At 38.2% G+C, this 60,948-nt stretch overlaps 1 protein-coding gene across 3 annotated transcripts; it reads left to right on the top strand.

Moving 5' to 3' along the window:
• The first annotated feature begins 803 nt into the window (after window positions 1–803).
• On the top strand, window positions 804–10,601 carry MMGT1 (membrane magnesium transporter 1). Of its 3 annotated transcripts, XM_020973707.2 has the most exons (4): window positions 804–2,037; window positions 5,582–5,803; window positions 8,701–8,837; window positions 10,182–10,601. In XM_020973707.2, the coding sequence occupies exon 1, from the start codon at window positions 887–889 to the stop codon at window positions 1,280–1,282; it is 396 nt and encodes a 131-aa protein (XP_020829366.1). In that variant the 5' UTR covers window positions 804–886; the 3' UTR covers window positions 1,283–2,037; window positions 5,582–5,803; window positions 8,701–8,837; window positions 10,182–10,601. The 3 variants fall into 3 exon arrangements, with proteins under 3 accessions (XP_020829366.1, XP_020829365.1, XP_020829364.1); XM_020973706.2 differs by lacking the exon at window positions 5,582–5,803; XM_020973705.2 differs by lacking the exons at window positions 5,582–5,803; window positions 8,701–8,837.
• Window positions 10,602–60,948: the final 50,347 nt, after the last annotated feature.

Genomic DNA, 60,948 nt, shown 5'->3' with positions numbered 1-60,948 from the left:
GTATACACATATACACAATATTTATATATAAACATATATACATTTTGAGATTATATATTTACAATATTTTGAGATGCTACATTTACAATAATTTAAGATACACAATATTTTAAGATCATAATTCTGATATACACACGTTTTTAAATTTTATACACAAGTTTTAGTTAAGCTGGGGAGTCATTTTGATGGAGATAATTTTTGAAACGATAGCAGTGAATAAAATTGCAAAGACAAAGTGAAAATGGCCATGGAGAGAAACCTGGGAGAGGTATCGGGAAGATAAAACAGGGCCAAGGAAGCTGGAAAAACGAAGTGTGGCATTAAGGTTCAGAGTTAAAAGGGGACTTCAAGAGCGATATGTAGATGCCAGATATTGTTTATTATTATCGTCGCCATTTAGTTATTTTACACATAAGATGACGAAATTGAGTCAGGATTCTGGGCCCGTGACACACAAGTCAACGCCCTTTCCACAGCGTCGGACAATCAGGACAAGTCAGAAGTCACGACGTAAGTTTGCCTCAAACGTTACGTGCCGCAGAGCACTAGGAGGACGACGATTGGGGGAAAAAAAGAAAAAAAGGCTATCTGGCTCTTTTCTTTCCTCACGGGGTCCAACAGGAACCCGCGAGACCTCCTTAAAATCTCGTGTCCTTTCCCCGAGGCGTGCCTTTCCCCTTCCCTCTTCCTCTGTTCCCTCTTCCTTCCGGTCCTTTCCCCCGCCCTCTCTTCGTCTCTCTCCCCTTCCGCCTTTCCCATTCGTCGAGGGTCGTGACGCCATCACCCAGCGCCGCTAGCGCCACAAGCCGCGGCGTAGGAGGAGCTGCGTAGCCGTCGCAGTCACCGTCGTAGTTGCCGTAGCTGTTCCCTCCGCTCCTTGGGAGTCATGGCGACTTCTCTGTGGAAAGGGCTGGTGGGGCTGGGCCTCTTCGCGCTGGCCCACGCTGCCTTCTCTGCTGCGCAACACCGTTCCTATATGCGCCTGACGGAAAAGGAAGATGAAGATCTGCCCATCGATATCGTCCTACAGACGCTGATAGCCTTTGCAGTTACCTGTTACGGTATAGTCCATCTTGCAGGGGAATTTAAAGACATGGATGCTACTTCAGAACTGAAAAATAAGACACTTGACACGTTAAGGAACCACCCGTCCTTTTATGTATTTAATCATCGCGGTAGAGTATTGTTCCGATCCTCAGATATGGTGTATTCTTCCAACCAAGATGCTTTGTTGTCGAGATCTACAGTGAAGTTACGAAAACTTGAACCTCTGCGTCGTTAAGATTATTCATGTTAAAATAACCCGGAAAACGGAGACATAATATTGGAGTTTGGGGTATAAACCAGTTTTTAAAATATCTACAGCAGACTTTATACTATAAATATAATCAAGGACTTTGTTTGTACACTGTTAATGAAATGGCTGAATTGTGACTTGGCAATGCAGTATATAAGTTATTGCGACAATTATGCTGTGAAACGTGACTGACCTTTCATACTTTAAGCACTGTTTCAGTTGATTTTTTTTTCAGTTAGAAAAAACTCATTCTTAAAAGTCAGACACTTGAAAAATTTCATCGAAGAACAATGGAGTGTTTTGTAGCAATTTATTTCCTTTGGTTTGCTTACACGACAATTTTAAGGATTTTTTTTTTGTGTATGTGTGGAAATACTGTGTGGACTACTGAATTTTGCATCAGAAGGGTGGAAAAAGCTGTTGGTCTTCAGTTTTTAGGGTTAAATGTACTGTAACTGCTTAACTGTAAAGGGCCTTTGAGACCAAAATGGTGGCTCTTCGGGTTTTTTTTCCTGACCGTTCAAAAGTGGTTACACTTAAAGTTCCTTTCAGTTTTATCAGTGACTTTCTTCTCCCTACTCTCACCTCCAAGCTGCACCTCCATCAGTCGAAGATAACTGTCATGTTATTCTCTAACCTCTCTGGAACTTTATTCAAATATGCTATTTTACTGGGCACTTTTGTGGCAGAGATTATTTGCCCTAACAGAAATTTATCTAACAAGTGCAACTTGCTTGAAGGTACTTGTGTTGCTTTCTTTCTCTGTAAAAATTTTCACTAATTGTTTATGTAATATGTGTAGTAACTGAGGATAAATCCTTAAAGATACCATCATTTAGTTAAACTTCCTTTTTCATAGTTCAGCTAATCAGTTTTCCCCTGTTCTTAATTTTAAACATTAAAATATATTATTAGTTTGTAATTTACAAATCCAGTGGGTTAGAACAGTAGTCAGACTCATTGTATGAAGAGTTCCTCTCTTAAAATTTTAAAAAGAATTGGGACAAGTTAGCTCCAGGGATTTTGAACTAATATTTGTACTTAAATGATATTTAAAATGAAATCTAATAATATTGCACAACTTACAATTTATAGTATACTAATAGATTTTTTCATTTTCATTTTACATATTTGAAGGTGAAGGTGAATTTAACTTGATTTCTATTTTATATCATAAAGTAATTGTTGTTTTATATCATAATGTAATTGTTCTCTTTTCTAAAAAGAGTTAAGTCTTTAAGTCTTAAGTCGTTAAGTTTTGCACAGGGCTCTTTACCACAATATTTTTTTCACTATGTCTTCTGGGTCCAAACAAAATTAATAGGTAGAAGGTTTACTTCCTTGTAGGACAGGGTCTTTTACTTGATGCTTGACAGACTATTTCTTTAGATTTAAAAGTAACATGAGCAATACAATTGTAGCTTTTCAAATGAGAGACAATATTGGAAAGTTTTCTGTAGGCTCAACACCGACTTTGCTTTTTGATATGAACCAAACCAGCTGGAACTCAGTTATAATGCCGGTGAAATGAGTTTAAGTCTAAACTATGTGGCTGAAAGATGGTAATCAAATTAAAACAATGTGGAAGACAGGTTTTTCAGACTGGGTACTTGAATGCTACTTTTTATGAATAGGAGTGTCACTACTTTCTTCTCTTTGCCTTGGGTCTCAAGGATGCCAGTTTTTGCTTTAATTCTATGTGTAGTGAGAAATGAGTAAGAAATAACATGTAGGGACCTATTGTTGCAGTGAAAAATGAGTGATTGTCAGTAGCTTTTAATAGTGGGTCTGATGTTTAGATGAGATTATTCCAATATTTTGAATATTTTCTTTTACCACTCAAGTGATGCCCTACTTCTTAATGCATTTTGGGCATTCTGTATAATGGGTGTTTATGCCCACTTAGATTTACTAAAGGTTTTAGGAGGGGCAGCTAGGTGGCGCAGTGGATAGAGCACCGGCCCTGAAGTCAGGAGGACCTGAGTTCAAATTCGGCCTCAGACCAAACACTTGACACTTAACTAGCGGTGTGACCCTGGGCAAGTCACATAACCCCAATTGCCTAAAAAAAGCAAAAAAAAAATAAAGGTTTTAGGAAAGTGCTTGTCACAGGCAAAGTTGGACTTGAAGCTATGTAGTATGCTCATTTGGGGCCTGGTTTAAACTTCTAAATAGTTTTTTATTCAATCACCCATCATTTATTAAATGCAAAGTTAGAAACTTGAGATACAAAATATAAAGAATGAAATAATCTTTTCTCAAGGAGCTTAGATTTTATCAGGGGAGACAAAACTTAGAAATATAATAAGCATATGCAGAATAAATACAAGATAGTGAGGGAGGGCACCAGCAGTTGGAGGGTATGAGGAAAAGCTTTTTCTAGAAGGTGGTACTTGAGTTAAATCCTGAATGAAGTAAGGGATTCTATGAGTGGAAGTAAGGAAGGAGTACATTTTCCATGTAGGAGAGATCCTATGCTAAGTCATGGAGATTAGAGATGACGTGTAGGGGAAGAAGCAAGAAGGCCAATTTGAGTAGAACATACATAGAGTGTTGGAAGGGTAGTAATGTATAATGAGACTGTATTTGAGCCCAAGTTATAAAAGATTTTAAAAGCCAAACAAGAGGTTTTAAAAATTTTTATTTTCATTTCCAAATTCTCGCCCTCTCACTGTGTCCTCCCCTATCCATTTGAGAAAGTAAGAAAAACAAAACCAGTTAGAAATATGTATAGTCAAGCAAAACAAATTGCCACATTAACCATGTCCAAAAAAGAAAAAAAAAGCATATAATGTCTTCAAACTCTCAGTATCCACCACCTTTCTTTCTGCAGGTGAATGTTTCATCATGAGTCCTCTGAAACTGTGATTGGTTCCATTGTGTTTATCAGAGTCTAAATCTTTCAAAGTTGTTTTTCTTTGTTAACAATAGAGTTTATTTTTGATTCTAGTATCAGTAGGGAGCCACTGAAGTTTATTGGGCAGGGAAATTACATGGTCAGACATGCTTTAGGAAAATTGTTTTGACAGCTAGAGAGGGGTGAAGCTTGAGGCAGGGACATCTAGTTGGCAAGAAGTGATGAGGGCCTAAACTAAAGTTGTTGTGTGACTAGTGAGAAGGGAATAGATGTGAGGGACGTGGAGGGAGAAATGGAAAAATTTGGTGAATGATTGAACATATAGGATGAACAAGTGAGGGTGATGCTAAAGTGATGAATCTTGATCAGTAGAATGATGTCAGAATGAGGTCTGGTGGAAAAACAATTCTGTTTTGGAGAAACTGAGTTTAAGATGCCCATGGGACAGCTGGTTTGAAAAACTTAATAGGTGTTGGTTATGCATGGAATTGGCATTTAGGAAAGAGATGGGCTGGATATATATTGGGAGTCATCTGTCAGTGGAAGTTCACTGAGAGAGTGTATTTAAAAGAAGACAGCCCAGGACAGGGCCTTGATGCATACCTGTATACCCACAGAGCTCATGTCATGGCCTCTAACTGTAGGTGTGGATGAGCAAAGGGGACTAAGAGAACCAAGAGACAAACAGGGTCATGCAAGGAGGTTGAGGATAATCAACAGGGTTAAAACCTACAGAAGGATGAGGATTAAGAAAAGGCCAGTAGGTTTGGCAATAAAGAGAGCATTCCTAACTTGGAAATAATAAAGTCAGAAGCAGAAATTGAAAAGGTTTGAGAAGAGACTAAGAAGAAGTAGAGGCAAGAGGCATTAATGGCTTTTTCTAGGAATTTAGCTAAGAAAGGGAAAAGAAGATCCTATAGAAAATTGGATTTAGAGCTGGAAGGGGGCTTCCAGTCCCAGCTTCCTTGTTTTACAGATTAAGAAACTGAGGTACAGAGAAGTTAAGTGACTTGCTCAGGGTCACACAGTTTTTAAGTATCTGGGGCAGGATTTGAACAGTTATTCTTGACCCAAAGTCCAGAGGTGTATTCATCATTCCATACTTCCTCTATAACAGCTTGAAGGAATGGCAGGGCCTAGTCAAGGGTGAGATAGGCAGTAGGGAAGAAAACAGTAGATAGGGAGAGCTTGAAAATTAGACAAGAGGAGAAAGGGAAGAGAAGAAACATTTATATAGTGCCTACTGTGTGCCGGACAGTTTTTATAAATATTGTCTCATGTGAGCCTCACAACAACCCTGAGAGGTAAGTGCTATTATTCCCATTTTACAATTAAGAAAACTGAGGCAAACAGTTTAAGTGACTTGCCCAGGGTCATACAGCTAGTAAGTGTCTGAGTCACATTTACTTAGGTCTCCTTGATTTCAGGCCCAGCACGCTACACACTGCTGTTTGCTGAAGGAGGTAGAAAGAAACAGATCAACGGCACATATAGAAGAATTGGCCTTGTCAAAGAGAAGGGACGCCTCTTCTTCAGAGACTGGAGTAAAGGATAAAAGAATGAGGGATAAGGGATTTTGAGATGAGAAGAAAAATAGCCTGAGGGCCCTGGTTGGGGAAACAAGGGCTTTGGCATGCCCTGTAGACCCTGTAAGTCTGTGAAAGCTTGAGAAGAATTGGCTTTCCCAGGAGAGGGTGGCAAGGGCATACATGGAACAGATATGCCTTCATTGGATGGCCAGCTTTCAGTTTAAATAAGAGGGTTGGAGGTAGTTTTAGAACATAGAGGTGATTATTAAATATAAAGATGCTCATCCTTTTGTAGACTCACAGATTTAGAGGAATTTAAAGTCATCCCTTTCAAACCTTCCTTAACGGATGAGAAACGGAGGCCTGTTGAGGCCTCCTACAGCTCAGAAGTGTTAAGTGGTAAGAGCAAGGCTTCCACTTCACTGTACCATGGTGGTCATCATTGACATGAGTTTGAGAGGCAGTGTGGTACAGTGGGAAAATAATTTACTTAGGAGTTGGAAGACCTAGGTTCAAATCCCATTTCTCACATAACTGGATGATTTTGGGCAAGTCATTTAAGTTACCTGTTTAAGTTATCAGTTTCCTCATCTATAGAGGATTGGGTTATATGGGCCTTTAAGGTCCCTGCCATCTCTAAATATATGAGTCTTGATGTGAGATCTTGAATCAGTACCTTAAGTAGTATTATGCCTCTTCTTCCCACTTCTGCCTTTCCTTTCCTAAGATTTGACTTCTAGATCAAAGGCAAGTTAGGAAACATTATATATTGTGCCATTAGATGCAGCAGACTATGTTTTTTTTTGGGGGGGTCCTCAAACTGAGGTCTTAACTCACTAGTGCCCTCTTCATGTTTTAAGCTACCATCAGCCTTAATTGCATCGGAAAATCTGATGAGAACTCTGTTTATAGCTCTCCAGAATTTGTTCCCCTAGCTCTCATTATGGTAGCTAAGCAGGGGTGCCTGTTCTGTGACCTTTCAGCTCCATCATTTTTGGTCACTTCACCTCCAAATGACTGGCCAAGGCTTGGAAAAGCCTGTTCTATTTTCCTGAACTCTCAGCTTCCCTTTTTGTTTTGTGCAGTTGTGTCTAACTCTTTGTGAGCCCATTTTGGGTTTTCTTGGCAAAGATACTGGAGTGGTTTGCCATTTCCTTCTCCAGCTTATTTTATAGATGAGGAACTGAGACAAATAGGGTTAAATGACTTGCCCAGGGTAACACAGCTAGTAACTGCCTGAGGCTGGATTTGAACTCTCAAAGATGAGTCTTCCTGACTTCAAGTCCAGCAGCTCTATCCACTGTACTACCTGGCTGCCTGAAGCTCTTCTCTACCTAGGTCTTAAAGCTGTCCTCTCTCTCTCCCTCCAGTTTAAAGCTTTAATAGTTTCTTCGCTGTCTTGGAAGTCTGCATGTTCTTACTTAATCTAAAAACTTCTCATCTTCTCTCCTTGCCTGTACATCTGTTCCCCTAAAGCAGATTCTGTAAGTCAGCTCTGCCAGCCAGTCCATCCCTTAGTAGAATAGTTTCTTTTTATGTATACTATGTAGACTTTGGCCAATTTTCCTAATTATGTCAGATGCTTCTGAATCTGGGTCTCCTTACCTCATGGCTACTTCCCCCAGACTAAGTTGCTTTCTGTCATCATGAAACTCTGCTCCTTAGGTGGATCCATCCATAATTTCCCATTGTTGGACCAAGCTAGACTGACATATATTCAAAGGCCGTTAGAAGTTGGATACCTTTGCTTAGTCATAGCTAAGGATAGAATTGCTTCTCTGAGTCACAATGCTCTTGCCCAACTTGAGCTTTCTATTCAGGCAAGGGTGTGTGTTTGTGAATCTCAAAAACTACATGTTATGTTAATTTCAAATAAAAATTAGTGGATGTATCAGCATATTCAGATACTCACTTCTCCTGCACCTCAGACACTGAGCAATACAGTTTTACTAAGTTATACATTTTACTACACCTCCAAATCTGTGTGTGTGTAGATAATAATAGCTAATATTCATATGACACTTTTGGGTTTGCCAAGTGCTTTATGCAACAACATTGGGAGTGTGGGTATTATTATTATCCCTATTTTGCAGATGAAAAAAACTGAGGCTGAGAGGATGTGACTAGGCTTTGGTCAAGTAGTAAATACCTGAGGCAGGATTTGAAATGAGGTCTTCTTAAGATCCACCACTCTTATCTAACATGGGATGGATGGATTGATATTAAGAAATGAAAGGGGCCAAAGGCATATAGACTAGTCATAATTGTCATACCTATTAATATTTCACAAACCTTTTGGGGGGGGGCGCAAAGCAATTGGAGTTAAGTAAGAGTCACACAGCTAATAAGTGTTATGTGTCTGAGGCTGGATTTGAATTCCTCCTGACTCCAGGGGTGGTGTTCTATCCACTGCGGCACCTAGCTGCTCCACACGAACAATTTTTCAAGAAAAGAGTCTTTAGGTTCTTGACATGGTGGACGTTAATCAACCTCATGAGAAATCCCTGAAAATGACAGCTGTTACAAGTCATTTGAGAATCAGCTGCCTGTGAACAGTCAAATCATTGACTTGTTAGAGCAAAACTAATAGTAAATGATAAATGAGAAGATGCTATTTGTGATTGCAACAGTTCCATTCTGAATATATTTTAAAAACCTGTTGCTGCTAAAAATAGGAAGAAAAAAGTAAAGAAATTAACATTATTTCATAGATGCATTTAACTTATGCAAAATTATTGTTATAGTAGGTTGGTCAAGAGAACCCAGAAACTACATTACATGGCAAATATTTAATCTCCTTGTCAAGCACAAATATATGGCAGCTAAGATTTAGAATACAAAAATACAAATACTATCTAGACTTATTTGTAAAACATTACAGGGAAAAGAAAAATAAGCTTATAGAGAGCTTAGCATGAGATTTAATTTATACTGAGAACATTTATAGGTGAAACCAGGATGATAACAATCACATAAAATGAAACATATCAGTGTTTATATGGTGTTGTTTTCATCAGTGACAGTAGAATTTTTACTTTTGATCTGAACACTTCATTACCTGGCATACTATGCGAGAACACGACAGTGGTGCTTAAGAAAAATGAAGAATGGCTGGATCTGATGAAATACATGCAAGAAGAAATAAATATGGGAGGTACGACAATTTTAAAGACCCTTAGGGACATATTTTCAAGATATCGCAGAGAGGAAGATTGCAAAAAAGTAAAAATAGAGTGTGTTCACCCGTTCTGTCCAAAACAAGCTTCCAAAATGATAACACTACTAACCTATATTCTTACTTTCTCATCTCTATAAAGTCATTATGAGTGTGACCTGTGTGAATAATGAGTTTTTCTTTGATGAAAACAAGCAAGGAACATACAGACTTTTGAAAATTATTTTCATTTTAGCAGATCACAACTTTCTACGTTCTAGTAGAGCTGTGTACTGTCTTTTTTTCTTTTTTTGGTTGATTTAAAAAAGCTTAAAATATTTGAATTAGCAAAACAATACAGCCATAAAGGTTCTTTTTAAACCTGGTGTATTCTGTACATATATTAAAATTATTTTAATGTTAGCTTTTTATAGTGCTCCACTGAGTATAGACTTCAAGTTAGGCATAAAACAAAGAGACATACTCACTTAGAGAGGCACTTTGGTATATTAACTAGAAGGCTAGTCTTGGAGTCAGGATGACTTCAGTTCTAGTTTTACTAGCTGTGTGATGGTGGGATCAGTCACTTAACTTCAGCCCTAAGCAGCCCTCCAAACCTATTACAAAGCAGTTGCTGACCTGAATCATTGAAGGATGTTTACAAACTGAGTTCTCTACCAATTAAATCACAGAACTAGATCAAAAAACTTTTTTTTTAAATGTGCCCACACAAGTGTTTGCCACATGTTATGGAGGATGTCCATTTCAGAGGAGAAATGGAATAATGATTCCCTATTGATGTCAAGGTTCTCCAAACATCCCCATTTCCAGATGAAGACCCAGAACAGTGCAAAGCATCCTCAGTGAAATTTATAATAATTTGAAAAATATTCTAAATGTTTGCACTGGCAAAACAAGCTGATGAAAAGCACACATAAGAGTGATAGGGACCTTTGCATAGATGGCAGGAATACTTGGAAAAGACTGCTAGCTCCATCACTCCCCTTTTAGCGTAGTGCCTCCTTGAGGCTTATGAAAGCTTCAGTGCAATTTGCATTACCTGGGTGTTGGCTGTTAGGGCATGATGGGGGTTGAAAAGAATATACTCATCCTACCCCATCTAGGAATGAAGGCTGGGGGACCTTTGTTGGGGAGAGGGTGTGAGGGAAGAAAGATAAAGGCCTAGAGAGTTACCTGTAATCCTTTTGTTCATCTGCCTGGTGTGAGGAATTAAGGCTTGACTAACAAGGAAGTTAAACATGTGTGGATTAGGCCTTGAATGCTGTTGGTATAGGTAATCTCACAAAAGAGTAACATTATTTCCTTTCTCCCTCCACTCACTAGAATAAGCAGCTGAAGCAGAAAATGGCAGCCCCAACAGCCCACAGATGGGAGCAGCAGCTTGGCAGAGAAGAAGGCACTGTGCCATATGACAGCTGTGCGGAAGGGATGGAGCAGCTGCTGATGTAGAATGGATGGCAGCAGCATGGGGGACTCTGGGAGCACACTAAGGAGACTTTGAGATATGGAACTGAGAAGCAGAAGCACTGCTATATGCTGGGAGACAGAACTAGGAGATGTGTTCTAGCTATAGTGCAACTTTCCTCATCTTGGAGTTCCATTTGTATTCCCTTCCCCACCAGAGTGGAAATCTGAGATAGTATACCTTTGTGTGTATGAAGGGTGGGGCTGAGATTGATTCTACTACTTTATTTTCCCTTATTTTCTTTGCTTTTCTTTTCCAATTAAATGCTTTGCTATTTAGTTTAATATTCCTGTCTGGTCTGTTGGTAGAGAATATATTTGTGGAATTTTTTTTCTCAAGATCCTTATAAGTATGGATTTATAGATTGTATTGGATTGAACTAAAGATACTGCAGGGATCCAGTGAAGTTTTTTTCCCCTTGATTTTTTGAAGACTAAGCTAACTGATGTGTACATTTGTGCATTAGTAGACATGCAACAATAAATTACATTGCTTAAGTTGTTTATGCTAGAAGCATTAAGGATTTATTTTTTCTTTCAATGTCTGAGTTATAATTTGGCCGCATTTTTTGTCATAGGTCGAGGTCTATCAGCAATGCAGGCACCTTAATTTAAGGAACCAGTGTATAATTATGTTCAAGTACATTGCATGAAGTGTTGAACTGTCATTGCTTACTCTACTGAAGAGATGATGCCACTGTGACTATCCACTTATTGGAAAACTTGTTCTTGGTGGAGACACTTGACCCTCATTCATGATGTTTGCTTTGGGGGTCCCAAGAGCTTTGGTGATGAGGATATTGGGAAAAAACCTTACATTATGTTTGTTATGAACTCTTATGGGGGAAGGGGTGGAAAGTACTGGGCAAAATACACAGGAAAGAAGACAGCATAGTTATTGTACTTTGTGAACTACCTGGAGCTGTGGTGCATTTCCAGATCCCAAAGGAGACAGTAGGCAAAGGGGAACTTGGAAATCAGTTATTAAACCCTTTACTGCTGACTAAGAGTTGATGACTTTTCTTAAAGCTCTCATGAGAGAAGGATGGATTGAAGTTCCTGTGAAAGCTTGCTGAGGAGAGGGACTCTTACCATCTGCCAGTGCCTTAGGGCTACTAATCTTCTCTTTGGGCTGTGATTCACCATCAAAATGAACATTAGTTCAGAAAGTAGGACAGGTTGTCTTTCAAGTAGTTCTGCTAAGTGGGGTCCAAAGAGGCCATTCTGATTACTTGGAGAGGAAACTTTTAATACTTATCTGGAATGCACTTTGAAATTATACAAGGAAAACAGGAGATTGATACAGAAAAATGTAGGTGATTATTAGCTTCTGGTGATCCACTCAATATTGTATTTGAATTGAAGATGTAATGCCCTAAGCTACTTGCTGTTTGTGGATACTAGATAGCCAGTATGATAGCAGTAAAAGGCCTCTGACTTTTTGGTTAGGTTAAAGAAGCTGCTACAGAGGTTCATGGTCTAGTGTTTAGTACTTGTTGGAGCACATGGACCATATTCAGCTAACTTTAACTTATGCGTTGAGGAATGCCTTCCCCTCTAAGACTATCTTCTATCTACTCTGTAGATACCTTGTATGTACTTAATTATATACATATTGTGTCTCCCATTAGAATGTAAGCTCCTGGAAGGCAGAGACTTTTTATCTTTTCTTTGTATCCCTACTTAGTGCAGTGCCTGACACATAGTAATAGCTTAATAAATGCTTGTTGATTGATTGATTAATTAATTAAGTGCTCCAGGGTACATCATGTTCTTATTGTACCTGAAAATGCACGAGCATGGAAACACTCCCCACCCTCAGCTACTCAGAACTGATTCATTCAACTTGGGAGGTGGAGAAAGAGCATATGAACCAAGAGAGGTTTCTGAGAAAACAAAAAGTGGCCCTTTAGGACTCTAGGCAAGTGGGCCATTAATACCAAAGTGCAAGTTGACCTCCAGATGCGTTATGAACCTCACTTGCTGTTTACTGAGCCACTGTATAATAATTCTTTTCAGAGGACAAAGATGTTTGATTTTAGAGGTTGACGTAGCCCAATTCAAGAACAGCAGCAGAACACAGTGAAAGAAGCAGAATTGTGTTTTGCTACTGCTGTGGAGAAAATGAGCGCACATATGCTGTGAATATAAGAGAGTGCACCATGAATCTTCTAGAAACTAAGATCCACTGGACCAGCATTTGGAAATTGAGACAGTATCAGAAGTAAGGGCCAGTGAAAAGAAAAGTATGGATATTAGAGGTGTTGTAGAGGAAAAATCAATAAAACTTGGCAACTGATTTATTGTCAGGGAGGAAAGGATGAGGGAGAGGAATAAGTCCTGGATGAGGGCCTTCTGTTAAGATGGCTACATTAAAGATCATAGCTAGCCTAGTTCCCTTAAAAAACTTTTCAATAAACATTTAAAAGATCACTAGATGAAAAAAATGACCAATTAAACTAAAGAGAAATTCCATTAAGCTCTTCTATCCAGTCTAGGACCACACAAGATGCTGAGTGGGGGTTTTCTAGGGGTGTGTGGAGCCAGTCCAAACTCTGGTAAACTGGCTTGAAGCCAATTGCATATTGACCAGGGCCAACGTGAGCTGCAGTGGGAGAATGGAGTTAGCCCTTAGTAGGTCAGTGTACAGGGAGATGAAATGAAATTCCTCTTTAAAAAAACCAATATTTTCTAGTCATCTTACCTTCTCTGACAGCCTCTCTTCCCCAAGTTGGCAATAAGGAGAAGCTTCTCAATTACGGCTTTCCCATTGTACAAGTTGAGGTGATAGAGAAGAAGTTGAGGTCATAAATGTAAGTAGCTATGAAAGGAGGATGAATGATGTCAAAGTGTTTCAGAATGACGTGGGTACAGGCCAATAACATAATTGGGTATAGGAGAAGGAGCTTAGCTAGCTATCAGTACAGTATTTGTCTTGTCCTCTTTGGACTTTCAATCTATTAATCATCTTGTTGGATAGAGTGGTTATTTTACAGGTGCCTATCTAGGTACCTATCCTAGGTATCTAGGAGCTGTGATATTTTATAAGTATTTAAAAAAATGAATAGAAACCTATTTTTTCTCGCTCCCCTCTCAACCCCATAGGAAAAAGAAAAAAAAAAGTCCTAAGAAATGTATATAGTCAAGTAGACCAAATTTCATCGTTGGCTGTGTCCAAAAAAATGTGTCTCATTCTATACTCTTGAATGTATCACCTTTCTGTTAGGAGGTAGCTAGCATACTTCACCATTAGACCCTCTGGAAGTATAGATGTTTGTTGCATTCATTGATCAGAGCTCTTATGACTTTCCAGAGTTGTTTGTTCTAGTGTTCTTGCTATTGCATATTTTCTTGATGCTACTAATTTCATTTTTCATCAGTTTATATGTCTTCAAAATTGTTCATTTTTATAATATTGGTGTTACAGTATAAATTATTTTTCTATTTCTGCATACTTCACTCTGCATTAGTTCATACAGGTTTTTCCATTTCTTTTTGAAATCATGTATTTCCTCATTTCTTTTAGTAGTTTATTCCATCATATTCTTACGGCACAATTTGTTCATCTATTCCGCAATTGATGGGCCTTCCTTTAGTTTCCAGTTTCATAACTACAAAAAGACCTGTTATAAATATTTTTGTACAGATAGGATCTCTTCCTCTTTCTTTGATCTCTTTGGGGTATAGGTCAATAGTGATGTGGCTGGGTCAAAAGGCAAGCATTGTTTAACTTTTTGTATGTGATTCCAAATTGCTTTCCAGAAAGATTGGACCTGTTCACAGTTCTATCAATAGGGCATCAATGTACCTGTTTTCCCAAGTCCCTACAACATTTTTTCCAGTCGTTTTATCATTATTTTTTGGTTGTCTTTGCCAATCTGATGTGCAGTTCCATGGGTATAAGGAACTGCACTGAGTAAATTTCCTCAACCAATGTGAATAGGTACCTGTTCTGCAACTTACAGCCCTAGGAAGTTGTCCAAAATATGGAGAGTTGAGTTGACTAACATCACATGGTTCTGTATCAGAGGCAGGACTTGACCCCAAGTCTTCCTAGTTTCAAAGCTATCTACCAGGCCATCCTGTCTCACTAACAATCCTATTAAACTTTGAAAATTATTGTTTGGTTTAAATGCTGAGTTGGTGCCGTACCAATTTTGTCCACAAGACATTTTATAGGAATGATAGAATTTTATAGAAATGCACACATGGATGGATAAAGAAATTAACCTACCTATGGCATTTTTGGTTAAGTACTGGGAATAGCTCGGGATGGAAAGTCTTAAAGGCCTACTTCAGGCCATATGCAAAAGGGCCAAGGAAGGAACAGAGCTTCCAGGCTCTGATTCTCTTCCTAGGACCAAGCTAAGGGATGGCAGCAGGAAGTGATCCTTTAGGTTCCTGTTGCCTTCCCTTAGGGGCAAATCAAAGACCCAAGGAGGGTCCAGCCCAACAGCTCTGCTTCCTCAGCAACAGAGAGAGCAGAGATAGCTCCCAATGGGTGTTAGCCAAGTAAAGGTATAGCATCCAAGTATTTTATGAAGGTATAGAATCCAAAAGGTTCTCCCAGAGCCTTGAGGCCAGTTCCATCTCTGACATCTATTTGGCACCTGTCAGAGTAAGAGGAGATGGTTATTATGTAAGAAGAGAAAGACACAGGCCAAGACCAGCACCTACATTGGGCCACCAGGAAACAGAAAAGTTAGTTCAGGGTTAGTTCAGCTATCTCTTCCATAAATAGTGGCAGCAGCATTCAAACTGAATAAGTGATGGGATTAGTCAGGACCTCCTCCCCTACTTCCAGAGTTCATAAGAGGGTAGACCCTGGCCCTGGGAAAAAAGTGCTAGTTTGGGAAATAAGGCTGTAGATATGAGTGAACATAAGAAAACGGTTTTCCAAATGCAATGAAGAAATACTATGGGTTAAGAGAAGCCCAAGGGATAAATATGGAAAAAATAACTCCATAATAAATACAAGTGGACCCTCAGGTAAAAAATGCCTAAGTGACAAGGACACCAAGAATATGTGGAAGAAACCAAATGATATAAAAATGAAATGGTAGCTCATGATGAAAATTTTAGAAGGAAAATATATAGGAGGTAGAAAACATGACCCAAATAGTGAACTCCCTGATAAATAGCATTGAACAAATAGAACTCAATAATTTTACAAGACAAGAAATATAAGAACAAAGTCCAAAGACTAAAACAATAGAAAAATATGTAAAATATTTAAAAAAACAAACCAAAAACAACGGATCTGGTAAAAAGTCAAGGAAAGATTAAGAATCTTCAAACTCCCCGAAAACCTTGACCAGACAAAAAATTCTGCATATCATATTTCAAGAAATCATAAAAGAAAACTGTCTAGATCTATTAGGACAAGAGGGTGAAAATAGAATCCACTCATCATCTCAAAAGAATTCCTTCATCACCCACTAAAGGAAACCCCAGTCTGAAAAAAAGGGATATTTATAGCCAAAATCCTGAGCTTCCAAAATCCACAGCTCAAAATAATAATAATAATAATAATAATAATAACAACAACAACAACAACACAAGTAGCCAGAAAGAAAGAGCTCAAGGAACAAGGAACAGGAAAAACAACACAGTACTATTCCCCCCAAAGTCACTAAATTGTGCACATCCTTTGATGAAGCAATAACACAAGCATACACCTTATAGAAGACAAAGAAGGGAAGATCCATATGTACAAAAATCTTTATAGCAGCAGTTTTTGTTTTAACCAAGAACTGGAAACAAAGTGGGTGCTCCTCAATGAAGAATTTTGTTACATAAATGTAATAGAATATTCATGTGCTAAATGATTTAAAGGGACAGATTCAGAGCAACTTGGAAAGACTTATATGAACTGATGCGTATCAAAGTGAGTAGAACCAGGAGAACAATTTGTACAAGTTAAATTTAAAAATGTGTTAAGCACTTATGTGCTGTAAATGCTAAGTGTGTAGCTTAGCTGTGTATGCTAAGTGATGGGAATACAAATACAAGCAGAAAGATAGTTCCTGGCCTCAAGGAGCACTCTGATAGAAGACAATACATAAAAAGAAGCTGGAAAGAGGGGTGGAAAAAGTCAGTAGTGCAGCCTGGAGAGGAATGAAGACATGGATGGACTGGGTATCTTCCTTAAAATGGAGGTTCTGAAAAAAAAATGGAGGTTCTGGAAGGAACCAGCTAATCCAAGTGAGGGGGTAAAGAGAAAAGGATACTTTCAATGTGTGAAGTCCAATGCTAGAGTGAGCATCTGGGGTGGAGAGGTTACTGTGACATTGTAGAGAAAATCCAGGAGAGTCAGGAGTACAGCCTGGAGATGGAAGGCCATAACTATCATTGTAAAGGAAAACAACTTTGAAAGACTTAAGGATTCTGATCAATGCAGTAATTGGTCACGACTCCGGAATACTAATAATGTGTTGAAAGCAAGATGGTATACTGTAGATGCAGAATGAGACACATACACCAAAAAAAAAAAAATCAAGCACATAATTTTGGAAGTGTGAATTTGTGTTATTCAGCTACTTAATATATAAAGTTGTTTTGCTTGACTATTCATTTTCAGAAGGGAAGGCTTTTGGTTTTTTGAGGTAAGAGTTGTGGGAGTGAATGAGGAAGAAGAAGGGGAAGGGAAGTGATAAAGTGATTGTGATGCCATAAAAAATAAGAGTGTCTATGAAATATGTGAAAAATACATAGAAGAAAGAATAAAGAAGTTCAGAAGGGTTTGTAGACAAACATGACAATGTTTACTTTTAAAATAACAAAATTACATATGATAGGCATTTACAATTTCATCTGTAAGTCTCTTCTTTCTTTGTGTATGGAAGTATAAATAGGTGCTGATGTTTGTCAAATTCATAATTTTTTTTTAAGAGTACAGGGAAAGGTATAATAGGAGAAGGGAGACAATGTCTCTGAATTAATGGAATCAAGAGACTAATAAGCACAAAGTTGCAGGTTATATATACTAGTTCTTTTGGCCTTTTACCTTCTGGGGTCCCTCAAGTCTGGAATTCTCTCCTTCCTCACTCTACTTCCCGGCTTCCTTCAAGACAGCTTGAATCCCAACTTCTGCAGGAGGCCTTTCCTAGTCCCCATCCACTGCTAGTTCTTTGCCTCAAAGATTCCCTTCTATTTATACTACGAGTGCCAGGCCTAGGATGCATATAAACACATAGAGGGAGCGAGGGTGGGAGCTGGGGAGTGGGTAGCTAGGTGTCAGCAAGAACTGAATTCAAATCTAGCCTCAGACATTTACTAGCTGTGTGACCCTGGGCAAGTCGCTTAACCCTGTTTGTCTCAATTTCCTCATCTGCGAAAAGAGCTAAAGAAGGAAATAGCATATCACTCCAGTGTCGTTGCCAAGAAAACCCTGAATAAAGTTATGAAGAGTCAGTCATGACTGAAACAACTACTTAATAACAACAACATATATAAGATATGTATATGTATATATATGTATATGTGTGTGTATGTATGTATGTATATGCACACACACATATGTATGTAAAATATACCCCACTGGAATGTGAACTCCTTGAAGGCACAGGCCATGTTTTTGCCTTTTTTTAAAGGACATAACAGTGCCTGACACATAGTGTTTAAGAAAAACTTATTGGGGGCAGCTAGGTGGCGCAGTGAATACAGCTCCAGCCTTGGAGTCAGGAGGAGCTGAGTTCAAATCCAACCTCAGGCACTTGACACTTACTAGCTGTGTTACCCTGGGCAAGTCACTTAACACTACTGCGTAGCAAAAAACAAAACAAACAAACAAAAAACAAGAAAAACCTGTTGATTTACTGTAGCCAGACCACTCCAAAGCAATTATGGTGGCAACATCAGCATTTATTGGTAAATCATAAGTGTGTATTAATTGCTTACTATTAAGCATTTACTACGTACAAGACACTGTTATGGGCTGGAGATAAGAAAGATTAAAAACATGCAGTGGCCTCTGTTTTCAAGGAATTTACGTTCTATTGAGTTTCTGACAAATTTTGCAAAAGGAGGAACATTTAGACATCATTTTGTTAACCACTGGTAAATGTGCTAAAGGAGGAGGGGAAGACAGGAGAGAGAATCCACAGGTACCTATCAGTCTTGGGGCTTCCCTACTGCTGCAGAAGCACAATCTTAAGGGGAACTGGCTCAGTCTTCTCTGGTGTTGTGAGAATTACAACAATTATATGGGTGGCTTGCTTCCTATTGCTTGTACATCATATCCTAACCCATGTTGTGAGGAGAAGTAGTGATCCTATTAGATTAGATTAGACTGTGATCCAATAATACTTAATCAAGTGTATCCCAGCCACAGGGGAAGTCTCTTCAAGTGATGAGGGAGGATAAAACCAGAGGAAAACCATATGTGATATGATATCTTAGGTATTGGAAGCCATGGTAGTCAACTTGATCATCTGCAAACTCAAAAGTAGGACCATTTGAATCAGTCAAACGCTGTGCTAGGTGCTGGGGATACAAATACAATTAAAAACAAAGATAGTTGCTTCCCATAAGGAGCTTACAGTATAGAAGACAATACATAATGGAAAGCTAAAAAGTAGAGGTATGTGGGAAGAATTGATGGCCATATCCAAATAAGTTCAAAAGCTCTGTAGCTGGTAAAAATGGGGAGATAATTCTTCTGAGCTCCTTCTTGATATAGAGGCCCTGAAGCCCATGGCCTTACCCTCCAGTGAGAGGGTCCAGAAAAGGGCAGAGGGTACTGATGAGTTGTGACTACTAGGCAGATTCAGTTTTGCCTAATGAGTTTCTTGGGGAAGGAAGGCATGGTGGAGAGATCCAAAGAAATACAAAAGCAGTGTGAGAATGAGCTCTGAAGGCTTAGTGTAAGGACCAGTACTATTCAGCTGGAGTTCAGACTTGCTTAAGAAGCATGGGTGAAAACAAGAAAACAGGCCTTAGCACAGTGTCTGGCACATAGCAGGCATTTAATAAATGTTTATTGACTGACAGACTGGTTACTAATATAGCCAGATGAAATTTATTGATGAATTATTTATAATATGTTTTGTAAGCCACTCAAGTTTTAATACATATGGGGCTGGTAGGCATTATTAGGCATATACTTCTGATATATCCTTCTCTGACCTGTACTTTTGCTATAAGTATCTATATATTTTGTTATTGTATACCATTCTGTTATGTGTAATAATATGAATGTATCCTGTGAATGTCATGCTTGCTTTATAGTGAGTCTTTGTTAACTGTATGGCCATGGAAATGCTAATGTCTAGTATATCCTGGCTTCTCTCAAATGATTTTTCAGGGACTTAAAGTTTTTCACTGAGGGGAGGATATAAAGGGTACCCCAGTGAGATTCCAACAAATAGAGAGGTCTTCAGGGGCTAAACATTGAAAGGTGAAGGGAAAGTTATTCACATGCAAAATAGATATCCCCGAAGCTGGAGAGACAATGAATTTTGCCATAGGGCACAGACTTTATACATATCTTGGTCTCTTGCCACTTATCTATATGTGATTTCCAAAGGAATATGAGAGATGGAACTGTTTGAACTGATTACCTTAAAGCAAGATGGGGTAATGGGCAACAAGGTTTTATAGTACTGAACCAGAAAGGATTGCCAGATAGGAGAGGTTAGAACCCTCCTATTTCTTGCTAGAAGGTGACAAAAAAAAATATGAGAGCTGAGTAAAAGGCAAGAGACTTCTGCCATTCTAGGCTCTTAGCCCTAGGTCATCTAGGTCATTGCCCTAGATGAAAGAGCATTATAGTATTCCAACAAACTCACTGAAGAAAGGGCAGTGCTACTCAGTCAAAAAGACTGAGCTGCCCATCAAATTGTGAGCCCTTGGAGTCATCAGATTAACTCATCTTGCAGAGACGCCATGCCCTGAGGAGAGGCCAATGGCCAAACAACCTTTATAGCCCAATAGCAGAGCAATCTGCCTGTCACTGTCTATTAGAAGAGAAAGGCCCTCACCATCCCATACAGCAGCCCATTGTCTGGTTAAAGCATGGACTTCCTGGTACTGCTGGGCAACTACTGCCCAGTGGTGGATCAGCCTTCCCAGCCTGGTCCAGTAGCAGCCTGGTTCAGTGAGGAAATAACATAGCTGCCAAGTGATCTCAAGCAGCAGACTGTCCTGCCCAGCTGGGACACTATATCTCCCAAGGAACAAGCAGAGTTGAGCAATTTGTTCATCACTGACATCATACCTTACAATGAACATCATTTTGACCAGATGAGAGGTCCTGTAATTCCAGGGTTGTGAGTAGTCTTTGCCATCTGTACTCTCTATGCCCGTGGTGTACTACTATTATATGTAAAATTTTTCATTTTTCTTCTGTGTGAAATATATATATATATGAAATGAAATATATATATATGTGTGTGTGTGTGTGTGTGTGTGTATATATATATGCATACACACACATATATTTGTTGGAGAGTATATCCTTGGTGTTGTGGGAAATGCTTTATCGTTGTTTTTCCAGCTCTGTCATTTGAGTAAATGCCTTTCTTAAAGAACTGAGTCAATTGGCAGATTGGTAAGAGGAAGCATATTGGTGGTAGGGGCTCATGAGCTAGCATTAAGAAATTAGCCAATGATAGGATTACCCCTAGAATCTTGAAAGTAATAGCAGCTATCCCTCTGTGGACTCAATTTGCCAGTACCATTAAGAGTTGGGCTGCTGAACACAAGCAAAAACACTTTTCCTTCTGATTAGCTGGATGAGCTCACATCTTTGTTCTTTATCTTTGTCTTTTTTCTGTTCCTTTTCATTTAGATCTCATTTGTCTACTATAAAACCTTGTTTCCCATTAGAAATGCTAGTTTGTGTGTGTGTTTTATTTAAGGATTACAGAGAGAGGGGAGAAAATATTACATATTTTAGAGAGATGAAAGGTTAGGGAGAAATGATGTGGAGTGTTGGGCTTTGAGGACAAAGTAGGAGAATAGTACAAGCCTGACACAGAATTTCTTTTTTTTTTTTTTTTGAGGCAGTTGGGGTAAGTGACTTACCTAGAGTACAGCTAGTAAGTATTAAGTGTCTCAGGCTGGATTTGAACTCAGATCCTCCCGACTCCATAGTTGGTGCTCTATGCACTGACAGAGAAATTTGTGAATTTGCATTCAATTTTTGACTGAGAGTCACCATTTTTAGTGACCTAAGTTTGAAAGGTAAGGTATTCCCCTGAGGGAAAAGGGAGCTGAAATAAAGTTAAGCCTGCATAGAGAAGGAGTTAGGAAAAAGGAAATTTCTTTCTCCTCATCTCCCTATCCTCCCTCTACCTTACTGATATCTCAGTCTGCTTTACTTTTGAGGATGACCCATTAGGGAATTTTGAACTAGTTGATCCCTGTGGTCTTTTCCAGCCTTAAATCCTGTGATTCATGATCTCTTTGGGTCTCAATTTCCTCATCTGTTAGATGGAGGAATTGGATAATAAATAAACGCTGGCTATTATTACTAGCTATTACTATAACCCTTGAGATCCCTCTCAATCCCTCATCTAACATTATATTTATTTAATTAGTCAATGGCTCTTCCGATGTGAGGGAAATCCAGCAGTGGGCAAGAATCAGACTATCATTAGTGGACGTAGCTCGTTAAACATTCAAGCTGCATTTCTCGGGAAGCAATTTAAATGTTTAGCCACTTGGGGGCAAACGTGAACCAGTTTGGTGGTGTCCTCTGGAGTCTGGCCTAGAACTTAAGAATTTATCTTTCAGCTGACTGATATATGACTTCCCCGCCATGGGTCTAACTGAAAGAGGCTTGAGAGTGGTCTTGCCAAGCTTGCTTATATGGATAGCCCCATTTTCTCCACTATTTTGACAACTGGCACACTTTTCCAGCCTGTATGATAATGAAGGGATTTTATGTCTGTTGTCTACCTACTCAAGCTGATTTTTGCAAGGAATTGTAAAAAAAAAAAAAAAAACAAAAAAAAACCCTTTTGGCTCAGGGAAGGGATATAACTCCATTTCTGGCCTAGGTGGGTTGGGTTATTCCCTGAAGTCCAGTAAATCTGCATGATGTGTATAAAAAGAGAGACATGACTCTTGATTGGCTAACTGACCTCTGAACCTGTGGTCCTGTATATGGCATGCATAGAGGATGTCTGACTAGGGGAGAAAGAAGATAGAATGACTTTGAGAGAGAGGGCTCAAATGTTTGAATGGGGTAATAGGAGCCCCTGGAGCTGTAGACAGGTAGGAAAAGCCAACCCCTTAGTATCTCCCTTGATTCCTAACACCTGCATCCTTGAGCCTAAGAGCAGATTTCCCTGGTTCTTGTATTGGTTGAGTCCAAGGTTTTATCTTATTATCTAGTCAAAGAGACCCTTTATTGTGTGTACAACTATCCGTACTAATCTGTGTAACTTCCCCAATTTCTGCTTTACTGTTTGCTCTGACCAATATGATTACTTGCTATCTGTGACTGTCTTTTGTTTGTAACCAGCATTTTATGGGAAGGAGTTAAGTTGGCTGAAAATTAGCAGTTATCCTTCCCTTTTAGAACAAACAGGGAAAGTGACTTTAATACTGAACCCCTAAAAGTACATTGTACCCCTAGACTAGAAATATCTAATGTGTTGTAGATAGATATACTTTTAGTTCAACACCCCTCTTGGAGACAGCAGAATGAAGGAAGTCACTTAGTCATAGATATCCTGGATCCTACCTTTCCCCTCCCTTGTAGGGCTATTAGCAATTAAATCGTGATACCATGATAAATCATTCTCCAGAAAGATAAAAATCACTGTCTTCCCAGACACAGGGCGATCCTACCTGGATCATTTCTATCTAAATAAATATATGCATACCACACAAGGGCCAGACTACTATGTTAGATGGTTATTTAAATAATAATAGAAATAATGATAGAAATAATAATGAAACACAAAGCCCAGCATTGCCTCTAGAGTCAACAATAATCAGTCAGCAAACATTTATTAAATACATGCTATGTGCTAGGCACTATGCTAAGTGTTACATAGAAAGGTAAAAAACAGTTCCTGTTCTTAAGGAACTCAGTCTGATGGGAGAGAAAACATGCAAATAGCATGTATAAAATTGAAAAAATATATATAAAAGATAAATTGGAAATAATATCAGAGGGAAATCACTAAGGTTAAGGAGGATTGGGAAAATCTTGCAAAAGGTAAGATTTTAGCTGAGACATGAAGGAAGCTAGGGAAGCCATCAGGCACAGATGGTTACAGGGCTGGGGAGACAGCCAGTGAAAATGCTGGGAGTTGAGAGACAGACTATCTTGTGTGAGAAAGAGCAATGAAGAAAATGTCAGTAAATCGAAAAGTATTTTGAGTGAAATAAGATTGGAAAGATAGGAAGGAGCCGGGTCATGAAGGATTTTTACAGTCAAAAGGATTTTATACTTGATCCTGGAGGTAACAGGGAGCCACTGGAATTTGTTCTTTAGAAAGATGAATTTGACAGCTGAGTGGTGGATGGATTGGAGTGGGGGGAGACTTGAGACAGGGAGATCAGGCAGTAGGCTGTTGCAGTAGTCCAGGCTTGAGTGAATGAGACTTTGCATTAGGGTGTTGGGAGTGTCAGAGGAGAGAAGGAGTATGCAAGAGGTATTGCAAAGGTAGAATTGACAGGATGTGGCAACTAACTGGATATGGAGGGTAAGAGAGTGTGAGGAGTCAGGGATGACAACTAGGTTGCAAGACATGGTGATGAGAGGATAATAATAATAACAATAACAATAATAATAATAGCTAATAATAGCTAACATTAATATTGTTGTTGAGTCATTTTCAGTTGTGTTTGACTCTTTGTGACCCCATTTAGGGTTTCCTTGGCAAAAATAGTGAAGTGGTTTGCTATTTCCTTCTCCAGCTCATTTTACAGTTGAGGAAACCCCCAGAGTCACACAGCTAGTAAGTATCTGAGGCCAGACTTGACCTCAAAAAGATGAATTTTTCTGACTCCAGGCCTGGTGGGCTATCAACGGGGCCAATTAGCTGCCTACTTAACATGGTGTTTACTATGTTCCAGGCATTGGACTTAGTCCGTTACAATTATTAACTCTTTTGATTCTTTTTTTGTTGTTGGTTTTGTTTTGTTTTTTTGGCTAGGCAATGGGGTTAAGTGACTTGCCCAGGATCACACAGCTAGTAAGCGTCATGTGTCTGAGGCCAGATTTGAACTCAGGTCCTCCTGAAGCCAGGGCTGGTGCTCTATCCACTGTGCCACCTAGCTGCCCCTAACTCTTTTGATTCTTACAACAATCTTGAAAAGTAGGTGGTATTATCCCCATTTGACAGATGAGGAAACTGAGACAAACAGGGGCTTGGTGACATGCCTAGGACCACACAACTAGTAAATGTCTGAAACTAGATTTAAACTTGGATTTTCCTGACTGCAAGCACAGTGCTTTATCCACTGTGCCAACAGGGAAGTTCAGAAAAGGAAAGGGTTTGTGGGGAAAGGCAATGAGATCAGTTTGGGACATATTGCATTTAAGATATCTGTAGGGGCAGCTAGGTGGCCCAGTGGATAGAGCACTGGCTCTGAAGTCAGGAGGACCTGAGTTCAAATCCAGCCTCAGACCAAACACTTGACTTACGAGCTGTGTGACCCTGGGCAAGTCACAGCCCCAGTTGCCTAAAAAAAAAAAAGGAAAAAAAAATCTGTGAGATCCAGTTTGAGAAGGCCACTAGGCAATTAGAGATGTGAGACTGAAGGTCAGTAAAGCGGTTAGCACTGGACAAATAGATCTGAGAATCTATCATTTGCAGAAGTGATAGTTGAATCCATGGGAGCTATAAGATCAATAAGCAAAATAGTAGAGAGGGTAAGAGAAGAGAGCCTAGAACAGCCTAGAACAACCTTGGGCAAGATATCTATGATTAGCTAGTGAGACCTGAATACAGTAAAGAAGACTGAGAAGGAGCAGTCAGCTAAATAAAAGAGCCAAGACAGTGCAATGTCACAAAAACTTAGAAAAGTTTTAGGAAAGTTATCACTTCCTCACCTAAAAAGAGGAAGAGTTTTGACAGACATTATTATACTATATGATATGACTGTAAAGCAAGAACAAACAGATAGCACTTTTACTGACTAATAATAAAGACTAATAATAAGCACATGGCATAATATTTATTGAATATAACTGAAATGGATACGATTTCAAAAGGCCCCCCATGCTTGACATCTGTATGAAGTTAATCATTGATTTGTTGACACAGAATTCTTAAAAAAAAAAAGTCTGAGTCATGTTAATTTGTTTGTACAAATAGGTTTATGATGGCAGTGTAGGGACTGTCTTTTGCCTCTTTTTGTATCCCCAGCGCTTAGCACTGTGCCTGGAACAGAGTAGATGACTAATAAATGTTTCTTGAATTGAATTGAAGTTATTGCCACCATAAATTACAGAAGAGTTACTGTTAAGGAGCCTGATGATCAATGTAGCTTATATAAGAAAATGATAGAAACTATGTAATACATTGGGACAGGCTGTAAAGACTTTTGAATATATGACCTGGTAGCTAGAATTATACATTAGAAACTAGATATCTTTCATGAACTCATGAGAAGCAAATTCTCATATTAAGTATACAGGCCTCAAAAACTTGGAGAATTCAACTAATAACTTGTATTAGAACTGAACCATTACCACAGACTGCACTGTTGCCCACAACTGCCTAAATATAACAATGATCCATTAAAAACTTAAGAACAACATTTTAAATAAATGTCACCATACAAAATACTCATAATAATAGGATCTGGTACACGTTCCGGGTGCCTCAAATGGAATTTCCACATGGATAACACTAGGGAGAAGATTTTCTTTACATGGAGGACACTAGGTAGCTGCTTCTGGGAGAATCATAATGATGTGTAAGTGAAGTGCCATGGAGATCGTGGGGCACGCATAGGCATTCCATAATTGGTTCTGGTTGGCTAACCATGGGTTGAAGAGAAGTTCTTTGATTGGCTGCAAAAGCCTTCAAAGAAGCCTGTTAGGTACAGCTTTTTCTTTTTGCCTCAGTACTCTTAGGGCAGCTCAGTGACTAATAAAAGGAATGGAATCTATGACCTTACAATTTTGAAAGGCCCAGAGAGTTTCTTGGTATCCTGTTCTCCTAGAAATTTGGTTTTGCAACAAACCTAGCATTAATGCCCTCAGGAATAAGGAATGACATTGAAAATGACCTTCAGGACCTCATTGGTAGCTGAGATGCAGGTTCATCTAGCATTCGATGCTGTCCTGGGACATGCTCTTGTTAAGACCAATGCTGTGATGGAACTGAGTTAAACTATATGCCTAATACTCCCCTCTCCTACCCCTTTCCTAAGGCGGTAGTGGGGAGTATGCCCCTGAGACGTTGGCAGAAACTTATATTTGTTCTTGCTATGTCTTTAAAGTAAATATCCCTTTGTAAAAGGAACAGTTAAATGGTTAAATGGAATTGGGGTGCTCCAGTCACTGGTCTCTGAAAAAATGAGGGATTATTGCCAATGGGGTCATGAGCTAATGGCATTAGACAAGAGAGGTACTTCTATTCCCTCAGAGTATCCCAGAAACCTGAGGGGGTAATGTAGCAGCAAGAGCACACATATTGTACTCATAATTTATAAGCTACATGGAACAAAAAGCTTTCATAATATAGAGACCTAGAGTACACATAATCCCTGCTGTCCTGTCTGTCTCTGGAGCTGTACCAAGTATGCTTTCAGTGAGTTTGTAGGATGAGTTTATAATCTATTCTTTTATTCAACTACAAAAAGGAGTTAATTTATGTAATTGTGTAGTAGCCCACAGAATGTTAAAAATAAAAGAATAATAACAGGATAGCAACTTGTCCCAAGACCATTTATATCTGAACTATATTTTTAAAAAAAAGATGAAAAGAACAAAATGAAAATAAAAACAGTAGAAAGGAAGTATGGAAAATAGAAAAGAGGTAAGTCTTAGATTCAGGAAGACCTGGGTTCAAGTTCTGTTAAAAATTAGCATTGTGGGGCAGCTAGGTGGTACAATGGGTAGAACACCAGCCCTGAAGTCAGGAGGACCGGAGTTCAAATCTGACCTCAGACCAAACACTTTACACTCACTAGCTGTGTGACCCTGGGCAAGTCACTTAACCCCAATTGCCTTAAAAAAAATGGAGTTGGGTGACTACATTTTGCTTTTATCCATCATTTCGTGAAGTTAAGTTTCAACTCCATGTAAGTCACCCGATTTAGGTTTCACAAGAGTACTCCCCTTCCCCACTGTTGTTTGACTTAAAGAATGTCACAAGAATACCCCTCTCCCTCTCACCTCAGTGTCTCCTGACCCCCTCCCCTCCAGCAATGAGAAACCAGATGTCTCAATCCCTATAATCTTGTATTTCTTTTTTTTTTTTTCCTACTCCCTCCAAATTGTATATTAACTGTAAGACCAAGCTTCTGGCACTTGGCTACTGAGAGTCTTGGACCTGGTTTATTTTGCAACTGCATGCATTACCAAATAAATCACTGCCTATATGTAATTACTGGGGTTCTTTATACCACCATAACAAAGTCCTGCCTTAGACACAAGCTAGCTGTGTGGCTATAGGCAAGTCATTTAATCCTTCAGTGTTCTAGGCAAGTCTAAAACAATTTTCTGGGGATTTCTACACCATAACTTCCCCACACCGATGAGGAAATTGTGTCTTGACTAAAAAAAGTGAGCATTTGTATTATTTTATTTTAATTTTTTGCAAAGCATAAGTGAGATAGTTATTGTTATTATCTCCATGAAACAGCCAATAAATCTCTGAGGAAAGATTCCAACACAGGCTTTTCTTACACCAAATCCAGTGCTCTATCCAATAAGCCATGCTGTTATGGCACTAATCATAACATAAAATTTTAAAATGTTGAATATTCATATCAACATTAATAATAGCATTTTATTTCTGGATAGCTTTATAATTTATAATTTTTTCCAAGCATATTATTTCAAGTTACAGAGATAGGACTAAGCCTGGCTTGATTTTGGGACAGGGAGCAGACCAGCCTGCTGACTGAGTAGTACATATTGAGGATTCATGGGAAATCAGGCTATAAAAACCAATCTAGGAATGATTTCATTAAGGAGCTGGGAAACCAAGCCAACCTTTAGAACTCAATGCCTAAGGTATTTTGTGTTTGTAGATGATCTCATCTAATCCTCATAGTAACTTTGTGAGGTAGGAGAAAAAGCTGGAAGGGACCTTAGAAATGATCTTGTGCAAGTTCCACTTTTTACAGATAAGAAAATTGAGACCCAGGAAAGTTAAATTCATAGGATTTAGAGTTGGATGGAACCTTAGAGGTTATCTAGTGACTCATCCAAGGCCACACAGGTAATAAGTAACGAGGTGAGATTTGAACAAATGTTCTTCCCTGATTCTATATCCAGCACACTACAACAAACCACCTCTCAGGTAAATGTCGTTTATAGATGAAGAGACAGAATCCTTGGTTGAGACACTTAACCAACGCCACACAGCCTGTATGGTAGAGCTTGGACTGTAGCCCAAATCTTTTGAGACAAACCTTTTGCATCATACTGTGCTATCCCTTCATAGATCACATCTTTGACCTTAACTATCGTTGATTGTTGGAACATTAATGCATTGCTGGTGGAGTTATGAACTGATCCAACCTTCTGAAGAGCAATTTGAAACAATGCCCAAAGGACTATAAAATTGTGCATACCCTTTGATCCAACAATACCACTACTAGGCCTGTATCCCAAAGAGATCATAAAAAAAAGGAAAAGGATCTATTTGCACAAAAATATTTGTAGCAGCTCTTTTTGTGGTGGCAAAGAATTAGAAATTGAGGGGATGCCCATCAATTGGGGAATAGCTGAACAAGTTGTGGTATATGATTGTGATGGAAGAAGTGATGAGCACACAGATTTCAGAAAAACCTGGAAAGGCTTACATGAATTGATGCTGAAGGAAGTGAGCAGAATCAGGAGAACATCGTACACAGCAATAGCAACATTATGCAATGACCAACTTTGATAGACTTAGCTCTTCTCAGCAATACAATGATCTGAGACACTTCCAAAAGACTCATGATGGGAAAATGCTATCCACATCCAGAGAAAGAACTATGGAGTCTGGATGCAGATTGAAGCATAATATTTTCACTTTTATTTTTTGTTTTTTTCTTTCTCATGGTCTTTTCCCTTTTATTTTGATTCTTCTTTTACAACATGTCTAATGTGGAAATATATTTAATAGGATTGTACATGTAAAACCTGTATCAGATTGCTTTCTGGCTTGGGGAGGGAGGAAAGGAGGGATAAAAATTTGGAACTCAAAATTTTACAGAAATGAATGTTGAAAATAATTTTTACCTGTAATTGGGGGAAAAATACTATTAAGGAGAAAAAAAAGAAAGGAAAATAATAAGTAGAAAATATTTCCATGCGAGCAGGGATGCACAGGTAAATGTTTGATAATAGACTCCCTGGAAAAAAATACGCACAAGAGATTATTAAATTTAATCTGCATCATTGAAAAAACTATCATTAATTGTGATGATTTGGAACTCCCCCTTCCTCCCATTCTCTCCCCCCTTTTGTTTCTCTGTAGCATAGCGGTAGTTCTCAGTAAACAGTTCTCTTTAAAATTGATATAACTGATGCAAAGTGAAGTAGAACCAAATATATATATACACATACATATATATACACACACACAATAACTACAATGTAAATGGAAAGAACAATTGAACACTTTGTAAATATAATGACTAAGTTTGAGCCTGAAGAAGAGTTGAAAAAATGCTGCTACTTCCCTTCTTTGCAGAAGTGGAGAACTATGGGCATAGCATATTACATATATTGTTAGACATGGTTAATGTTTTAGTTGGTTTTGTCAACTTTTTTCCCTTTCTTTTTGAATCTTTGCTACAAAGGATAGTTTGCTGAGGAGAGGAAAGGCAAAGGAAATAAAGGCTATGTAAAAACCAAATATATCAATAAAAATAAGATTAGAAAAAGAAAATATTCATTAAGACATGAAACGTCAGGTATCCTTTCTTCATCTAAATTTTTCCATAATATTTTAAGTCAAAGTACAGCTTGGAAAATGAACTGATTTCCTTAAGAGCCCTCATCTAATATGTCAGCACCTAAATGTATGATCAGAATTTCCAAAGATGTAGAGAAAAGCTGGGTGTTAGAACACACAGGTCCCGTTCCTGGGATTATCATTGGCTTACTTGTGATTTACAGGCTACACATTTCAGCGCTCTGTCCCTCATTTCTCTCTGAAAAATGCCAGTCATAATCCTACTCCATTGGCTTCTTCAAGGAGCTCAGAAAGCTGTTTATCCATCCATCCATTAAAAAATAGTTTATTAAGCACATATCAGGTGCTAGGAATACAAACACAGATATAACACAGACTCTGCTTTCAATGACCTTAAATTTAAAGGGGAGAATGACATGTACTCAACTATGATGGAAGAATACACGTATAGTATTCCTTTGGGAATACCTATTAAAGGGGCCTATCTCTTCCCCACTTAGGAACAGGTACAGATATTGTCTTACTGTTTCCTAACTGCAATGAGGACGTTTTAAATTGTGTATTGGGCTGGAATTTCATGAATATACTAACTAGACAATCCCCACACCTCAGGCCTCTGCTTCTGCTAGTCTCAAGATGTAAGGCCAATTCTCTTAGCTCTTGAGGACCAGTGTGGAGGATGTCCTTCCTCCCTCCTTGCTTCCTTTGCATGTGAGCACATGTTCTTCAAATCAAGCCTTTCTCTAAAATTCAAGCAGCAGCACATTACTAAAGAGTCATCCACAAAGAGAGGAACCAGTGGAAAGAAAAGAGTCCACTTGACACTGATAAAGCTGTACTCAGTGGAGATGAAATATAAAATAGCTAGAGAGCAATCTTTTACAAAAATCCCCAACAAGTTTGCTTCTCAAGTGATTATAATTATCTCTGCTTCTTTATTGCTTAGCAGCTCCCTTCCCACAGAAGAATATATTTCCTGTTCCATGCCTGAGTCCTGTTGAACTCTGGGGACCTTTTGTGCTTCCTCTTATTGCTGGGGAGGATCACTTAGACTGGAGCCCCAAACAGAATTGTGCCTCAGGAACCTGAGGTAGGGGTGGAATGAGCCCAGTACCCCTATTGAGAAGACAGACAGCCCTAGAGCAATGAAGGTGGATTAGGTTGAGGACAGGAATTAGTGAAAGGTCTTCAGCCTAATGGCCTTGGCTAACTGCTGTGCTAAGAGAGTAGAGGAAAGATCCAGGCAAAATGCTATCAGAAATTTGAGGAGAGTGTATTCATATTAGGCTGAGAGGACCAGGAAAAACATCTTATAGGAGGTAGTACCTGAGTTGGGCCTCAAATGAAGAGAGATAAGCAAAGATAGTAGTTAAAGGTTGGGGGGAAGAGGGGTGCAGAGAAGTCCATTCTAAGCATAGAGAACTCCATGGGTAAAGGCATATAGAGGAAAGAAGTCAGGATGAGATTGAGGTAGGTCATTAAAGGTCACTGAAATCAGTGTCTTTGGGTGTCTATCTGATATCTCTCCTACCTGACCCCTGGGAACCATGGAGTTGGGAGTGTCCCAAGAGAAGATAATTTGCTTCTCCTTTGTCCTGAAAGAAGGGGAGAGTGGCAAGAAATAAGCAAGGGCATGAAGATTTGCATAGAGCTTCTCTTGTGGGGTAAGTTTGAAATAAAACAAAACAAAACAATGGGAGCCAGGCTAGAGGGTTGAGGGGCAACTAATGTTTGAGCAACTAGAGATCAAAGGAACCAACCAATTCCTCACTCCTTAACAGTCAAGACAACCTAAAGCTGATACTGAGAGATTGAATACCAGACTGGTATTTCTCTGTTCCCCTCTTCTTACCACCCCCCTTTCTGGGAAGTTTATCTTTCCTTAGAATTTGCTTATACTTAAAATAAATCATGATTGTTCAATAAGAGTTTCTGATTTGCATGTTTCATTATTGTGAGTGGGAAGCATGGGAGTGAGAAGGAAACAAAGCAGACACAGAGAAATATTGGGATCATCTCAGAGAGGAGCTCCAAAGCAAAAATAGGAGAATCTTGTTGGTTTTATTTCCCAAAGTGGGGTAAGAGTGTCAAGTTGGTCTTTATCTTAGAGAAAAGCCTGAGCAAGCAACTTTAAGTGGTGGAAGGAGGTACTTGGTACTTGGTAAGTTAGAAACCTGAGGAAATTTCCCTCAAGGAAGTAGCCTAGAGCAATTTTACTTTCCCATAGTTCTTTCCCAGCAGCTTCAAAGAGCCCCATCAGTGAAGGCATTGACTAAGGGAAAGTCTTGAGATGACTTTAGAAGAAAGAGTTTAGAAAAAGGAGCTCTACCCACATTAGAGACTGTCCAAGAGGGAATAGCTAGCTTTCCTTCTAATCCAAACAACTCCAACCCCAGCACAAGGGAAAGAAAACATTCAGTTTGGCAGAAACCTAGAAGTGTTGAAAAGATAGGGTGGAGCCTGAGATTATGGAAAGCCTCAAATACCAGAATCATTGAATAACAAATTCAGTGAGGCACTGGGATGGGCACTGAAGAATTTTGAAAAAAGGAATGATGTGAACAGAGCTTTGCGTTAGGACGATTCCACTGGTCTCAAGGATGAGCTGAGAGAAGACAGACCCCTGGCAGAAAGATAAGATAAATATATTACAATAGTCTAGAGAAAAAAATGAGGATCTTAACTAGGATAATTGTAGTGGAAATTGAAAGGAGTGGACAGATGTAAGAGATATTGTAGAGGTAGAAGGAATACCTTATTGTAAGTGCTTAATAAACAGTTTTCTTTTATTTATTCATATATTTAAAGTTGGGAAGAACCTTAAAGGCCACTCAGTTCAATCCCTTCATTTTATAAATAAGGAAACTGAGGCCTAATGAGGAAAATTATTAAATTATCTTTTAATAATCAGTACTCTTCTGGAACCCATCTGATTCCCCATTTTGTCAAACCCTATTTATATTTCTCAGTCTAACTCAAAAGACAGTTTCTCCCACTATGAACTAAAGGTGTGGTTGAATTTAATCACTCCTGGCCCCAGGGCATTTGCTAGCTAACCTTTTAAAAGTGGGACCTTTGCTTTGTTTATCTGTAAACAAAGAACCAACTTGGGCTAGCCCTCCACTGGGGTTGGCTTTCCTAACTTTGGCTCTCCTGGGCAAAGTAAGGGGTGATTTGGTTTCCAAGGGGAAAGCTAAGGGGGAGAGTGTGGATCCTTATTGGGGTGGTTCTGATTTTCTGGCCAGGATTATTAATGGAAGCTGAAACCCATAAAGCAATTAGCATTCCTTAATTGTCAGAGAGGGACAAGATCAATCACATCTGAAGGACAACCCATTTTCCCCATCCTAAAGCTTTCAACTATGCTGACACCGCCCCCCCCCACACACCCTCTTCCCTTTTGGGTTTCAAAAGTGTCTTTTTAGTGCTATCAGGGTCACTGATCCAACTGAAGGTGTGAGGGACTGGGCCCTGGAGATAGTTTGACTCACTGTATTACTGCTATATGCATCGCCATTAATAAACTGTAATTTTGCCCTGGAGGAAATCGTGCCTCAGTTTGCCTCATTATCATTTTACTCCCCACACTAGAGAGGTTAAAGTTATTTGCCCATGGTCAAACAAACAAAAAATAATAGAGGCAAGATTTTAACCCAAGACCTTTCACTCAAAGCTAATGATCATCCTGATGCAGTTTTAGGGGTTCAGGGGTCCTGGGACTCCAAAATCACAATACGAGGGTCCTGTCCGAAAGAATTTGACCCAAGCCTTCTTTCAGCCAAAGACAAGGCTTATTAGAACATTGTCATATTTGGCAGACTCTTAAGGCATCTCAACATGGGTAAGCAGTGGCTTGATTATAAGAATCAGAGCTGAGGTTAGATTAGATTATAAGAATCAAAAAGACTGTGGGAGGAATCTAGCAGTCCATGAGGTAATAGAATTACCAAGGGTGGGAATAGGCCTGGGACCTGTAGGGAGGCAAGATAATGGAGGGGAGATTGTGTGTAGCCACGATAAAAGGCCAGTTGATGGGATTATAACCTCAGGTGAACACCTGAGATTTGGCCAAGCAGGAAAATCCAGGGTTTTTCCTTTCTGGGGCCCAGATCCCAACCCCATCAATCCCACTGATTCTCAGCTTTGCCAATATCAACCCATTCCTTTTCATGCCCAGCCTATGAGGGAGAGAATGATACATGATAGTGTTACTTTGGCCATTGGATTCAAGTTCAGCCTCTTGTGTAACCTTGGCCAAATCATTTAATCTTTCTTGGTATGGTAGTCCCATTTCATATTTCATATAAATGCCCCATCTTTGTAGCCAACTTAAAACCTTCCATTTCACCTAAGGCCAGCTCAGCATTCAGTATTTCTTGGCAAATAAGATGATATATATACAATCCCAAGCCATAGCTAGCCAGGATATGCCAAAGTCTACAACACATCCCAATTTTGGCTCAAGATTCCTTTCATCAGGTGCACCTCTTTGCTGTGCTTATATGTAGAACCTTAGACCTCTCTTCAGGACGTGCTTCCAGAGATTATGGGAGGCAAGAACTATGTCTAGTCATCTACAGGAGGGAAATATCTCCACTCAGCAATTTGTATTCATTCATGCAGTTAAGTAAAAGCCTCTTGTGTTACCTAACCTATGCTTCTGCCTGCCACATTTGATGTCATGAACAGAATTCATAAGTAATGGCTTAAAGCATGCAGACAGAGGTTAAAAAAAGCAGCACAGAAGATGGAAAATGGGATCCCCATGTCAGATAAATCTGACCCAGTGGGGACCCAGTGGAACTGGAAGGGAGGCCCATACAACAAGACAGATTACTTCAAGGGAGTGCCGAAGAATGAAGACAAGTATATGACCTATGTCACTCTAATTTCTCCTCACTGTTATTGAGGCACTAGAGACTCAACACAGTAAGACTTCATCTACCTACTACAAACAGTTATAGAATCTGGAATACAAAACTGTAGCCCTTTGGCAGGAGAGGAAGCATTTTCTTCTTATCACTCTCATGTACTGAAGGCAGAGGGGCCAGATAATGGACATGCTTACTGCCCACGCTGTCTAGTACTTTCTTAGTTCTTTCTCTTGTAGCACTCACAGGCTGTGGCTGCTGAAGAAGTCACAGTTGAGAATTTGCTGCCACTGGAAGAGAACTTTGTTACATCTTTGGAAATGGGGAGGAGCTGGGGACTCTTGAGTCATTGCCCTGACCTCTTGCCCAGGTCTCCTGAGCATGCTATAGCCTCTTCTGTGAGATGTGACCTTTAATCAGGGACTATACCTTGAAGGAACTCGTAAAAATAAAATAGAAATATCAGCAGAGGGAAGATGAGGGGAGCCACATCTACAGTGGTCTGTAGAAAGCTCAACTTCCATTAGTTAGCTCTAAGTGACTCATGAGAGCTTATTGTTAAATTTTCAGTATTAGCATTTATACCTTGGAAATGAGCAAAAACTACAAATACGGTCTTAATTTATTGCTTTGTTGATTGCCTCGACTTAAGAAACTGGTGGGGTAAATGTTAATAATAAATATTAAGCTTGAAAGTGTTGTGGTCTAGGGGTGCCAAGAACCCTGAAATGACAGGGCAAAGGATGCAGATTTGTCTTGAAAGAGTTTGGCTACTCAAGCTTTCTTTCAGTCAGAGACAAGTTTTATTGTATTGCTAATAGCAGCAGGTGAGATTTTAAGAATCTTTGAATTTAGTGGGGACAAGGCTGATGTTTTTATAGGGAAAAAAGATTGTGGGAAGATTTGGATGGGATTAAGAAGTGGTGAATAGCCTGGGGTGGTCCAGAGGTAACAGAGAATGAAGAGTTGAGGGGAAGGCACAATGAAAGGACAGTTGAAAGCATTATTGAGATGGGCAATACCTGAAGTGAAGGCCAAGGATCTGGGCTGTGGGGAAAGTCCAGGGACTTTTCCTTTTTGGGGTCCAGATCCCAAAGACATGGTCTTTTCCTTTTAGGGGTTCAGATCCCATCCTCATCAAAGATGTGTTATGTATGCATGCTTTGAGGGGAGAGCGAATTGTTAGGCATTTACCAGCAAACCTGAAACTCTTAGCTCTTGCCTAAACTCACCATATTCCCATTCATAATTTGACTCTCAGATTTCTCCAACCAGTGAACTGAGCTCTTGCAAATAGCTTTTACATTAAGAAATGTTGGGGACCAGAATGTGTTACCTTTCTGAGCCCTGATGAATTGGAGTTGATTAATATAAGCCATACTCTTTCTCCCTTCCCCCAACTGCTCTCCCCACCCCTTCCCTTCTTCCACCCTGGAGCATAAGTTAAAAACAAGTGGAAAGAGAAAAATAAAATTAAAGAGATGACCAGTGATGCCACTTTGGGCCATGGAAAAATATATCATGCCCATGTTCTTGTTTTTCCCAGGACCTGAAAAACAACATTGCCTATTTAAGGAAATTAGCTATTGCTAGGGACATTTCAGAAATAATTTCTGTTTATTTAGTTTGGGGGTATTTTTAGCAGTTTGTATTTCAGTGCAGGTTTCTGATGACCATCAAAGGTGTGTGGGTAGTCAATTAGTTCTGTCCCATTGGCCAAAGATGTGTTAGAGCAGCAGGACCAGTATTAGGGCTTGGAATGTTTCCTCCATTCCACAGTCCCATCTTGTTCTCAAGATGTCTGCAGGATTGAGGCTTCAGTGCAAAGGGGATTATCTTGCTGAAAAACAAGGCTCTGCACTTTGTTTCTCTGTTAAGTTTTCCCTGAAAGACCCCAAATCGTATGACACTTGCTTGACATTATGCACACAGACATAAACAGACATAAACACACAGAAACAGACACATACACTCTTTAGGTTTGGGCTGAGGTAAGCAGTGACATTTCTAGAAGTACAAAGGGATTATGGAATCCAAAACTGTCATCCACTGGACCAAGATTCACTCTGGAATTCTGGCAGCTTTTGAATGCTGACCTCATACCCCTTCTACTTTACTTGGTGAGAAGCCCTTTGATCTCTAGGTCTTAAGGCAATTATTTTTAACCTGGGAATCCAGCTTATCGCATTCCCATTCATGCCTCACCATGAAGCTGAATTTTCATGGTGCAAGAATTTTGTCTCTAAACTTTGATAGGTCATTTCTGGCTATTAGTGGGAAATGACTCTCTTTCTTCCCACTTACCCCCCAACTACTCCTTCAATTTGTCCACCTAATAGCTTGAAAAACTCAACAATCCATTTCATAGCAGTGGTCTCTTTCTGGTTGGGACTGGCCTTATGGCAGAGTTTTAGGCAGTTTGGACTTTAGTTCACAAATGAAACTCCATAGAGCCCTCCTAGAGTAAGACAGCTGCCACTATTGCTGTCAATATTGTGATGGGTCCCATTGTGGCAAACTGCTCTCCCCAGTTACCATCCTCACCTGAGACTACCATTGTGGATGCTAGTATAGTATAGATTTCTAATGACCCCAGTATACCTCTATATATTTCTGGGCCTCAGTTGTCTTATTTGTGTAATACTTGCTACCTTGGTCCCCACTGTCTGAAGGCCAGGTATGCTATGTTTTGCTCTTTTTTCAGGGTTGTTCAGTACCCGTAATGGAATTTGGGGTGTTTAGGCTCTCTGCCATTGGATCCAGCCCCCACTGATGGTATTATCTCAAGTACAGGAGTGGGGATACTATACTGCATTTAGCTCCTAATAGTCAGATTTGTTTTTACAAAGGAATATTTACTTAAATAGGTATAATCACAAATATACAAATTTATTCCCCAACATGTGGGGCTTAATCCTAACCCTAATCCCCTTGTAACATTTCTCCAGGGAGTGGAAGGGTTTATAGTTTAGCTTCATTACTATATAGTACAGTCCCAAGTTCCAGGTCCAAAGCCTTCTTTGGGCTCAAGTCCTAGGCACCCTGGTTTCTAAAGGCTTCCCTTCAGGGATGACTGCAACATCTCACCTAGAATCCTGGCTCTGAGGTTGGCATAGCCTGAACTCTGGATCTAGTTGGGATTACTACCCTCACCTCTGGACATAGCAGGAAAGAGTGCAGAGAAAAGAAAGACTGTCCCAGTATGGCACTTTTAAAGATGCAACCTATTCTGTCTATGCAGCCAAATGAAGGGGGCCATGCCTGATAGAGGAGCACAGGGGAGCAGCATGTCTCCATGTTAGGTTATCTGGGCTTGCTCCAGGGGCTCCGTTACGGTTCCTATGCCCTCATGTCATATGCAGTTAAGAATGTTATGTGGAGGTTGTAGAAGTGCCCAGCTCTCCCACAAATACCTCAGCAAAAGAAAACCAAAGAGTAATATAAATAAATTACTCTCTCTAGTCAAGAATGGAAAAAGAAAGAGAGCCAGACCTAGCAGAGGGTGGGAGAGAGTTCCCCAGGGAAGTCAGAACAAGTCACAACAAACTTACTTGAAACATGTGAGGGCTGAAAAACAAGCTACATCAGGAAAAATAGGAGTAAGCAAAAACAAAAAAACAAAAAAACAAACAACAACCATCAAACACAATAAAGAAATGCTATGGATTAAGAGAATCAAAAATGGTGATCACTTACTAGCTGTGTGACCCTGGGCAAGTCACTTAACCCCATTGCCTAGCCAAAAAAATTTTTTAAAAATGGTGATCGCTGATGACAATGAAATACTTACATTCCAATAAGGGGAGAAGACATTAGTGTTCATCCAGAATCCCTACTGTCTTCAAGGATCTCAGAGTTAAGAAACAGAGAAAAACAGGGATTGGGTGTGGTTTTGTTCTGTTTTCCTTGGTTGTAAGAGAGTGTCAACATAAATTCAAGAGAAGACAACCAATATAGCAAAATTAAGGTGTTGAATCTGGGCCAGTGAGTTGCAGAGTGGGGTGCCACACAGCAAATGCTGGGGTACCCCAGGAGGGGACTGGGAACAGGGTTATTATAGGTACTGAGGCAGAGGGAAGAGGGGGTTTACAATTCTCAGAAAGGCCAAACCACAAGTGTGAGGGGGTAGGGACATCTCATAGTTTTACAAAGTAAGTTGTAATAACAAGTGAAAGTCAATAGAGAAAGCTTGAGAATCCTGGGAGGGAAGAGTTTGGGACATTTACAAAATAATCAGAGACTGGGAGTGACAATATCTGATCAGTCTCAGTGAATTCTTTGGTTTGGCACTGGAAGACAAGGTCCATATTGGTCAGCTCTTAATTGCCTGTGTTCTTTATGAGGAAAGCAAAGAACAGGAAAACCGAAATATACTAGAGAAGAAGTGAGAAAGAAGGAGGAGGAACTTACTCTTTCATATATTTGGAATGTGCATGAAAAAGAGGACATATAGAAAAGGCAGAAAAGATGAGGGAGTGATCATCTTATGATTTTCACTCTTGTCTGATTCAGACAAAGGAGGATTGAACACACAGCATTTTGTGTAAAAATACATTAGGCTCAACAAGGAAACAATCAGAGAAAGGAAACAGGAAGACTTAAGAGGGAGGGCAGATTCAGGGAGGGAACAGTCACAAACAAAATAAATGTCAGGTCTGGAGGGTAGATCATAAAGAGGTGATCAAAAAGCAAGAAAGTATAAGAACTATACTTATATATGTAATCAGGGTCTTGGCTTGGTTGAGAGCAAGGGAAGAGGCATAAGAACAGAGTAATTCAGTTATAAAATGCTAGTGATTGGATTCCCTCTTTTGCCCCCCCATTCTTTGCTGAGAAGAGGTAGGAGGGAGAAGAGAGAAAAAAAATAGAGGAGTATATAATGGAGGAAAACATGCTTAACATTCATAACTATGAATAGGAATGGGAAGAACTTGTTCATAAAATTGTGGAAGATAAAACACTCTTGAATCTTAAGGACTCAAGAGTTAAAAATGAGGAGCTGGAGCAGAATCTAATAACCTTCAGAGAAATTTTTTAAAGCAGGGTAGCAATCATGATCTCAGACAAGTAATGGTAAAAATAGACATGGTAAAAGAGATAAGCAGGGTAACTACATGGAATTTAAAGGTATCTTATGAACCAAATGGCATAGTATTTAGCTATTTAAAAGTAAAGCTAACTGAATTACAAAGAAAAATTGATGGCAAAACTATAATAGTGTGTAGTACAAAGTGTCTAATTCAGAACTAGACAGGGGCAGCTAGGTGGCACAGTGGATAGAGCACCAGCCCTGAAGTCAGGAGGACCTGAGTTCAAATCTGGCCTCAGACCAAACACTTGTCACTTACTAGCTGTGTGACCCTGGGCAAGTCACTTAACCTCAATTGCCTGAAAAAAAAAAGAACTAGACAAACCTAAGAAAAATATAAATAGGATAGAAGTTAAAGACCTGAATGAAATTTTCAAAAAGTTTGCTAAAATACGTATTTGGCATTTATAGAATAAGAAGAGAAAAGGATATACCTGTTTCACAGATGTGCATTGCACCTTTACAAAAACTGATTATGTGTTAGGCAATCGCAACCTCTTAAATGAAAGATAGCAAAACTTTGGGGATGTAACCAAAATGATCTTGAATATAAAAATTTATATCTCTAAAAATGCTGGAGAGAGAGAGAGAGAAAGAGAGAGAGAGAGAGAGAGAGAGAGAGAGAGAGAGAGAGAGAGAGAGAGAGATGAATGAAAATCCTGAGAGAGAGTTTCTGGGTAATTAAAAATCAATTTAATAATAAGGTTATCTAGCAATCAATAAATTGGTCAGTGGTTTCTCTTGACAACCAAAGACCCCCAAGGGAGACCCTGAAATGCCTTATCCCTTCTGAAAGGGAATTTCCTTGACAAGTGAAAATCAACCCTCATCAGTGTACTTTTAATGAGAAAGTGGGCTGAAAGTCTTCAGCTCCTCCTGCTAAGAAGTATCTCGATCATGAGACTTGGCAGCTTCAAGTCATCTGAGCAAAGGGAAGCCATCTCTATCAAGGACAGGGATTCCTTTCCCCTCAGTAAGGGTTCATTCAGACTGGATTCTGTTTATAATCTAAACAGAAATTAGGTCTTCTCATTGGGTAAGGTCCTGCCCAAAATTTATAAGCATGTTCCTTGAGGGCTAGGAGCAATCTCATTAATCAATGATGACCTTCAGAGACTGACTGACCTTAACAGATGTTGGACCTGGCAGGATCTCCATGCCAAGACCACTCCTTTCTTTTCACTCTCCTCTTTTTGCTATTGGGAGACACCCTGTTTTCCAGAGTAAAGGGCCAGCAAGCAAGCTGTGCCCTGAGCTTGGTATAACAACAATCCTTTGCACTTACCCTCTGGATGAGCTTTACTGCAGCAAAATCACAGAAGTGTTTCACACCAGCCGCAGGTGGTCCCTGAGCTCAGACAAACACCTGAAGGAGCCATGTTCCAGCATTGAAGCCCTGCTATGAATCAAACTTCCCTCGTTGTGTTTCCTTGTTGCCACAGCTACTGCTCACTGCCTGTTTTTTTTTGTCTAGCCACTACTATATATATTAATGCTCAGCTTCACTACTGTGGGTCTCCTTGGTACCCTGGGAGGCCTGTCTAGTTTCTCTCCTCCAACAGAATAAAGAAGACTTTGTCTATAACCTCTGTGAGCTCTTGGGTTATTTATTTTCAGAGTTTGACAGACCTTTACAGAAAATAGAAAGAAAAAAACTTGGAAAAGCAACTTTTCCATAGGAGAAGGGGCAAACTATCCCTACAAATTGTCAACCCACTGTCACACATAGGATAGGCAAGCCAGCTTAGCTGAAGTAGCAAGGCACCCCAAGGGAAAGACAGGAAGTAGCATATCAAATCATCCCTACAAGCTTGGCCGCTGTCTGCCTTCAGGCCGTGACGGGGATAGCTCAGGACTCTGAACCCAAGAGCATTCTCAGTGGAGAGTGCTATAGCCACACCTACTGAAGACCCAGATAGGAAAGTTATTGCCACCAAAGTCCTTGGCATTGTCAAATGGTTCAACATCAGAAATTCATATGATTTTATCAGTGGAAATGACATTAAAGAAGAGGCATTGCTATACCCAAAGGACCATGGGACCTTTCCATCTGGCTTGCAGCTGAAACCTTCCATGGGTGTTGTCTTCATTTTTAGAACATGAATTCCTTGAGAGCAGGGACTGTCTTTACTTTTTACTATTTGTTTCCCCAGCACTTAACAAGTTTAGCTCAGTGCCTTTGCACATAGTAAGTGCCTAATGAATACTTTTGTAACGCTCGATTCAAAAGGCCAGTTGTATGGGACTTTCTCCTCCTGATGGAGACTGATTACTCAGTCTGCCTGTGTGAGGGTTGGGCAGAGTTGGTGAGAGCTGGTGGGAAAAGAAATCTGGGTTTTACATGTTGACTCCTTCCCAAAGTCTTTCTCTCTTCATGGACCTGAAGAAAGGTTGGAATTGTATGTCTTCTCTCTCAATGCTGGAAGCCAGAAGATCCCAGATCCCTCTTCTCTCCAGTTTTTGTGAGCCCCATCTCCTCACACAGCAATGAGGCATCAAATAATCCGATACAATTGACCCTTTGAGCTAAATCTATAAGGAGAGAGTCTGTGGTCTTTAAGTCAAGTGTTACACATTAATCATTCATTCAACAATCAAAAATCCCAATGAAATAAGTGTAGAAATTCTGAAAAATCAAAGAGGTTAATAAAATTATAAATAAAACTCCAATGTACTGACAAATATAACTAGGAGCTATTTTAAAAAGCCATCAGTGAATCAGTCTTTAAGAAAGCCCAATTGCCATTTTTAAAAATAAAAAAAGATAATTCACAAGAAATAAAGAGAAAATAAAGATAATCATTAGAAACCATTTTACCCAATTATATGCCAACATAGTCATCTTTGAGAATGAAGGACAAACAACAACAAATGAAACTGATGAATATTTACAAAAATATAAAATATCAAATAAGAAATTAAAAAATTAATAAACCCAATCTTAAGAAAAAGAAATTAAACAGTTCATAAATGGCTTCTTCCTAGTCACCCAGACTCATTCTATCTCACCATGTCCCCTTCCCCTTCCCCCATCCAATTGGTTATCAAGTCTTGTAACCTCTGGGTATAAATATCCTGGATAATCATCTCTTCTTTATATCCATTTGACACTAACACCACTGTGGTACAGATCCTCATCACCTCATGCTTGTACTATTACAACAAATGCTGGTTGAGCTTCCCGTCTCAAGTCTTTACTTAGCTTTCAAACTGATCTTCCTAAAGCATAGCTCTGATCATATTGTTTCTATTCAATTAACTCCAGTGGCTCCCTATTACTTCCAGGATCAAATATAAAATTCTCTGCTTATTAAAACCCTTCATAACCTGGCCTCTTTTTATCTTTCCTTTATCTTACACTTTTCTTTATCTTACACTTTACTTTCCCCCACATATCCCATGATCTAGTGATTTTTTTTCTTTACTGTTCCTCACATAAGACACTCTCATATCCTGACTCCTGGCATTTTCACTAATGGTCCGCCATACCTGAAACTATCTTCCTCCTCATCTTTTCCTCCTGGCTTTCCTGGCTTCTTTCAAGTCTCAGCTAAAATTCCCCATTCTGCAAGAAGCCTTTCCTTATCTGCCTTAATTCTAGGGCCTTCCCTCTGAAATTATTTTCCATTTATCCTGTATATATCTTGTTTATAAATAATTATTTTCATGTTTTCTCCCTCATTATACCACAAACTCCTTGAGAGCAGGGATTGATTTTGCTTCTTTTTATATTCTTAGGACTTAGCACAGTACTGGATACATATAGTAGGTGTTCAATAAATGCTTATTAACTTGACTAAAAGACAAATTAAATAGTTGAAGAGAGGTTAATTGCTCATGATTTGACAATGCTAATGTAATCAAAATTACAATGCTACCTGAATTAATTTATTTATTCAGTGTCAAAACTACCAAAGCATTACTTTATATAACTAGAAAAATAATAAATTAATCTTGAGGTCAAAAGATTAATAATTTCAAAGGAAATAAAAGTGGGAAAGAAGAGAACTTGGTAATACCAGATCTCATATTTTATTATGAAGCAGCAATCATAAAAACTGTTTTGTTCTGGTTAAAAAATAGAAATGTTGATCAGTGAAATAGATTAGGTACAGAAGATCTAGAAGCAAATGGACTAGTAACATAGAATTTGAGAAACCAAAGGATCTCAACTACTGGGATTAGGAGTTACCACTATTCAATAAAAATATCGGGGTAAATTGCTAAGTAGTCTGGCAAAATTTAGCTTTAGAGCCACATCTCAAACTACATACCACAATACATTCCAAATAGACATAGGTCCTATATGTAAAAAGTAACCTCAGAAACAAATTAGAGGAGAGCAAAAGGACAGGGGAAAAGTTCTTAATTCTGTCTAGAAAGTTACAGGAGGTACAATTCACAGTTTTGATACCTAAAATGGAAAACTTGCACAAAGAAAATTAAGGCAGTTAAAATTTCAAGGGAAAAGTTAACTGGGAAAATATTTTAAGTGAACTTCTCTGATAAAGGTCTGATATCCAAGTTATATATGGAACTGATTTAAAAATAGAATGAGTTATTCCCCAATGGTCAAAGGTTATGAAAAACAAAAGAAAAAAAAGCAAGCTATCACCAACTATATGAAAAGATACCCCAAATCACTAATAATAAAATGCAAATTAAAACAACTTTGAGATACCACTATACATCTATCAGATGGGAAAAGATGACCCCAAAAAGGAAATCGACAATTTGTGGAAGGGTTGTAAGTCAGGCACACTAATACATTCTTGATTGAGTCCAGCTATTTTAGAAAGCGATTTAGAACTACATAAAAAAACCAACAAGTTGTTGAGTTTTGTGGGGAGATGAGGTTAATAATAGTGATATCAAACAAATGAGAAAATATGGAAAACAATGAGACAATTATTAAATATAGATAAGTTCAGACTTAGACAAGTATGAAAGTATTTGAATTATAGAGTTTTAATTATTATATGCTTTAAAAATCCAAGCAGCACATAATAATGATTCATGGATTCATACACAGTTCTTTTTTCCCCCCTGTCTGTTGAATTCATATTTTTGAAAGTCTTCAATAAAATAAAATTAAAAAAACAACAAAAGATGTTCACTCCTCTCCTATACAAAGCTTGAAAAAGAATGCCCTTTGAAAACTCCCAGAGATGTCATTTTTATCCATGGTCACATGGGGCTGAAAGCATGGAAGTATTTTGCTTGTTTCCCCCATGCAAGGCTGGAGTATGACTTTCAGCCATACTATGGTGTCTTTTAGCAAAGTCCAAGAACTTTTTGCAAGAGGAAAGAAAAATTCTTGTACATTTTTTAGGATTGTTTTCTTCTCTTATAGTCCAACTTTGATTCTGTTGGTCTGAGCTGACCTGGAAGGAAAAATTCATCTAGAAGTTGCTGCATAAGAAATGAATTTTGTGGATTTCACCTCTACATTCATCTGTGATCTCATTATAAATATATTCTTATTTAGTGGAAGCCCTGGGATTGACTTTTTGGGAGCAGGGACCATTCACTTGTTTCTGCATTGTCTAGGACCTACCAAAATATTTTACTTATAGTAGATGATTAATAAATATTAGTTGGATAAATTAGTCACAAAACTTCAGAATTGGACAAAGCAATTTCTGCCGGGTTCACATTCAATCAAGGCAGACAATATACATGTACAAATATGTAATACCCTTCTAGACTATTCCCTCAACTTTAATTTATACTCACAGTTTGGGTTTCTAGAGGACAGCTGTTATCTTGGGTTGTAAGGAGTAATCTGTGGGTGACTCTTCCTAAAATTATAGTTAATAAGGTTTCATCTGTGTGTTTTCCACTGACAGTGAGCCAATAGATAAATTAGCTCATAGCAAAGACATTTACCAAGATAACTTATTAAAAACATAGCTATAATATACCCCTTCTGTAAACATGGAGTGTACTCTCTCACAAATGCATACTGCATCTGTCCAAACTTAAGAGTACAATGGTAGAGTGAAGCTTAGATGTAGAGAATTTCCCGTTCTGCTTATTTCATATGGCATTAGTTTATACAAGACTTCTGAGGATACTCTCAATCTATTCCTTTCATAATTTCTTTTTCAAATAATGTTATTATTTATTTTTTTTTTTAGCATTCTTTTCTTTTTAAATTTTGGGTTCCAAATTCTTTTGCTCCTCTCATTTCCTCCCACACCCACTGAGAAGGCAAGCAATATATCAATTATATATGTGAAATCATGTAAAACATTTCCATGTTAGTCATTTTAAAAAAAAGAAAAAGAAAGTGAGAAAATTATTCTTCAGTTTGTATTCAGAATTCATTCGTTTTCTCTCTCTCTGAGGTAGATGTCATTTTTTTGTCATGGAATCCTTTGGAATTATCTTGGATCATTGTATTGATCAGAGTAGCCAAATTTTTCACAGTTGATCATGATTACAACATTGCTGTTATGGTGCACAATGATCTCCCAGTTCTCACTTCACTTTGCATCAGTTCATACAGGTCTTGCCATGTTTTTCTGAACCCATTCCCCTCATCACTTCCCACAGCACAGTAATACTCCATCACAATACCACGACTTGTTCAGCCATTCTCCAGTTGATGAGCATCCCCTCCATTTCCACTTCTTTGCCACCACAAGAAGAGCTGCTATAATTATTTTGTTTGCTTTTCCTTTAATCTCTTTGGGATGCAGACCTAATAGTGGTATTGCTGGGCCAAAGGATATGCATAATTTTAAAGCCCTTTGGGCACAGTTCTTAACTGTTTTCCAGAAGGGTTGGACCAATTCATAACTCTACCAACAGTTCATTATTGCACCTATTTTTCCCTCATCCCCTCCAGCATTTGTCATTTCTGATAGGTATGAGGTGATACCTCAGAGTTATTTTAATTTGCCTTCCTAATCAATAGTGATTTGGAATGAGAACATTTTTTTTTCACACAACTATCGATAGCTTTGTTTTCTTCTTCTGAAAACTGCCTGTTCATATGCTTTGACTATTTATCAATTGGGGAATGACTCTTATTTTTGTAAATTTGGCTCAGTTCTATACTCAGTACATATTTGAGAAATGAAATCTTTGTCAGAGAAACTTCCTGTAAAGTTTTTTAAAATACTACTTTACTGTTTATAGTACCTTTTAGCAAAATGTAGTTTTTCTGATTGGGCAGCTAAGTGGCGCTGTGGATAGAGTGCTGGTCGTGAAGTCAGGAATGCTCATCTTCCTGAGTTAAAATCTAGTCTCATATTTACTAGGTGTGTGACCCTGGGCAAGTCACTTAACCTTGTTTGCCTCAGTTTCCTCAAATGTAAAATTAGCTGGAGAAGGAAATGGCAAACCCTCCAGTATCTTTACCAAGAAAACCCCTCAACAGAGAGCTGAAATCTTTTTTTCTACCTTTAGCCAGTAGCTGGGTTGGGAGTGCTATCTTCAGCTTTCTAGAGGCAGCTGGTGGTGCACTAGATAGTTAACTGCACCTGAAATCAGGAAGACCTGAGTTCAAACCCTACTTCACATACTTACTAGTTATGTGAACCTGGGCCAGTCAGTTAACTTCTGTTTTCCTCAGTTTCCTCAATTGTAAAATAGGGATGATAGATAGCACCTTCCTCATTGGGTTGTTGTGAGGATTAAATGAGATAATAATTGTTTTAAAAAAATCACTTAGCGTGGTACCTGGCATATAGTAAGTGCTCTGTAAATGTTTATTCCCTCAACTTTTCAATATCTTTGTCTTTTAGACTTTACCAATGCTTTAGCTTTTGTTGGGGGAACCCCCTCCTCCCATCCTTTACAAAGACATGAATCTTCAACAATATTACTGTTTTAGGAAAAACACTGATGGAATTTTTGGTTCATTTGGAAAGGAACTAGTCTGAAGTTGTCAATAGATAAATGTCAATTTTTCAGAAGTTCTTTCAATTATACGGGTCACACATAGTAACTTAGCAATGTGTGAGCACTGATCCAGACAAAATAGAAATACTTCTAAATGGCCATATCTGCAGAATCTTTGAGATTTATGGACTTTTCTAAGACCTGGCAGCTATTATCATAAATTTATTAAGAACTATGACTTCAATCAGAAGGACAATAAATATAAATTTGTTTTAAAATTTGAAAAACCATTTGGATATTGATAGATGGTCAAATGTCAAAGCCTTCAAAGAAGTGTATTACACACATGCACCGGTGTTGGCCTGTACTGATCCAAGCCAGTTTTTCTTTCTTTTTTTTTTTTGCATTGGTGAATTCCTGCCCATGGATTTGAAGAAGAATCTATGCATATTCACTGTTCTCCTGGCTCATTCCTGATTCCCAGGACTATTCTGCCTTTCTTTCAGTAGCCTTCTTACCCCGAAGATGTTGTGCCACTGAAGTCCTTTCTCTGATCAGTAACTGCCTAGCACCACTATTTCTTTGTTTCTTCCTTTCTTTCCTTCTTTCTTTCTTTTTTAAATAATATTTTATTTTTTCTAATTACATGAAAGACAACTTTTGACATTAATTTTCTATAAAATTTAGAGTTTCAATTTTTTTCCCTCCCTCCCTCCCTTTTTCCCTCCTTAAGGCAGTAAGCAATTTGATAAAGGTTATATATGTGCAATCATGTAAAACATATTGCCATACTAGTCATGTTGTGAAAGAAGAAGCAGAACAAAAAGGAAAAAACATTTAAAAAAAGTGAAAATAGTATGCTTCAATCTGCATTCAGACTCTATCAGTTCTTTCCCTAGATGTGAGTAGAATTTTCTGTTATGAGTCTTTTGGAATTGTCTTGGATCATTGTATTTTTAAGAAGAACTAAGGTCCATCATAGGTAATCATTGCACAATGTTGCTACTATGTGTAGAAAGTTCTCCTGTTTCTGCTTATTTCGCTTTGCATCAATTCATATAAGTCTTCCCAAGTTTTTCTGAAATCCACCAGCTTGTCATTTCTTATTGCACAATAGTATTCCATTACATTCATATACCACAGCTTGTTCAGCCATTTCCCAATTGATGGGCATCCCCTCAATTTCCAATTCTTTGCCACCACTCAAAGGGCTGCTATAAATATTTTTGTACAAATAGGTCCTTATCCCTTTTTAATGATCTCTTTGTGATACAGATCTCGTAGTGGTATCTAGCACCACTATTTCAAGAAACACCCAAGACATCTCATTCTCACTTATTTTCTGTCTCTACCCACTGACTCTCAGGACTTTTTCACTTTGCCTCTAAGCAGGTACTCCCCCTCCCCTTTCCAATTCTTTTTTATGCATTGTCTTCCCATCAGAGTGAAGATCCTTGAAGGTAGGGACATGCTTAGATTTGTATATTCAGTGCACAGTTTAAGTGTTTAATAAATGATCTATCAAACATCTATCTATTATCTATCTAGGTAGTGGTAGCAATGTCAATTTGTTAATTGTTTGAATATGCAATTTATATTGTTTTTCATAGGCTTTTTGGTGTTATTGCTAGCTATTTTTTTTTGCTTTTTATAATTATTTCTTTGTTTAATATGGATTTGCAAGTACTCTTAGGACATGCATGTACTATATCCTCTATGTAATTTAGACATTTAGTCATTGAAGCACCTCTGTCAAGAAATATGTTATATAGTGATATGTCTACTACATATATTATTAATGCACATAAATTGGTGTTAGTCCAGTAAATCACCCTCAATATCTTAAGTGTTGATGACTGTGCTTGTACTGTATAGTTATAGATTTCCATAACTATAACCTCATACAATAACTATATTTATAATCCAGGATCCTTTTTTACAATAGATTACTAAGAGAAATGATTATTTCTCTCTTATATTAATAACCAATTATTAATTGAGATTAAGGTTTTCCCTTTCTATTTCCTCATTCAGAAATAAATCTCTGTAGGTTATTCAGCCAGTCTTTGAAGGACATTGTTGATAGATGAGATTGACCAAATCCTTGGGGTACATACCTGGGTGGGACCACACTCAACTAGAAAACCTTACAAAGAGAATCCAATCTAGGTGAATTCTGGCCCGTTGTGTTCCACTCAGGCAGGCTTGTGTGGAGGTAGATTCCTTTGATTATCTTGGCTGACATAGAGGTGGTCTGGGTAGAGATGAGTAAGAGTGACATAATCAAAGTCACATTCCCCCAGCCCCTCATTAGAATAGGTCCACCTCTCATTATAATATTCAATCTCTCATTAATTGTTAACCAATCAGAATTGATTTCTGCCTGCTGGGAACACCCACCCTTCCAAGGGCATATAAATGTTGAGAGGCACCCCCCCCCCGCCATGATTCATCTTTGGTTTACAAGAGAAAGCCAAATGACCATTCTTTTATTAATTATTTAATAGCCATGATGAATAAAATAATTACTAATTACCCAGCAATTATGTCTCTTAAACTTTTTATTTGTCACACTGCAAAATTTTGGCCCTGGGGAGAAATATAACCCTGTTATCTCCATGAAGATGAGAGACAACTGAGTGAATATTATCCCGGAAGTCAACCAACCAGTGAGGTTTTGGAAGTAGGACTTCTGGAAGAGTTTTTGTGAAGATTTTTAGGAATAAGAGTCCAGAAAGAGAGGAGGGGGAAGCACAGTTCATTGGTTCAGAATTTGAGGGTATATACTCTATCTTGAGACCATTTGATCCAAAGGGGACCACACTGGAGTGGAGTCCCCTGGTTTTTTGCCTCCCAGGCTTTACTTTATGAGAGACTGTATTGAAACAATGCTGTTGCTGCTACTGTGGCTGGAAGAGAGTATCACTACCTCAATGAGGACAGTAGTTGGTAAACCAATCCAAGTTCCCCCCCAAGATAATTTCCATCTCTACTACTTACAAGTCAGGGGAATAAGTAACTTTACTAACTGTGCAACTCTTCTGAATTTTTACCTCATCCTTTTCCCACTAGAGATGTGGTGGATAATTAATAATAACTGAGAAAACAACCCAAAAACAAGCATAATAAATGGGTTAATGGACTCCCTAGTTAGTCAAAGACATTGAATGCAGAGTGAGACAGATTTTTATGTATTAAAAACAATTAATCAAATGAGGCCAATTAGTTAAAAGAAAACAGTTAAAAGTGTACAAAATTAGATAATCTAATTTCTGATTGGAAGAAAGATTAAGGACTTTCCAAATTTGGAGGGAGAGAGTGAACAGGTACAATTTGCTGAAATCAGAAAAAGAGGTGTCCCTCTCCCTCCAAGTGTCTGTAAACAATCAAAGGAATATGGAAACAATAACTGATTGACCAGTATAGGCCAGTTTTCAGATAAGATATATAGGTTGCTTGAGATGTATAATTGTGAGAAAACTCCTTGAGTAAATCATTGGATCTGACTGGGTTTCAGATTAGCATAATTTAGGTCCTTAGTTAAGTGTCTCTAAGCATCAAGTAGAGGTGGTCCAGCTTTCCAGCCATACAGGTATAGGTTCCAACAATTCAATAAAGTTTTCCCACAATTCTCATAATTGGATAAAGTTTTCTCACAAAACAGAACCATAATTGAATAGAAAGGGAACTGACTTAGATCCAAAATTGAATCACAAGATGGAGTTAGTGTGGGCCACTCAGTTCTCACAAGGAGAAGGCATCTAAAATATGTATAAGGGTGTGGGGCGGGGGGGGAGAGAGGGAGGTTGTTGGTTTGTTTTTGCACATATAGGTTATGTGTTATGTGCCCACATGGAAATGCATACATGTGGCTCACAAGGAGGCAAGAATAGGTTATTTCTAGTATCTCATCTCTGACCCTTCTCTAAGGAGTCTGTTATTCTGCTGCTAGGAGGGAAAGCAGGATGTTGAGGCCAATGGTTGGCCTCAACCTCAGAGAAAGAGGGCTTTTGTTGTTCAGTTGTTTCAGTCATTTTTGACTCTTTGTGACCCTATTTGGAGTTTTCTTGGCAAAGATACCAGAGTGCTTTGCCATTTCCTTCTCCAGCTCATTTTATAGAAGAGGAACGGAGGCAAACAGGGTTAAGTGACTTGCCCAGGGTCACACATCTAGGAAGCATCTGAGGCCAGATTTGAACTCAGGAGGATGAGTCTTCCTGACTTCAGGCCTGGTACTCCATTCACTGCACCACCTAGTTGCCCTAGAGAGAGGGTATCATGCTAGAATTATATCTGTCTGCTTCCTTAAATATTGTTAGTCTAGGTGAAGTTATTTTTAGGCTCAAGCTATACCCCTAATTACTATCACAATATGGAAGAAGTGTCCCAAACCATATATCTAGGGCTTGGCTCCCTTCTCGGGAAATGGCAGTTTCACAATGAACAAACACGGGAAAGAGCCAATAAGTTCATTTTTCCAAATCAGTAGCAAAACGGAAATTAGAGAAAACATACATATGAGACTGTATACTACACAATACAGATTGAATGAATTATTTCTTTGGTAGCAAGATAATTCAGAGAGTTACAAATCTCACCTAAAGGAAAATTCCCCAAAGTCTCTAGTGTAGTAGTCTGGGGTAGGGACATTGTAGACAGTGCTGGTTCTTCTACATGTTGGCTTCTTCTCAGACTCTCCCTTCAATGGCCTGAAGAGAAGTTGGACTGGAACATAGTCTGTCTTAAAGCTGGAAGTCAGAAAAGCCCAGATCTCTCTTCTTTCTCATTTTCACCAACTCCATCTATCCCTCACGCAGGTGTGAGGCATTGAGTAATTATTCTCAATGAGGAATGAGTCTCATACATCTGGCCCTTTGAATCAAAGGTTACACATAGAAAGTCAATTTCTAGTATAGCTATCAGTGCCCAGCACTGGCTGCCATATATCCAATAATGTTTCCCTTCTCTCTATTCTTTCACTGATATCATTAGTCTCTTTAGGCAAGGAAAACCAGCTAGGAGGTCAAATCAGTCAATACTTAAAGAAATTAATTCAGGCTATTCACTGGAAGGTCAAATGCTAAAGCTGAAGCTTAAATACTTTGGCCATATAATGAAAAGATGGGAGTCATCAGAAAATAACATGATGTTGGAAAAGTTTGAAGGCAAAAGGAGAAGTGGATGGTAGAGAGTGAGATGGATAGAAAGTGTCATGGAAACAATATACATGAACCTAGACTTTGAGAAATAGGAGAGGATAGAAGGGCCTAGTGTGCTGTGGTCCATGGGGTCACTAATCTTTATTGTGTGGCTATTACTTGCAGAAATAGTGGTTTGGAAATGCTTAGGCCTCTAAAAGCAATGGACAGAGAAACAGCCTACTGTAGTATGAGTTGAAGGGAGGTGGTAGAGGTCTCTCTACCTCTTTGGAGGCAGTTTGCAATAGAATTAGTAAGCCAGCTCAAGATGATTTTAAGGGAGATTTTAAACATGGAGAGATTAGTAATCTAAAGATCCTAGATTTAGTAGCAGAGAGAAACTCAAGACCTAGGAAAAGGGAGTTCATTACTGTGAGTTCCTTGTGGGTCCCCTTCTGAATTCTTTGTTGTTTATACTTAAACCTGCTTTGGCTATGGTTTTCTGTCCCCTACCATTGTTATGGGCATTATTACATGATGGGATAATATCATCATTTATATCAACTTTCACATGAGTATACATGGATATACATGAGAGAAACTGCCTTCACCCAGTGACATCACTTATGTTTACTACATGAAGGTGAGGATTTACACGAAGGAGACATTCCTCACTCACTCAAGCATACATACTGAGCAAGTGGGGAAGTTGGATCTCTGTCTTGGCTCATATTAAAATTTAGGAGAAGTTTATGTCACTTGACCAAGAAGCTCCTGCTTGAGAGTCTGTTACATCCTGGGAGGGGAGGTGAAAGGGGTACATGTATAGGTGTGTATATCTGTCTAAAATTGCACAGAGATAGGAGATGGAGTACTCTCCTGACTGTTGAGAACAGCTCATGACCTGTGATTCCAGAGTTGCTGGGGCCAGGGAACAATGGATGAAATAAGGAACTGTCCTATTCTTCTTGGAAAAATTATTGACGGTTCTATCACTTTAATTTGCAAAAACAGAAAACTCAGTCCATGCAATACAGGAAGAGAAGGGTGATGTAAACAAAGGGGGAAAGAGAGAGTAGCTCTGCCCCTCTTCCCCACATTTTCACAAAAGGGGGCCAATGGAAATTTTATTTGGCAACTAAATACAAGCCTGGGGTTGGAAATCAGAAAGGGACCTGGGATCCACCTTATAAACTCCCAGGGAAATGAGGGGATATTTCCAAACCTTCTAAGTAAATAAGAGTCAGCTCCCTTTTGTGTGTTGTCTTCCCCCTTTAGAATATAAGCTCCTTGAAGGAAGGAACTATCTTTCTTTTTGCTTTGTATTTGTATCCCCAGAACTTAGCATAATTTTTTTTTGGGGGGGTAAGACAATTGGAGTTAAGTGACTTGCCCAAGATCACACAGCTAGTGTCAAGTGTCTAAGGCCAGATTTGAACTCAGGTGCTCCTGACTGCAAGGCTGGGCTCTATCTACTGTGCCACCTAGATGCCCCAACTTAGCATAATGTTATGCATAAAGTAGGCACTTAATAAATGCTTGTTGCCTTCACCTTATTGCCTTGTGCTAGGAGGCCTAAAAGGAGCATGCATCCAATTACCTGGGTAATGGTAAACTGGGAGGACTTCTTTGCAGACCCAATCTCATAAAATTCCTGCATATCTGAGAACAGGAAGCTTCCTTTGGGAAGTTTAAAGAGTCTGTGTGAAATATGGTGACAGGTGCTGGTAGACACAGGACAAAATTCATCCCTGAGAGATTCTGATGGCTGGAGGGTCATGAGAGCACATTCCATCTTCAAGTTCCAAAGTCTCTGTCACTTGACCTAGAGGCCTATAGCTTGAAGACCAGTGTTACATTCTTAGGAGGGTTTTCCCAACTCTTTAATATACAACCTCTTGCCAGCCCAGCTCCTTTCCTCAAGGTGTTCTCTTGTGGCTTTCCCTTCTTTCTTGAAGAAATGAAAGTGTGGTCACTAATAGCCCTGGTTATTATGGGTTCAAAGGATTTAGAACCACACAATGAAATGATTTGCTGCAGGGCTCAGATACTTCAGTCCACTGTTATGTGGTTTCTTCTCTGCAGTCAGTATTAGAAATGGAGGCACATTCACCATATGGAAACATGGCATGTGGTGCCTTCTGTTTAATTCTGGGTCCAGTTCATTGTCCCTCTTCGGTATCTGTGAAATAACTAGGTACTGATGGAGTAGCTCCATGGGCTAAAAAATAGGCAATTTACCAAGGCAACTTGCTCCACCTCCCAGGGTCATGTAGGACAATGAGAAATGAACTGAAGTTAGAACTTGAAAGAACTGACACCATCAAAAAGTATTTTGGGGTGTGTGTGTGTGTGTGTGTGTGTGTGTGCACCCGCATGCTATATATGTGTTTATATAAAGGAAGGTGAAGGGGGAATTAATAATAACTCACATTTCTATACAATACAATAAAAAAATTCTGATTTGGCAAAGCAGAACAAAGAGTAGAGGTAAGCCTCCAACAAGGTGTCTTTTATATATAAATACATACGTAAAAACTTATGTACACGCATACATACATACATACATACATACATACACACACTAAAATTATTTAACATCCCTTGATGGACACAAAAACAGGGATAACATTATTTAATAGGTCTCTGATTACTAATATCAAGTGAGGCATAAAAACATGGAGATGTATGCTTTCCAAAATGTTTGCCATTGCCTTGGAAAATATCTAATGACTAGTCCAAATAGAATTTCCTATATATGGTTAAGTCCTCCAGATACTCCTTTGTATAAATGTCATTATGTTGATTTCATTAATCTGTGGAATACTGTAGAATTCCCCATTATTTTGGATATATTGTCCAAACTACAATATGGAAATATCTGCATATGTGTGTGTGTGTGTGTGTGTGTGTGTGTGTGTGTATAGTTAGTTAGTTAGTTAGTTAGTTAGTTAGTTAGTTCTCTTTAAAACAGATTTATTGGTGGGAAAAATGAATTTTTTACATAGCAAAAGTAGGCTAAATGTTTTGGATATCTTGAATATACCAAATGTAGCCAAGATTAGAAGGAAAGCAGAAAGCTGGGGATTTTTTTTTACAGCAAGTGTCTCTGGTTTCTCATATATATAGAGAACTAAGTCAAATTTATAAGAATACAAGTCATTCCCTAATTGGTAAATGGTCAAAAAATATGAACAGGTAGTTTTTCAGAAGATGAAATCAAAGCGATCTATAGTCATATCAAAATGCTCTAAATCGCTATTGATTAGAGACAACTCTGAGGTCCCACCTCACACCTATCAGATCGGCTAATATGACAAAAGGACAATGATAAACATTGGACTGGATGTGGTAAAATTGTAACACTAATGTTGGAATTATGCCCAAAGGATCATAAAAATGCACATACCCTTTGATCCAGAAATATCATGACTAGGTCTCTATCCCAAAGAAATAAAAAAACAGATGAGGACCTATTAGTACAAAAATATATAGCAGCTCTTTTTATGGTGGCAAAGAGTTGGAAATATATGATTGTAGTGGAATACTATTGTGTTATAAGAAATGATGAGCAAGCAGATTTCAGAAAAACCTGGAGAGACTTGTATGAACTAATGCAAAGTGAAGAGAACATTGTACACAGTAACAACAACATTTGATACTATTGACCTTTCGTTCTTCCAAATGAATTTTGCTATTATTTTTTCTAGCTCAATAAAATAATTTTTTGGTAATTTGGGATAACCCTGAATAAGTAGATTAGTTTAGGTAGAATTGTCATTTTTATTATATTGGCGTAGCCTACCGAAGAACAATTAATATTTCTCCAACTATTTAAATCTGACTTTATTTGAACAAAAAGCGTTTTATAATTATGTTCATATAGTTCCTAGGTTTGTTTTGGCAAGTAAACTCCCAGGCACTTTATATTGTCTATGGATAGCATAAGTGAAATATCTCTTATTATCTTTTTTTTTTTGCAGGGTTTTGTTGGTGATATATAGAAATGCTGATGATTTATGTGGGCTTATTTTATATCCTGCTACTTTATTAAAATTGTTTCAATTAACTTTTCAATTGAATCTCTAGGATTTTCCAAGTAAGCCATCATATCATCTGCAAAAAGATAGTTTTATTACCTCATTGCCTTTTTGGATTCTTTCAATTCATTTTTTAATTCTTATCACTATTGCTAGCAGTTCCAGCATTGAATATTGAATAATATTATTGATAATGGGCATCTTTGTTCCTCTCCTGACCTTATTGGGAAGGCTTCTAGCTTAGCCCCATTACAGATAATGCTTGCTGATGGTTTTAGATAGATGCTTCTTATCATTTTAAGGAAAAATCAATTTTATACCTATGTTTTCAAGTGTTTTTTTTAAAAATAGGAATGAATATTGTATTTTGTCAAAAGCTTTTTCTACATCTATTGATATAATCATGTGATTTTTGTTATTTTGTTATTGATATAATCAATTGTGTTAATAGTTCTTCTTATATTGAACTGACCCTGCATACCTGGTATAATTCCCACTTAGTTGCAATGTATAATCTTTGTGATACATTGTTGTAGTCTCCTAGCTAGTATTTTACTTAGGATTTTTGCATCAATATTCTTTAGTGAAATTGGTCTATAGTTTTCTTTCTCTGTTTTTGCTCTTCCTGGTTTTAGTATTAGCAACATATTTCTTTCATGAAAGTTTGGTAGGACTCCTTTTTTGCCTGTTATTCCAAATAATTTATGTAATATTGGAATTAATTTTTAAATGTTTGGTAAAATTCATTTATAAGTTGATCTGGGCCTGATATTTTTTTCTTAGGAAGCTCATTTATAGCTTGTCTAAAAATGTTTATTTAGATATTCTATTTCCTCTTCTGTTAATCTGGGCAGTTTATATTTTTGTAAATATTCATCTATTTCACTTACATTATTAAATTTATTAACATGTAATTGAGCAAAATAACTTCTAATAATTGCTTTAATTTCATCTTCATTAGTGGTGTATTCAACCTTTTCACTTTTGATACTAGTGATTTGTTTTTTTCCCCTCTCTTTTGAAAAATCATATTAACTAATGGTTTAGCTATTTTTTTTCCATAAAACCAACTTCTACTTTTATTTATTCATTTGATGGTTTTATTACATTCAATTTTATTAATCTCACCTTTAATTTTTAGGATGTCTAATGTGGTGTTTATTTGGGTATTTTAAATTTGTTCTTTTTCTAGTTTTTAAAAATTACATACCTAATTCATTGATCTGCTGTTCCTCTATTTTATTGATATCAGCATTTAGAGATAGAAAATTTTCCTCTGATTATTGCTTTTGCTGCATTCCATAAAATTTGATATGTTGTGTTATTGTCATTCTCTTTAATAAAATTATTTATTGTTTCTATGACTTGTTATGGTCCTTTATTAAATGTAACTTTCATTGCGTTATGATCTGAAAAAGATGCATTTAATATTTCTGCTTTTGTTCACTTAACTATAAAGTTTTTATAACTAATATATTGCCAATTTTTGAAAAGATGCCATGTACTACAAGTTATATTCCTTTCTATTCCCATTCAGTTCTCTCCAGAGAACTCTGTCACATCTAGCTTATCTAAGAGTCTATTCATCTCCTTGACTTCTTTCTTACTTATTTTTTGGTTAATTTTTCTAGTTCTGAGAGGGAAAGGTTGAAGTTCCCCACTATTGTAGTTTTGCTATCTACTTACATCCTTAATTCATTTACCTTTAAAAAATTTGGATGCTTACAGCATTTGGTGCAAGAATACTTCATATTGATATTACTTCATTATCTATGATACCTTTAAACATAACATAGTTTCCCTGTTTATCTCTTTTAATTAAATCTACTTTAGCTTTAACTTTGTCTGGGATCATGATTGCTACCCTTGTTTTTTTTCATCAGCCAAAGCATAATAAATTCAATTCCAGCCTTTTATTTTTGCTGTATTTGTATCTCTCATTTTAAAACTTGTTTCTTGCAAACAACGTATTGTCGGGTTCTGGTTCTTGATCCATTCTGCTATCCATTTCCATTTTGTGAGTGAATAATCCCATTCATATTCAAAGTTATAACTACTAGTTGTGTATTTCCTTCTATCCTATTTTTTCCTCATTGTTTATCTCTCTCCCTTCTCAGAAGTCTAATTTGCTTCTGACCACTGCCTCCCTAATCTGTACACTCTTCTGAGAGTCCTTACCTTATCCTATCCCCTTACACTCTTATTTCTCTGTGAGTTAAAAAGACTTTTATATTCAACTAGGCGTATATGTTATTTCCTCTTTAACTCAGTTCTGAGGAGAATAAGCTTCCTACACTTCCACCCTTTATTCCTTATCCCCTCCATTGTAACAGTTCTTCTATTCATGACTCTTTCATATGAGATAATTTGCTATATTTTACCTCTCCCTACCCAATTTTATTTTTTAGGATCATCCCATCATAATCAACTCAACTCCAAGCCTTCTATCTATGCATACTCTTTTGAACTACCCTTATAATGATTACATTCTTTTTTTTAATTTATTTTTAGGCAATTGGGGTTAAGTGACTTGCCCAGGGTCACACAGCTAGTAAGTGTCAAGTGTTTGGTCTGAGGTTGGATTTGAACTCAGGGCCGGTGATCTATCCACTGTGCCACCTAGCTGCCCCTTAATGATTACATTCTTAAGAGCTACAAATAACTTTTTCCCAATATAAGAAGTAAACAGTTTAACCATATTAAATCTGTTATAATTAATCTTTCATGTTTACCTTATTATGTTTTTCTTGATTCTTGTAGATCAAATTCTCATCTTTTTCTCAAGAATACCTGAAAGTTCTTTAATTCATTTTCACCTCTATTCAGGATTGCACACAGCTTTGTTGGGTAGGTATTCTTGGCAAGAAAAGAGCTCCTTTGCTCTTCAGAATATTATATTCCATGTCCTTCAGTCTTTTAATGTAGGAGCTGCTAAATTTTTTGTTGTCTTGACTATAGCTCCACAATATTTAAATTATTTCTTTCTAGTTGCTTGTAATATTTTCTCCTTTACCTGAGAGCTTTGAAACTTAGTTATAATGTTCCTGTGAGTTTTCATTTTAAGATCTATTTCAGGTGGTAGATTTTTTTTCAATTTCTATTTTACTTCCTAGTTCTAAAACTTCAGGGCAATTTTCCTTAATAATTTCTTGAAACAAAATGTCTAGCCTCTTTTTTGTCATATCTTTTAGGTAGTCCAAAAATTTTTAGATTATTTCTCCTTGATCTGTTTTCTAGGTCAGTTGTTTTTCTAATAAGATATGTCACCTTCGATTCAATTTTTTCATTCTTTTGATTTTGTTTAACTATTTTTTGATATTTTATGGTCATTAGCTTTCCCTTGTCCAATTCTAATTTTTAAGGACTTATTTTTTTTTCATAAGTTTTTGGATCCCTTTTTCCAATTGGCTGACTTTCTTTTTATAATTTTCTTACATAACTCTTATTTATTTATTTTTCCCTCAACCTCTCTTAATTGATTTTTAGAGTCTTTTAAAGCTCTTCCAAGAACTCTTTTTGGGCTTGTGGCCATTTATATATTTTTTGAAGCTTTACAAGTAGCTGTTTTGACTTCATTATATTCTTCTGAGTT

This window comes from Phascolarctos cinereus, unplaced genomic scaffold (assembly GCF_003287225.1).
Source record: "Phascolarctos cinereus isolate Bilbo 61053 unplaced genomic scaffold, phaCin_HiC Scaffold_1;HRSCAF=81, whole genome shotgun sequence".
NCBI classification, from domain to species: domain Eukaryota; kingdom Metazoa; phylum Chordata; class Mammalia; order Diprotodontia; family Phascolarctidae; genus Phascolarctos; species Phascolarctos cinereus.
The sequence above is the reverse complement of the archived record's forward strand: the minus strand, read 5'-3'. Positions and strand labels throughout refer to the sequence as shown.

Excerpts from the sequence above, each read along its gene's own strand:
- MMGT1 (XM_020973705.2), top strand. The coding sequence starts at position 887 with ATGGCGACTTCTCTGTGGAAAGGGCTGGTGGGGCTGGGCCTCTTCGCG.